The sequence below is a fragment of the Jaculus jaculus genome, chromosome 15 (assembly GCF_020740685.1).
Source record: "Jaculus jaculus isolate mJacJac1 chromosome 15, mJacJac1.mat.Y.cur, whole genome shotgun sequence".
Taxonomy (NCBI): domain Eukaryota; kingdom Metazoa; phylum Chordata; class Mammalia; order Rodentia; family Dipodidae; genus Jaculus; species Jaculus jaculus.
In genome coordinates this window covers 12,815,282-12,887,370 of record NC_059116.1, presented here as the reverse complement: position 1 = coordinate 12,887,370, position 72,089 = coordinate 12,815,282, and positions in this window count along the sequence as shown.

Here is a 72,089-nt window from a genome sequence, read left to right as displayed (position 1 = left end):
AAAAATAAAATTAAAGTGCCTTGAAAATTCCATATTCACTAGTGGAAAAAAACCATCTCTTTATTCTTTTTCCCCCTGATCATGAAAATTAAATGAAATAAAGTATGAATTGGGGCTGGAGAGATGGCTTAGCAGTTAATAACTTGCCTGTGAAGCCTAAGGACCCCAGTTCAGGGCTTTATTCCCCAGGACCCACATTAGCCAGATGCACAATGCGTGCACGTGTCTGGAGTTCGTTTGCAGTAGCTGGAAGCCCTGGCACACCCATTCTCTCTCTCTCTCTCTCTCTCTCTCTCTCTCTCTCTCTCTCTCTCTCTCTCTCTCTCTCCTTCCCTCCCTCCTTTACTCTGTCTGTCACTCTCAAATAAAAAAAAAAATGAAATTTCCTTTTGGGAGTAACATCACTCACATATTGTTAATAAATCAGGGGCTTTGGAAAATAATCACACCATTGGGAAATAGGAGCTTGGAAACTGTGAGTTCATTCAATTTTCAAAATGACCTTAATAAAACCTAGGTGATATCTTCCTTTTCATGCCATAGATAACTGCTCAGTAACTATATATATATATATATATATATATATATATATATATGTGTGTGTGTGTGTGTGTGTGTGTGTGTGTGTGTGTGTGTGTGTGTTTTATGATTGTGCATTAATAAGTTTCAGGAAAATTTGTATGTGGTATTTCTAAAGTTTTATTTTAAAAATAGGACAACACTGAATTGGCCCATAAAATTTGTGCTGTTGAAGTAAGCATTTTTTCCTCAGTGTTTAAAATGTGAAGAAATGGAATAATGTCTGTTTCTGAAGTTATTCTATTATAAACCCAGGCATCATTAAAACTAAGTAAACATCCACAATGACAGTACAAAACTCTTGGGTACTTGAAGTTAAATGGATGATTTAGATCTCAATTTAATCTTGTATTTTAAAGATTTATTTTTATTTGTTTATTTTAGACAGAAAGAGGGAGAGAAAGAGAGGAAGAAATGGGGTTGCCAGGACTTCTAGCCACTGCAAATGAACTCCAGACGCATGTGCCACCATGTGCATCTGGCTTACAATGGAACCTGGAGAATTAGAACTGGGTCCATAAGCTTTGCAGGCAAGAGCCTTCACTTGTAAGCCATCTCTCCAGCCCTAATCTCATATTTTATGCCAACAAAGGAATCCAAGTTTTGAGGCTGAGATAGCACAGTGCAATTTCAGGGTTCATGGTTTGGGTCAAGAGTATTGGATTTTGCTCTTGCAAAAGCATTACCAAGTTAAAGTTCTTCTAAAAGGAAATGTAGAGGTTACATGCATTTTGTTTTCCCTGATACTTACGATCTCTTTTGCTCTTGTTTGTTTTGGTTTCTTTCAACATCCTTATCCTCATAGCATCTATAAAGCAATGCTTGTTATAATGAAATGGAATGCATCTTTTGGACCAAAAATCATTTTAGAAACATCCTGTCAGCCAAAGATAAAGTAAGATATCAGGAGCGCACAAAATGCTTTAACTTTTTTTTTTCATTAATCACAAATATTTTCAGATCCTGAATTCACAACTGCACATGCTTTAGGCTGACAGGATTCAAAAAGTAACAGAAATCCCACTGCTACAATTTATTCCATGTTTGACATTTTTTTTTAGGACATTTGATTGTTCTCATTTGTAAGTTAAAATAAGGACAGTTTTAATAGTTACATGTTTCTGAACAAGTAACTTCAAATTTGTTCAGCTTTTAACAAATAGTTTTAATAAGGAGAGGTTTTTTTGTGATATAACATGTTTTGGACACAAGTGACAAAATTGTTTTAAAAGAGGTAGAAGATAAAGCATTTTACCAAGCACTAAAATTTATAAATACAACCACACTAAGATTTTAATGAAAATAGTGAACACATAACACATAAGATAGCTTGAGAGCCTAAAAACATATCAGAAATTTCAAGCTAGTTCATTATCAACGTGATGTTGATATATTTCCTTGTTATCTTCAAGGAAGTTCAGTCCGAGGAGATCTATAATGAGATCTAAGGCTTGCTGCCCTAATAAGGTATTGTAGCATCTAATAATCACTTATACTTGCTCAAAGGATAACTCGGAAAGTGATGGATTTTGAAATATGACATTACTTGAATATAAAATGTGCTAAAATTGCCCTAGTTTAAGTATGACTCCATGATGGAACTGCACTCACTTTTCGTGAATGGAGGCCATTATCTGAATTGGGGCTGTGGGCAATGATATGCATTAAGAGCTTATTGCATACGGGAGACCATGCAAAGACTAAAGTGATGGGATAACGGGTATAGATGTGACTTATATGAAATGGGTCTAGATATGACTTATATGAAACAATTAAGAGCAGAAGCAAATTAGGGACTTGGAACAGACAATGTATTTTAAAATATATTCTATTTACTTATTTAATTCTTTGAGAGAGAGAAAGGCAGATATATAGAGAGAATGGGCATGCCAGGACATCCAGCCACTTGCAGATAAACTCCAGACACATGCTCCCCCTTGTGCATGTGGCTTACATGGATCCTAGGGAACAGAACTGGCGTCCTTTGACTTTGCAGGCAAATACCTTAACTGTTAAGCCATCTCTCCAGCTCAGACAGCATAATTTTTTAAAAAGATTAATCTTATAGATGCATTTGTAAGAAAACTTAGGCAAACACAGAGCTGTTTCCTTTACCTAACATGAGTAAAGGAGATTTAGGAGAAACAGACTTAGAAATAAGACTGAAATAAATGCATGAGAATAGAGTGGGCAGGAGCTAGGATATTATATTTCACACCTTCCCCCGGAGATACACCTCCTCAATCAAGGCTCTATTTCGACCAGCCTCACAACTTTCGTAAATCACTACTAGCTAAAGGACCAAGTATACGAGATGCATGAGCCTCTGAGATCCTTCCATTCAAACTACCACACTGACTGGAGAGAGTAATCCAGGCTGAATGAGTCTCTGGGAAATATGCGCATGGAGGGATGTAGGGAGACTGCTGATGTTCCACGGCCTTCATACGTGCATGCGTGGGGAGTGCAGGTGCGTGCTCATATGCACGTGGGCCCACACGCCACAGCACACACACCGCACCACACATGACACACCATGCTAATAATCCTACCCACACGCACAAAAAACAAAGGCACAAATGCTAACTGTAAGGAAACGTTTTACAGAGTCTGTAGATCCTGTTTATAAATGCACATTTTAAAGCATCATATACTTGCAACATCTTAATTCACTTAAGCCACAAGACATTTCAATAACAATCCCAAATTGTTGTCATCTCTACATAAAGCTTTACCTATTTTTGTTGAGGAAATGTAACGATTACAGAAAACTAGCATCCTATGCCCCACATTGGCAATTTTGCAATTCTATTAATTGTTCATTTAAGAAAAAAAAAAAAAAAAAACTTTCCAACCTTTAAGGTAGTCCTTTTAGCTTCATTGTACAATTAAATCAATTTCATTTTAAGTGGAATTTAATATGCACTATCAAAATCAGAAAACATACTTTAAAGACCCAGAAATTCATAAATAATTCTTAAAACAATTAATGTGCTGATCCTTACTCTGTTGTAAAATCTGAAATTTGCTATTAGGAGAATCAAAACAAAAATGATTGGAAAAATAAAGACCTCTTAGCCTTGGATTACTTAAACCTCTTATCACTACTTTTACTGGAAGTCTTTTCTTATCACCCATTCACTAAATTTCTTTCTAAGTAGAAGATTATGCTCTCACAAAAGGAGAGCTTCAGTTTAACAGGTTCATTTCCTGTAAATTTTAACTTCACCAAGATGAGGCCCAGATATTTGGTATTATTTTAGCTGGAAGCACATATGTTTAAACATAAATAAATAAACAAATTGTGGGGTTGGGGCGATGGCTCAAAGAATAGAAAATAAACCACACAAGCATGTGGACCAGAGCTTGGATCCAAGTGCTCAGCCAACCATGCTTTTCACCTGCAATTACAGTTCTTGAGAGCCAGGGGCCAGGAGAGCCGTGGACCGCCTGGCTGGCTGAACTTCTGCGTCTGTGCATTCTGGGTTCATGTAATAGGTGTTGGCTCAGCACAGTGGAAATTGTTGGACGTAGACGGCGGGCATCAGCCTCTGGTCTCTACTTACGCCTACACCTCAACATGCACAAATACAAACACATCTGACCATGCACACACACATGAACATATACCAAGTGCACATATATATGCCCCCAACAAGAGAAAATAAACAGAAATCTTCACATTCTTACCAATAGAATATGATGCTTTCCAATTTTTGTGAGAACTGTGTGGTGGAGAAACTCTGGGTTTCTTTAGCTTAGGGCTCCCTCTCTGTTCTTCCCTTTTCCACTATAGACATATATATATATATATATATATATATATATATATATATATATATATATATATATATATGTATATGTATATATTTTTTTTTTCCCCACACTCTGACTACTATAAAGTCATTTCACTCTGTTTCCACTGGCCAACGGGAACTGCAGCAGATAATCAGGGAAAGGATTTATTTTGCTGTGTCCTATCCCTTCCAAGGGTGCTTACTGGGGCTTGAAGAGCTCCATGACATCTCACTTGCTTTGCAGCAGCCATGGTCCTTAGCAGCCCAAGTGGCAGTGGAGGTCCTCCGCTGCCACAGTTCTGCAGACACGGCCAGCTGTTAGCGTGAGGATGGTGCCACCCTGTAGGCTCTCTGACTGCTCCAGGAATCTTTCAGAAAAAAATTCCTCCAGGAACCTGAGCTATTCCAAAGAGATAGTTTAAATTTCAACAAATGTCGGTGTGAATCACAGTCCTCCTAAGTTATTTTAGAAACAATAAATTCTACAAGAGGAAAATAAAAGACACTTCAGAGACTAAAACAGAGTTATTTTCATGTATGTATTTCTTTTTGTGTTTTTGGTGTGTGTACATGTGTGTGTGTGTACATGTGCGTGTGTGTGTGTGTGTGTGTGAGATCATGTGCATGAGTGCAGGCATGCGTGGTTCAGTGTGGGTGAAGAGGTCAGGTCTAAAGAATAAAATAAAATAAAATTATTTTTCAATATTATAGATGCATGTTAAGCTCTCCTGAACATATTTTACGCATAAAAATTCATATTTCATGACAAATTAAATACAAATAAAATTATAGATTAATCCAGTTGAAAGATAAGGTCTTATTTAAATGTGACCAATGATATTTTTCTGAAATTCAATATAAGGGTTTCTGGTGCCCACTGGTCCTCTAGTACTCTGTAGTTATTTGATTATCTGGGAATATTTGATAAAATTCTTACCTTCTTTTTTATTATTGGAATTTCTTTGAAAACTTCCACTTTTACCTTACCGTGTGACCTTCGCTTACTGAAAATGCATTATTTTCCTTATCCTTGTGACTCGTTATTTCCCATATAGCTCATGACATTTAAAGTAATATTACTTGGAGATTTTTGTCACTTTAATCACAATACCAATTGCAGTTGCTGAAATTGGATGTCAGTGGCTAGGTATAAGGCAGGCATCAGAATGATACCAAATATATAATCACAGCTAAAACTATAAATTACATATTTGCAGCACTCAGTGATCCGTGATAATGTACATCCTCAGAACTTTTCTTTACAAATGCTTGCATAGATCACTGTAATTACTGCCCTCTTGCCAATGTCCAATCCTTCCATCAGAATTCATACATTGTCCTAAAGAAGCCTGGCATCTTCACCCATCTAATCTCTTACCACAGAGCCCTCTGAATTCCATGTTTTAAAATAAATGCTGAGGGCTGGAGAGATGGCATAGCGGTTAAGTGCTTGCCTGTGAAGCCTAAGGACCCCGGTTCGAGGCTCGGTTCCCCAGGTCCCACGTTAGCCAGATGCACAAGGGGGCGCACGCGTCTGGAGTTCGTTTGCAGAGGCTGGAAGCCCTGGCACGCCCATTCTCTCTCTCTCCCTCTATCTGCCTTTCTCTCTGTGTCTGTCGCTCTCAAATAAATAAATTTAAAAAAAAATAAATGCTGATGTGCATAAAGTGGGGTAGACACTGTTGTGATATCTGGAGCTCTTTATTCCTGATACATTATCTGCCTGGATGTATGTATTTTTATATTTGTGACCCTACTAACTCCTACTTTTCATGAAATGCTCAGTATTATTTACTCCTCACAACTTTCCCTAATAACAGTGTACATATAATATAATAGATCAAATATACAAATATAGACATATATTTATTATGTAAGTATTAACCATATTAATTGAAAGTTTTATTATTATTACTAACTAGGTGTGCACGTGTCCCTGTTAGTAGCACAGAATAATAATATTACTTTATTAAATTTGGTCTAGTTTTGCCATTCCATGCTTCTAAACTGAGGGATTTTAGTCTTCCTAACAATAACAACAAAAAAGAAAAAGAAAAAGAAAAAGAAAAGAAAAGGAGTTGAAAAAGAAATGTTTATACATGTATGGCTGTGGAGGTGCCCTGGTGCATGTGTCCAGGTCAGAGGACGACCACAGCATGCCTGTGTTCTTTCTCACCTGAGAACCGGTCTCTTTCTGCCATGAGCAGATGCCAGTCTGTCTGCTCTGTGAACAGGCAGGTTGGGATAATGGGTACGTGTGTGCCACTTGGTTTCCCGCTATTTCTGGGTGCTTGAGAGGATCAAACTGAGGTCACTGGCTTTTCAAAGAAGTGCCTTTAGCCACTCAGCAAGCTCCCCAGCTCCAAAAGTTGTGGAAGTTCCATATGACCTTACAAGATATTTCAACTGTTATTAAGACCAAGTAAAGCATGTAACAAGAGAAACCTATAAATTATCACAGGATGAATACACACCCACACCCACACCAAGAATAGACAAAAATACTAATGGAAACATGTAAGAACATTTGGGAACTGCTCATCTGGGTCAAATTGTAGGTATAATGTGTGCAACACAGGGTAGGCAGTGCAGTGACATACAGCTTTCACTGGGTCTTTCTCCTGAAAAGTCACAATAAGCTTCATGATTTGAAGAGAGACATTGACATCCAAGAGAACGAAACTCAAACTGGAGGTGGTGGGCTATTAGGTAAGGGCGGCCGCAAGACAACGAGGGTTGGGCGAACCTTCCAGTAGGTTTCTTCCCCAACTATTGGTCCCTGATGTCACTACTGTCTTTTGAGCTCCTTGGATTAATTCTGTCCTTTGGAAGTGTAAATGTAGCTTTACAAACTGGAATTTTCTTCTTTTTAGGCCGAGGTGTCATCATCATGTGAGATAACACCCTAGCTTCCAGTTTCCGTGCAGCCATACATGTCTTACTTTGGCAGGAGCTAGGCTCTGAGTGTGAAAACGATCTCGTGTCATGAAGATGGCAGAAAGTTTGCTCTTGATTTGGGTGCGGGCTACTGCCAGACACCAGTGGCCCTTGAGCTTTCCCTACTCCGGGTCTCAAATCTTCTCCAGCCCGAGCTCACGCTGAGTTCTGCTCTCCACACAGCCTCTACTGCAAAGCTACATGTAACATTTTTTTTTCATCTGTCACAGTTTTGCTTTTCACACCCTCTAGAAGAATCTTTCACAGAAACATGGAAAAATGATGAACAGATTAAAAGAGCACAAGGAATGGGAACAACAGGAAATGTGTTTAGAGTTCCTGGAAAAATAATTTAACATAATTCAGAATATCACCAGAGGATCTTGCTTTAAGTAAAAGATACATGAAAAAAAAATGGTCATTAAAATGAAAAAGAAAAAGGGCTATAGAGAAGGCTTAGCAGTTAAGGCACTTTCCTGCAAAGCCAAAGGACTCAGGTTCAGTTTCCCAGGACCTATGTAAGCCCGATGCACAAGGCGGCTCATGCATCTGCATCCATTTGGAATTTGTTTTCAGTGGCTTGGGGCCCTGGTACACCTATTACCCCCACACCCCCCCCCCCTCTTTCTCTCTCATAAATGAGAATAATATTTTTAAAAATGAAAACAGTCTTATAAAATTAGATAAATAGATTCAATAGAGGTGCTTATAGTTTTCTCTTCCAGGTAATCAGTTAGGAATGTCTCACCTTTCAGAAATTTCAGCATGAGAAAAGTATATTTGTCCATAAACAAAGCTGTGTAATGAGAATAAAAAAAACAACTGAGGTGTCTATGGGGCAACCAATTATGAAGTCAAGTAATTGAATCTGGAGATGTATGTGTTAACCTACCTTGTGGAGAGATTTGAGGACTTGAGGGTAGGTATGATTAGGATGAAAGAGGAAGTTAAGTAATGATAGGAGACATAAATTGGCTAGGCAGCTTAGGGGTGATTCATAGCAAAGTGAATAGCCTTCTCCCAGCTAAGTGCAGGAATTGTCCTTGGCCTGTGGGAAACCTAGGTCCTTGCATTTGACTATAGGTCATAACCCTTCAGAAGGATCTGGCCCTTCCTTATCTCTGCCCCCTTAGGGAGTCTTTCTATTCCCTTTCTGGAAAGTTCCAAAATTCCTAACCCTAGACTCCTGGCATCAAGTTAAATCTGGATAAACCAGCCATCTATTCATAGGGCTCATAAAAATCATAAAAGCTTGGCCTTCTTCACATAGCCACTCTCAAAATCCCAGAACTTAGTCTCACGGTAAGCTTCTGAACCCCACCCCCCTTGCATTCCTGGGTAAGAGGCCCACCCTGCTTCCTTTGCTTTATGTTTTCAGCTCAAGCCCCGCTTCTCATCTTCCTCCTAAAGTTTTAAGCTATAATAAAAGCTTTCTGAACGTTATCCTGTGGTCCTTGAGTTTCATTTTTTTGAATTCATAGAACAAGTTTCCAGGAACATCACAAGTTATCAGTGGATTGGTGTACAAGGAACCCTACATTCTTCTATTAGCCAGGACCTTATAAATGCCAACTCTCAGATATTGGTCATGAGGAAAAGGTCAAGGATGGCAGTCTCCAATAGAGAAAAGCGTGTTATCAGAAGAGTTAAAGAACAGTTTGTGTTACAACAAAGATAGAGGACACCAATTAGAAGAGAAAGTTCTAAACAGAGAGCAGCTATGCAGGGCATCTCAGCTTCGTGGGCCAGCAGCTCATGTTAACTGTGCTATAGGGATGGACACTGAGGAAGGATGACACAGAACACTGAGCAAGTAGAAGCAGAGACCAAGAGCAACACCGTCTGTTCTGAGTCATCTCAAAGCAGTAAGTCCTCAGAACCCCACTTCCCCCCAACAGTCATGAAAGCCCTAGATTCATCTCAGGCTGGATGCTGTGTCACTTTGTGTTAAAATCCAATCTGTCTTCTTCCAAAACTGTTGGCTGAGTCACAACGGCTGTCTTAACATCTCATTCTGTAAGTTGCCAAAATAATTTCTAAGGTGTTTCTTTTTCTTCAAACCTGGGTTGTTCCCAATTGGTAGTTTAGACACAGAAGATGATTGCAGTCCTTAGCCATTGAAAGTGGCAATAAAACATTTTTTTTAAAAAAAGGTAAGCATTCATATTATCTCAAATAGTCTATTCTTTCATGTATAGGGCAATATTACTCTTTAAGAGTCATGGATAAAAAGTCAAAAGAGGAGAGTAAATTTAACCAGATAGGCACATTAATCAGATACAGATTTTACAAAATTATATTCAGAATGGACCAACAAATAATTTTGTAATATTAACAAAGAAAAAAAAAGATCCTAGCTTTGCATCAACATTTCAGAGATGCTTCTCCACATGTCAGGATAAATCTGTTTTATAATGAAAATGCCATCAATTTAGTGTGCATTGTGTTTTAACACCACAGTCCACCACAACATAGTGGATGCATATGATTATTGATTGAGAAGCTGACCGGGTACTGTGATTTGCTGCAATGCCTGATATTGGGAACTATGTCCAAAATTCAAAGAATAATTTCTATTGACTGCACATTACCATCACACCAATCTAAAGCCAACAGATCATAAATTGAACCATCCTAAGGTAGAAACTGTCATTTTTTACTACATCACATCCCTCTCAGGATTAGAGTTATAAGTATATGCCATAAATAGCTTTAAAAATATTTTTTTTTATTTCTTTATGAGGGGTGAATGAGAGACAGACAGAGAGAGAGAGAGAGGAAGAGAGAAAGAATGAGAGAAAGGGTGTCTCAGGGCCTCCTGCTACGACAAAAGATCTCCAGATACATGTGCCACTTTGTATGTCTGGCCTTACATGGAGGTACAGGAGAATTAAACCCCTGTTGGCTGGCTTTGCAAGAAAGCACCTTCAACTACTGAGCCATTGCCCCAGCCCCATGAACAGCTTTTAAGAGAATGCTGGGAACAGAACTCATGATTGTGTGACAAGTATTATTACCTACCAAAAGATCTCCCTGCCCACAAGCTTATAATTGATATTTTAAGAATATTTGTATTTATTGATCTGAGAATGAGATGCAGAGATATATAGACAGAGAGTGACTGAGTATACAGACACCAGGGCCTCCTGCCTCTGCAAACAAGCTAAAGACACATGGGCCACATTGCATCTGGCTTTACATGAATACTGGTAAATCAAACTTAGGCTGTTAGACTTTGCAAGCAGGTGCCTTTAACTGCTGAATCATCTCCCCAGCCCTCATGCCTGTAATTTTATGTGGGTTCTGGGAATCATACTCAGTTCCCCATTCTTGCAAAGCAAGCACTTTACCAACTAATCTATCTCCCTATACCCTAATGTTACAAATCTTATAAATTTAAGTGAATTCATTATGTGTTAGCCAGATTTGTACATGGAAATAATTTTCTTTCTCAGCATTTTCTGTTACTTTTTATTCATTCAGGTTTGTCTTGTGAGGAGGAAAACTTCCTTGTTTTTAATTATGGACTAATAAATCATCATTGTTTAGGATAGGAACTATTGTCTCACAAAAACTTAGCATTGAAGCATTCAACATTAAACTTTTCTGAATTTAGGGCTCCTATTAGGAAACTAGAAAATTTTGACTTCTACCACAATAACCTGTCTTTCACAGAGAACACTGGAAAGTAGATCATTGGAGATTCTCACTGTGCCAGCATTTTGGGGTAAAATAGCAGTTTATGAGCATGTGCATTATATAATTTTAGTAAGTAAAGATTTAAAATATAGCATTGGGAAGATTGAGAAATGTGTAACATGTGAAGGACTTCTAAGTCTCTCCAATATAAACTGTCAGATCATGCCAGGCAGATTCTAGATGTAAGGCTCAGGAGTGACCAAGGGCCTCAGAGACCGCTCTGAGGCAAAGATGGAAGTATAATTCAGTGGAAAAAAACCCGAGCTTCCAGGACTGACTCTCAATAGTGGAGCAGTCAGCTTGGGGTTCTTCAGTTGGGTGAAGGTGAGGAAGGGGAATGGAATTTCTTTGTTGGGGCAGTGAATCTCTCTTCTTTACATTAGCCATAGGGTGAGACCAGAAGTGACCCAGTGAGAGATAGGGGAGCAGTAAATCTAGACCTGGAGGCTTGTTAGGCAGGGGAGGGATGATGGCTGGACGATTTCTTGAGGGATGTGGATGATTCACTCCGCCCTCCTGCTGTAACACCATTTTGTCCTGACCTGACATTTTCAAAAGCCATCCATGTCCATTGGTAGTAGAACCTCAAATTTGTCCATGAACTTGAGGTGAAAAATGAAGCTCTCAGGCTATTAATCATGATAGGGAGTGACATTTGTGGCAAAGTAATTACTGTTGATGGTAAATGATTTAACATGATCATGGTCCCTGTTCTGCCTCATAAAATGCTGTTAAGTATGCTGTTGGGATACTGGTAGGTATTTTTTTTTTCTGTAATTTAAAAATAAAAGGCCCATAAAGAATATAATTACCTTCCTAATATACAGATGAGTAGACTGTTTGAGGCCTTTGTGGATAAGTTGTTTTTATTCCCATGTGAGTAAGTTCTAAGATGTAATTCAAGTCCCTGGTATTCAAAGAAAGATTCCCTCGGTAAGACATCAATTTGTTGACCCCATGTAAAGAAACTTCCAGTGAATTTTAAAGTGTGATGGTAAATGTTCTTGTTTATTTTAACCTTAATTCAACATTTTGTCACTGTGGTCAAAAGCAACCTAATGTAACAAACATTCTGTCTACAATATTAACTAGAGTTTGAGTATGTGCTTGTCCCTGTCTGAAAAGGCTAACATGATATAGCAGACAGCTTCAAGCTCACTGAGATGAACTCCCAGACCAGGCACAGTTATGGAGTTAAGGGGTTTATTGAAGCTTACAGATCGAAGGGAAGTTTGATAATGACGGGAGAAGCTGGCCTGCCTTCACAGGTCCAAACAGAGAGAGAGAGAAGCATAAGCCTAAAAGACAAAAACTACACAGCATACTTCAGGAACTCTAGCTAGGCACCCTTTACATATCTTTAGATTTAAATTTCAAACCCATCACCACACCTTAGGGCTGGACCACCCAGTGACACCACCTGCAAGCTAATAAAACAGTGAATATATTGGGGGCCATCTACTCAAACTACCACAGATGGTATAGTTTCTTGGAAATAACAAAAGATCAACAAGGCACCTACAAGTTGTGGAGCCCAAGAAATATCTTTTACAGTACATAGTGGAAAGTAATGTCAACTATGCATCTATATTACAGGAAGTTTTGAACCTCATTTAACTAGCTTTAAATATAGAGATGCATCTTTGGTATATATAAAACTCAGAGACTTGCTTTCCCATTTGTACTCACAATTTTGAAGGAAGGACCTTGTTTAAGGTGAGCATTACAAAAGACTGAAGAGGGGCTGAAGAGATGCCTCAGTGGTTAAGGCACTTGCCTGCAAAGCCTAATGGCCCAAGTTAAATTCCCAGAGGCCAGATAATGCACAAAGTAGTGCATTTATCTGGAGTTTCTCTGCAGTCCTAGAGGCCCTGGATCACTTATTCTCCCTCTCCCTCTCTCTCTCTCTCTCTCTGCCTCCAAATATATAAATAAAACAATTTTAAAAGACTAAATAAATTTCCTGTGTATTACTGTGGCAAAGTTTCTGAGGCTAAGTAACATGTAAAGAAAATTATTTTATTTGGTGTATCATTTGACTGCTGAAACTGATACACCTTGATGCTGCCCATTTTGAGGGTTCCCTGCCTGCATTCCCTTGATGAAGTATGGCATGATGATGGCAGTGTATGCAAGAGGGAGAAATAGCATGGAATGACATGGTGCCAATAAGTGGGAATGGTCCAGATTATCTCTTTTCTAACAATTTGTTTTCATAGGAGCTAACTCCTGGTCACCTTACTTCCTCCTAGGACAGAGCTCTCAATCACTCAATGACCTCCAACTAAATTCCACATTTTAAAAGTCACAACACCTCTTAATGATAAGAGAGACCAATCTCTAAAATGTGAACTCTTGAAGAACAGACTTCAATCATGTAAAAAACTTAGTCAACTGTCTCTTTCAACACACACACACACACACACACACACACACACACACACACACACACACACCTATCTATCATCTTTATATACATATATACTTATAAATATATATTAAATTTGTTAAAATTTATTTATTTATGAGAGAGAGGGGGAATGGGTACACCAGAGTCTCTAGCCCCTGCAAACCAACTCCAAATGCAAAAACCAGTTTGTGGCATCTAACTTACATGATTACTGGGAAATTGAACCTGAATCCTTACGCTTCACATGAAAGGGCCTTAACTGCTAAGCCATCTCTCCAGCCCATACTGTGAGAAATGCTAAGGTAAGTTTATTGTACATACAATTGTATTAATCTCATTCAAATGAAAGAAGTCTTTTAATCATTTTAGTCTTAAATACAGCTATAATTACTAAGAAAGAATAAAGAAGAAAGAAAGCAAAAACAAAACCCTCTAAGGTTTAAGCCCCTATTATCATTTTGACAATGCTTCACACCTTCATGTGTGAAGTCAACACAATTTAAGATAAGTCTTATAGGTGAACATTTATAACAGGCAGATAACATTACCTTTAATTACTTTACATGCATATACAATGCTATATCTCTGCCCTGACTTTACTGTAATATGGTTGAAAAAGTCTAATGAGATCACGACTTTTTTTTTTCCAGACAATACTGGTCTTACCTGTTGAAATTGCATAACTATTTTGAATATGATTTCCACTACTAAAGTGCCTCATGTGGGACTTATTCCTCTTTCTAGTATTGCAAAACAATGACTTGGTACATTTTATCAAAACATATATATTTTATCAGTATATATTCTATTCTCTCTCTACAACATGTTCTATCAATGCAGATGTGTGAATAACCCACTGATGAATCCACTATGGGAGGAAATAGAGAAATCAGTTATGTAATGCATCAGGTTATATGCTCTTTCCTATGTAGGAGGCCAATGTTCACAAAATGGAAACTATCAAGATGTCAAAGCATGAAATCCCTCCAAGTGTTATCTTACTTTTCTAAGTAAAGAAGATAAACATCTATGATGTTTTATAATTTCCAATTTGTACAATTATAATTATGATGTCAGGAACATATTTTTGAAGAGGAAATAGTAAAGGTTTTTAGTTCTGTAGTGATAATCCCACTTTACACTACTCACTACTTGGAGAGAAAGTATTATCTTAGCACTAGAGCACATGCACAGTTGAATATTAATAAATATTTATTTATAAAACAGGGCTGTTTTTTGTCAAACTATGGGCTCTCTATAAAATGTGTTATATATCAAAATAACCACACACATATCTTATTGTTAAGTCCTCCAAATATTTATATGCATCATTTTTTTCTAGCATTTCATCAAAATGATAGAGAACAGCCACATGTTGTCCAATAAATTAAGCATTTATTTAGTTTCTTTAACTCAAGTGATAATTAATTTGAATGATGGAGGGCACTTGTTTTCGGAGCCAGTTGAATCCTACCATCCTTCAAGCTCAAGCCAGAAGGAAAGAGTAGATAAGTTAAAGCATGACAACTGACAGATCACCCATTATTTCCTGAAATTTCACCTTTGACAATTAATCATTTGATATCTTGAAGGATTCCCTGTTTTCAAATCCCCTTACAAATGTTTATCTCTGAAGAAATCAACAATTTAAAGCGGTGAGACAGACCATCAACAGTTCTGTGAGAACAAGATAATACCCATGAACATATAGAACATAGAGAAAAATGATATACAACCAAAGATAAAAATTACATTTCCTATGAACTTCAGATTTTGCTTGAATACAGATACTAATGTTTGAAGGAAGTAGACTAAACTGAAATGCAGAATGAAGTTATGGTGGAATTTTAATTCTAGAAGGGGTTTTAAAATGGTCTAGTCTAACAGTTTATTTGAGAAATAAGGCAGCAACTCCATCAATCCAGATGTACTGGGATCTCATCTGCAGAAAATCATTTTCTGTGTTTCACAGACAAATAACTCCTTAGCAAGTAAACTTGCTCTTGGGCTGGAGAAATGACTTAGCCATTAAGATGCTTGTCTGTGAAGTCTAAGGACCCAGGTTTGATTCTCCAGGTCCCATGTAAGCTAGATGCACAAGGGGGCACATGTGTCTGGAGTTGTTTGCAGTGGATAGAGACCCTTGTGTGCCCATTCTCTCTCTCTTTCTCTTCCTCTGTCTCTAATAAATAAAAAAAATATTAAATGTTCTCTAAGTAATGCCCCAATGTCCCTTGAAAGGGTTGCAACTGGGGATGAGGATAAAACCTGAACATCCATCCTTTCAGTATAATAGTGTTTCATTTATTTGCATAGGACTTTTGATAACAAAGAGATTGGACTGGGTAAGCTCACCACATAAACTTTGCAGTTAGTTAATATGTGACCTTTAGGGCTTAACTATGAAATCATCCAACTTAAAAAGGAATCACACGGGCTGAAGAGATGGCTTAGCGGTTAAGCGCTTGCCTGTGAAGCCTAAGGACCCTGGTTCGAGGCTCGGTTCCCCAAGTCCCATGTTAGCCAGATGCACAAGGGGGCTCACACGTCTGGAGTTCGTTTGCAGAGTCTGGAGGCCCTGGCGCACCCATTCTCTCTCTCTCCCTCTATCTGTCTTTCTCTCTGTGTCTGTTGCTCTCAAATAAATAAATAAATAAATAATTTTTTAAAAAAAAGGAATCACACATTTTCACTTTGGGAATTTAGTTTGAGACTAAAGAGAGAAATAAAATCTTGAAGTTGAGCACTGTTTTCTACTTCTTACACACTTTATGGTTAAAATCCTGTCTCTCTGCATTTCTAGAGAAGTAAGATAGCATTTGAAACTTCAAAGTGTGCAACGTAAATCGTGCACTTGTCAGGATGACAGCAAAGCAATAGAAAAATCAGACTCAACATCTTCTTAATAAATACGCTTGGAGCTTACAGTGAGTGGAGTCTGCTAATCTTGTAGCAGCTCTGTATTTATGAAATGACATGTGGGCACAGGGTGACCAGTGAGCAGTGTCCTGGAAGTGACAGACAAAGGCAAGGAGTTACATTTGGATTTATCAAAACTGCAGAATCAATAACAGCATAAGTTAGAACACAGGTGAAGGCAAAGTTTAATATAACTAGTAAATCATTACAAGTTCTCAACCCCTTTCACAGAGATGAGCAGCATTGCAAAGTTCAAAAGATATAGTCCAGTTGCCAGATACGTGAAAGATGAAGCAAAACACTGTGTATCAGGGTGTGATGACTTCTCACATCTTCTCAGCATTCATCCAGCCACTTCATTTCTCCAGCACTGACTACCACATGCAATTCTAACTCAATGGCATTAATAAAAGCTTTCTGGCTCCCATACAGGTCATAACTTCAACAAGTTTGAATTAGAATTTGGACAGCTAAAATGTTTACTACTAATTTTGACCAATTGATAAGGAACTGGACAATGGTGTTAGATACAGTGTACAGTGAGGGCTGATGTGGAAAGATCATGGAATAAGTATGCAGGAAGAAGCAAGACAAGATGAAAGAAGGTTTGAAACTTTTAAAAAATCATATTTTTAAAATTTATTTGCAAGCAGAGAAAGATAGAGACAAGACAGAGAGAGACAGTGGGTATACCAATGCCTCCAGCCACTGTCAATGAATTCCAAATGCAAGTGCCTCTTTGTGCATTTGGCTTTATGTGGGTACTGGGAAATTGAACCCACATAGTTAGGTTTTGCAGGCAAGTGCCTTAACTGTTGTGGCATCTTTCCAACAGTGGTTTTCAATTTTTGATAACAGGTTCTGACTGATTTTTAAGGATAGATGAGAGGTGGGTTGACTACTTTTAAAATTCTTTTTTTTCTCCCTCTCTCTCTCTCTTTCTCCTTCATCTAAATCTTTACCAAGACTCCTCTATTCAAAGCTTAGGAACTTGAATAAGATTCTTTACTTTGAGATCACAATGGGACCTACAAGTAATTCAGATACAGGGAAAGGAAAATAATCAAATGCTAAGTGATAACATCATCTTATCTTGTGTTTTCTGTGGTTATTCCTGAAACCCTTCACCTTTGATAGAAAATTGTATTTCCCAATACTTCCTTTTCATCATTGACTTCTTTAGGCAGACATCATTTTTTTTTTCCTGTTTTGCACAGACTGCTAAACCAGTACTGGAATAAAATACATGTATCAATTAATAAAGTAACTTTAAGAAATGCATTGTAAGAAAAAGAGAAGTTGCATTAGACCTGGAAATAAAACAAATAAGTTTTTTTTTAAGAGAGGCATATCCTCAATATTTAACCAAATCTACTATCACATGAACAATAAATCAAGATAGATATTTTTGAGTGAAAATTCTGAACTTACTGTGGTGCTTTGAATGTAGAATACTCCTTATAGTCTCTCGTGTTTGTGCATAATACTAACTGTGTCCCTTGTTGTTTGGCATAGCCTTCAGGAAGCAGAGCCTTGCTGAAGGCAGCATGTCTTCTGTGGGCAGGGTTTGAGGTTTAACAGTGTTCATAGACAGCTCATGCGCTCACTCTTGATGCTTCCTCCCTGCTGATAGAACAAGACATGATTCCCGGCCACATGCTCCTTTCATGCTTTCCCATCAAAGAGGAAACTTCCCCTCTAATCTGAAAGCTGGAAGCAAAATATTCCTTCCATAAGCTGCTCCTGGTTGAAGGTGTTTTCGCAGCAATGAAAAAGTAACTGTTATTGATCCTGTCTCAGTAAAAGATGGAAAGTATTCCCAAGGATGACAACTAACCTTGGGGAGCAGGCAATTTCTCAGCATGCTTTCTTCAGACCCCTGTTTTCAATTCCCTTCCTAGTTTGATCCCTCCGTGGGTTGTGTCTTGCAGTTAGGTCATCTTTCCTATTGTCCCAATGCAGAGCAGATGATCCATACTCAATGGTGGTCATTACAATAGGGTTTCTCTACTCCCAGGTTCCAAACCCTCTGATATTCCTCCTGAAAACCAATCAGAAAAGATTGCAATGCACATGGTCGGAATCATGGTAGGAACAATCTGACCTCTATTATTAATCTTCTGTGGCAATTACTTTCTCATTTCTGGAAGCAACATCCACCTGAATTATCTTATGGGTGCAAAGGATTTCTCTTGGGTTGCAGTTTCCGTGGGAGGTTTAATCATCAAGAGGGAGACATGGCAAGGGCAGTCAGGTGTGACATGTTAGTGTGTCATGGTGAAGAACCCAGGATTAGAGTGGTTCCGCCTTCCATAGCTGGAGCATGAGGGTGACACAGAGGAAGAAAACTGGATCCCCTGAGTGGACCATAGACCCACAGCCCAGTGACCAAGTGTTAGAAACACTAGCCTCAGGTACATTGCAAGTTCTCACCGTTCCAGGGCTGAAGTGACAAGTGATCTGGTCTGTCACCGAGTTGTCTCATATTGCATTCCTTTCAGAAGGAATTGCATCTGTACTTACCAATCTGTTTCACCTTCATGTTTATTAATGTTCTAGTTAAAACAGTTTCTAAAACACCCACAAGCATCTTTCTCACTAAAGAGCGTCTACAAGGAATTCTGTCCTCAAATAGTTGTTCCTAGCCTTTCTCAGGTGTGCTGAAGTTTCTGTTTTCCTGTACTCCTGTCGGTAAACACCCATCAGGATGTTCTCCATGTTACAACAAAGTGATCTGCTTGAGAAGTGTCCATTAGCCCCAGAGAATCTCCAGAAAAAGAGACTCTGCTATGTGTTCGGCATGGAAAAGACTGTTAATGAGCACACGCTGAACTGTACTCAGTCTCTGTTGTGATTATACACATTATCTTAAGTGGGTTTGTTAAGATCAAAGTTTGCACTTATAACAAAGGACATGTTTGTGACCACAGAGAATACTCTGTGAAGAAATCAAAGGTGACGTTCAGTTTGAGAACATATCTAGGTAGAAAATGGGTTGTCTTACTGTAAAATTTTCTTAGTATATAATTACATTTTACATAAAATAGGAAAATCAGATTTTTTCCCTTAAAATCCTTTATGGAGTTTTATTTCCTTGCAAAGTTTTCTTCATAGAGCTTATGCCATTGCAGAAATCCTGGTTCTACACTTTCCTTGTCAGAACTAATTATGATATAAAATAGATCCCACTCACAACATCACCATAAAATACCCTATCTTCTTGGTCAGGTATTTTTACATGGTAATCATAGTCAGGACTGAAATTAATGACAAAAATATGCACAAGAGTTAACAGCTAAACATTTTAATAGCATAGATTAAACATTATATAAAGGATATAGGAACATCAAAAAGATGTACCTAACAATGTAGTTAGATGACAAGGGCATTTCAATTATCTCAAGGGAGGTACAGACTTTTAAATGATTGTTTAGACGGCAAGTAATAGGGGACAAAGGAAGACTAATTTTTGATAAATCACACTTTATATAGTCAAGTAGAAGAATGTCATCAGTCTTCCAGTGTCCTCTAAGCTTTAATTACAATTAAGGTAAGAATGAGGCGCTGGAGTGATGTCTTGGTGGTTAAGGCATGGGCATGCAAATCCAAAGGACCCAAGTTTGATTCCTCAGGACCCACGTTAGCCAGGTGCACAAGGGGGCTCATGCATCTAGAGTTTGTAGTGGCTGGAGACCCTGGCACATGCCCATTCTCTCTCACTCTCACTTTCTCTCTCCCACTTTCTCTGTCAAATGAAAAAATAAAAATTTTTTTTTTTTAAGATTGGAATGAGATATATCATCAAAAATACTTTTGTAATAACACATTAGTGATGTTTTGTGATTTTTCTCATGTTATGACAACACATTTTGAGGAAAAAAAAACCCTCAAGAAAGGAATAGTTTATTTTGGCTCATATTTCCTCTCTCTCTCTCTCTCTCTCTTTTTTTTTTTTTTTTTTTTTTTTGAGGAAGGGCCTTGTTCTAGCTCAGGTTGACCTGGAATTCGCTATGTAGTCTCAGGGTGGTCTCAAACTCACAGCGATCCTCCTACCTCTGCCTTCTGATTCCTGGGATTAAAGGCGTGTACCACCATGTCCATCTTCTTTCTCTCTAGCTCTCTTTTATTATTTTATTATTTTATTATGAGCACATTGAAAATTGATAGTATTCCTATATGGTTATTCTCCTATGTTCCTTTCCCTGACTCCATTCCACTGACAGTCCTCCTCAGTGGGGTTATCAGTAATCCCTGTGGCAGTATGAATGCACCATTCAGTTTCTGTAAGGAAGACAATGCTTCAGAGTACACCTTCCAGTCCTGTGGCTCTGACATTATTTAATGCCTGCCCCCTCCACAATGCTCCCTAAACTCTCCATTTAAGAAAGTCTGGGATATGAGCTAACAGAATGGCTCCATCTAGATTTAGGGTGGGTCTTTCATCTTTTATTTTAAAAATTCATTTATTTATTAACAAGGAGACAGAGAGAGAGGGAAGAGAGGAAATGGGCACACCAGAGCCTCTTGCTGCTGCAAAAGAACTCCATATGCAAGTGCCCATTTGTGCATCTGAGTTTATGTGGGTATACCAGAATTGAACCTGGGCTGGCAGGCTTCACAAGTAAGTGCCTTGAACATCTGAGCTATCTCCCCTGCCTGGTCTTTGCACTTTAATTAACTTAATCTAGAAAATAGCTCACAGATATGAACATAGTAGTTTTGATCCCACCAGGCTGAAATCCTAGAGTAACTATCACACATGGCTATTCAGAAACATATTTGTCTAAATTATAAATTACATGGATAGCATAAAGCCTTGTGTTGACTATTAAGACTTCTCAAACATTCTGTTTTGCTAGTTCAACTGAATAGTTTTACTCTATTTTATAGTAATTAAATAAAATCTGTTATAGCCTTGAACTTCATAATCATGTTTAATATACAGATTATTTTTGAAAAAATAACATGGTCATAATTAAATCTCCCTTCGTAAAGTTTTGCTTGACTTTGATATATTGCTACTGAGCTTTCACATGAGCTCTCAATAATTAAATATAGCTTACTTATAAAATGTAAATAATGAGAAAAGAGCTAGAAAACAGAATAATTTACACTTTTACTCCAGATCACACACCTTCTTTGGAAGACAGTCTATATTTCTCCCTTTAAAATTTTGAGTTAAGAATATTGGTTTGTTATATATAAAATCCATTTAGATTTTTAAATTATTTTTTACATTTATAATTTGTTTAGCTATTCATTATTTTGTAAGGTTCCCATGATGTTAGACCAAGTGTGAAAAGTCTTAATCTCCATGAAATTTACTAGAGATTGCCAGATTAATTGGATGAAGAAATGGCTCTAGCATTAGAAAGCCCCCACCCCTTTCGATGTGCCCAGGAGGATATTTCCAGAAAGTGTTACTTGAGGGAGAAGAAATGCTCTGAATGTGGCAGGCACCATGGGGTGGGATCTCAGGATGACTGAACGAGAGAGAGAAGAATGCCATCTGATTGCCAACATTTCCTTTAATTTATTTCCTGGTCATCCCCAATGTGGATGAACTTCTAGAACCTAAGGTCTATGCTTCTCCCACTGCTATGCCTTCCTCTCACAACAGCTTGTATCACCTTAAATTAGGAGTGAAAAATAAAGGTTGCCTGCCTTTAAGCTTTATCATTATTATTTATTATTTTTGCCAGGCATTTTATCTCCAGTATGCTATTTGGGTTTCTGACTCCTCAGCAGGACTAGGAGTTTCCTGGGTACTCACAGGTAAGCCCAAGCTTAAAGAGGCTAAACTTAACTTTGGAATATTTTCCAGTGAAGTATTCGTTTCTGGGCATTTTGTGCCTATGGCTAATGAGCTCTCTCACTTATCCAGAATTACATAACATTCTGACTAACAAACCATCTCAACAGCCATATTCTGGATGCTTCTTCCAGAAAAACATTGTTCCCTCTTGATGTAATGACTCCATCATGCACTACTGTGATACACATATATCCAAAACCAAACAGGGGCTGGAGAGATGGCTTAGCGGTTAAGCGCTTGCCTGTGAAGCCTAAGGACCCCGGTTCGAGGCTCGGTTCCCCAGGTCCCACGTTAGCCAGATGCACAAGGGGGCGCACGCGTCTGGAGTTCGTTTGCAGAGGCTGGAAGCCCTGGCACGCCCATTCTCTCTCTCTCCCTCTATCTTTCTCTCTGTGTCTGTTGTTCTCAAGTAAATAAATAAAAAAAAAATTTTTTTTTAAATCCAAACAGAATAAAAAAATAAAGAATAAAGAAAAGGAAAGGGAAAAGGGGGGGGGGGTCGGCGAGATGGCTTAGCGGTTAAGGCATTGGCCTATACAGCCAAAAGATCCCAGTTCGATTCTCAAGGACCCATGTAAGCCAGCTGCACAAGGTGGCCCATGCATCTGGAGTTTGTTTGCAGTGGCTGAAGGCCCTGGCACACCCATTATCTCTCTCTCTCAAATAAATAAGTAAATATTGAAAAATTTTCATAAGAAAAAGGCTAAAATTCAAAGGCTGAAAGCCAAATCTAATTTAGTTTACACTCAGCTACTAGTTTCAGAATGTATTTTACTCATCCACACTGGCTCAGAATATTCCACATGACATACCAGAGAGAGCATGGGCTGGTACAGGAGGCAGGAACACACTTTCTCCTGCTGACCACTGAGATTCTCATCTGTCATGCAGCCCTTAGGAAGGCTGAGGACTAATTTAACAATGAAGAGTCAGCAAAACAGAAAGAAGAATAACTTTTGTCCCGCTTGCTAACGTACTGCATCTCAGAGACTGACCTGTCTTTTCCTTTCCTCCTTGGCCAAATTTAAGGCCACATGTCACACGAACTATTTTATAATTTGCTGAGTCTGAGAATGTCCTGGACATCCTAAATTCATCTAAAAATTTCAAAACCTTCATATGTAACATCTTTTGGAATGTGGCCAAGACAAGGGTTGAAACAGATATGCTGACAAAAATGCATCTGGGCTTCCCCTAGGCATGCATGTAAAAGGGCTGTTGAAGGTAGAGAAAGTTTGTCCCCCGACAGCTGTTTTCAGATCATATAGATTATAGAGTGGAATCTGGTCTCTACACATCAAAGAACATTATCTCGACCTATAGGTAAGGCATAAGAGTCACTCAGATATTTTTCTATGGCAGAGATTTCAGACATCCTTCTTGTTAGGTCAGGACAAAATGGAGTCACAGCAGGAAAGGGACAGAGACATAAGGAAGAGGGTCATCCACATTCCTCAAGGAACCGCCCAGCCATTATCTCTGCCTTGCCTAGCAATGCCCCAGGTCTAGGTTTTCTGCCTCCTTATCTCCCAACTGGTCACTTCTGCTCTCACACTCTATGGCTGATGTAAAGAACAAAGGAGTGCCTTCCCTTCTGCACCTTCCACAAACTGAAGAGCTCTATAAAGCCCAATTTCTCTAATCCCAAATTGACTGCTCAGCTCTTGAGAGTCAGTCTTGGCAGCTCATGCTTTTCCTGAATAAAAGCTCCCATCTTTGCCTCAGAGTGCTCTCCGTGGTCTTGGTTGCTCTTGAACCTTACATCTGGTGGCCTGACTCAAATAGGGAAGCTTCCAGTTGCCTTTTTGGGCACCCAGACCTCCTTTTCCCTGACCCGACCACCAAGGTACCATTTGACCTTCTGAAGGCCTCGGACCATCTCTGCCTGATGCAGGCTCTCACACCCCCACTATCCAGCCTCACTGTTCTTTCGTCTCCTCCTCCTCCTCGGTAAGTGTCCCTCTGGGGTGGCCTGTCTCAGGTCTCATTCCTCCTTGTGGAAGCCATGCTGGCCCACCAGGCTACACCCCTTGGCTGTTAGCCCCCAACCCCAAGCCTTGAGAAAGACACTCTCACACCTGGGGTCTTGCTTTCTGATCTAGTATACCCTAAGGGGCAGCTTTTGGTTCAGTTGCACCACCTTGGGGCACGCCTTTTCCCTCCCTCCTCTTCCTCCTGAGCGCTCATCTTCCACTGCCAGCCGCTTCAATCATCCACAGCCAGCAGCCTTCCCACCCGGAGCGGGAGGTGCAGGCCCCACTCATGCTAAGAGGCCAGGGGTCATGTTGGTGTTCTGTGCAAACCCAGCTGAAGCTCTGGTTCATTTTTCTCTCACACTTGTTTTGCTCTTTCACTGTCTCCCTAAGAACTTAAAGCTTCTATGCCTCCTGGACAACACCTTGTCTTTCTCTGCAACTCTGCTTGGCCACACCCATAAGCTGGACAATGGGTCAAAATGGCCTGAGACTTTTGATTTCCAGACTTTTTTTTTTTTTTTATTAAAAAAAAAAAAAAAAAACCTTCTGCCAATGTACAGGCAAATGGTCCAAAATACCCTGTTTTTCGCTCTGCATGCACAGCCTTCTCTCTGCTTTACCTGTTTTTCTCACCAGGTCCTTCTGGCCACCTCATCCCAACAGCTCCTCCGGCTCCACCAGCTCCCTCAGCCTCTCCTGACACCCTGCCTTGTAACAAGGCTTGATTTTAGTCTCCAGAGTTGTAAATGAAATATAAGTTTAAAATAGGAATGCATAACTTCTGAATAGATGAATGAATGAATAAATGAAGGGAAATGGTTGTCCAAATGAAAATTATACTTAAAATGAATGTGTGTGTGTGTATGTGTGTGTATGTGTGTGTGTGTGTGTGTGTGTGTGTGTGTGTGTGTGTACACGTGGCACATAGCCCTAAGGTTGTGGAATGATTTCTGTTCTGAGCAGTGCTATTTCATTGTGGGGATGTTTTCCATTAAGCCCACTGTATGAGACTGCATAGCCAATATTTTCTGTTAAGTATCCCCCAGAAGGAGCACTAAAAGTAATTAAGATAATAGGGAAAAAAAAAAAAAAAAGAATCTCCTATTCTTAAAGAGTTGTAAAATGGCAGGGTCAGAAAGCAGCCTGTAGCCCTGAGGAAAGTCAAAAACTCTCCCTGGAATTTAGAAAGAAAGAAAGCAAAATGGCTCTTTCTTAGCTTCCCTGCCTTGCAGAGCCAGGACTGCAAGCACAGGGAATCTCCGGATCCTCGCCCCAGAATGATGATAGGAAAATGCCAAGCTGCTGTGAACAGATGGGGACTTCTTACAAGAAATTTGTAACTGTTTCTTTCTATGGAACTACTAACAGACAATAGCCTCAAGATTTATATTTAAATTTAAAAGTACTTGATACTAAATTAATGTAATTTTTTCTAAAATTTCTTATAATGTTCAAATCTGCTTTCACATTTTTTCAAAACTGTGTTTCAGAAAACTTATAAGAAACATAGTCCAAAATCTGTATGTTTATTCTGGGTAAACAGCATCAGTCAAATCTGATCTACTTTTTCTTTAAAAAAAGTTATTTCAAAGGCCTTCTCAAAAAATAATGATCATATTAAAAGTCTTATGGTAAGGACAATAGAAGTTTTTGTTGGTAGTTATGAGATGAACTGGCTAAAAAAGACACACTGGAGAGAAACTTTACATGTTGGATGCTAAATGTTTAATGAAGAGTGTTACAGAGTAGTTACGAAGATTGTAGAATAATAGTATGCAGATGAAGGTATGAGTAAAGTATGTAGATGAAGATGTGAGCAAGACAAAGCACTTAATCAGATTAGATTTCTTGAGATATCAAATGACTATAAGCCTTGGATTTACATCAGACTAAAAAGCATGGCCCTGGCTGGTAGCAGATTGCTATGGTATTCAGGTTGTAAACTTAACTTTAACTTGTTGATGCTAATCTGGTCATAATAATGGTTATGAAAGACTGACTTTAGAGTACCCAGCCAAGTTCACTAGGTTCCTCTATTTGTCAACCTTTTAACTAAATCTTATGGTTAAAATTGACTCATAATATTCACTCCTAAGGTTATTATATCTAAAACCCTGCCCCCCCCCAAAAAAATCTCACAGAAAATTTATTTACTCTTTTTTCCCCTATTTTATAAGGTAAATAGACCACATATAAAACATTAAACAGTTATGATCTGTCATAGACTTGAAAACTATTTACTTCATGGTGAGCAGTAAGAGAAAATTCTGAATGAAGTTATGTTGTGATTTAAGATGTAATTCTTCAATTTCTCCATCAGTGTTAATACTTTAGTTTTAACTTTTGTCATTACTGAACAAGTTTACCCAAGTGTCACAGGCAGAATCATAGAATTGGTTAAGGTTTGAGTAAAGATTGTGCCATGAAATTTTGCATATGTTAAGAGATAAAAATACATCTTTTTGACTCAGCAGTTAAAGGTGCTTATTTGCAAAGCCAGATGCATATAGTGGAGCGTACAATTGGAAATTGTTTGCAGTGACAACTGGTATGCTCATTCCCTCTCTTTTCCATGACACTTGTCCCCTTTTTAAAAAAAAATAATAATCAGATCACGGCCATTAAATCCAGTCCCTCTATTCTTTGGGTATGTTAAATAAAGCTAAATTAATTTCAAAAGCTGTCTTGTAGATTGTATGCACATCTTATTTAGCTTTTAAAAGTTCTAAATCTCGTCATAAAAAAATGTATATATATATAAAGGTATCCCATTTCTGATAAGCTTAAAAATTATAAAATTTTTCATGTCTTCATATTTAAGCCAAAAATGTTACTACATTATATAGATTTTTTATTTATTTTAAGTTCTGTCAGTAGATCTTTTGTTCATAGTTTACTCTCTGTAGCCTCATGTGCCTTAAATATGTAAACTCTACTTTTTGTTAGTATTATACTTTTCCAGATATCGGAATATTGTAATTGGGTTTATACAAAGTCCATGATGTTTAGCTACCAATAAGCATACATCACCATGCCTGACTAAAAATCTGTAATTTTAAGGTGATTCTTGTCTTGTTCATTCTGGTTTTGATAGATGGTTATCACTGAGATTATAATCGAGGTCTTATAAAAAGTGACTTACAATTTTATTCCTAGAAAAACTCCAAAAGCTCCTCATGTCTTAGAAAAATCTACTGGATACAAACAATGTTATATAGTTTGTAAGCATCATGTAACAGTCATAAATATTTCTTTAGTTAAGCATTAAAATTGTTTAATAGTAAAAAGTACTTATTTAAGAAATTGCTTTGTGTCTGTCATATTGTCTCTATTGCATGTTAAAATCAGGCTTGCTTAACTCAACAATAACTAAGTTTTATTTTATTCTTGAGCTATGTATAATCAGTCAAGTTTTCACTTAATTAATTGTCTCATTTCTGGTATCCTAACTTCATTGCTTATAGAGTTATTGATACTTAATCATGCTTCCTGCACTAAAAAAAATAATCTTAAATTGCTGTTCTACTTCCAGTTTAGGGGGTGATTGGTACTGGCATTGATATAAAGACTAGCCAAAATTGTTTTCAGACACAGATGCCAAGTTTTTATACTGTTTTTTTTTTTTCTGACACACAATTTCTAAATTAAATAAATTGCCTTAAGGTTATTGATAAAATAATTGATAAAAATATTGTCTTTAGGGCTACTAACATATTTTGCCTATACTTGTAACTGAAAGATACTTAAAAGATAGAATGTGTATGCTTCCTATGTTCCAGATATAGCTTACACTGTCACCTGACAACTAAATTTAAATATTAATCAGAACAATTTTAAACTATTGGGTCATTCTCTAACCAGATCTGCTTTGCTAATGAGATATGTTTTGCACCCTCTTAACCAATCTGTTTTGGTAATCAGATATGTACAGTCTCTCTGAGTGATTAATAACCATATATAGAAGCCAAAATCAATTGAAAACATTGGAGTTAAAAATATAACTAGGTCTGGAGGGATGGATTAGCCGTTAAGGCATTTGCCTGCAACTACACAAAGGACCCAGGTTTGAGTTCCCAGGACCCATGTTAGCCAGATGCATAAGGGGGCACATGTGTCTGGAGTTTGTTTGCAGTAGCTGGAATCCCTGGCATCCTCTTTCATTCCCTTCCTTCCTTCCTTCCTTCCTTCCTTCCTTCCTTTCTCTCTCTCTCTCTCTCTGTAAAATAAATAAATTAAAAATATAAAATATGTTTTTTAAAAAGGATAACCAATATTTTGGTTTCTGCTCCCAGGTCAAAAGGCCACAGGAGATGATGGGAAACTTAGACTTCTAACCTCTGGTAAATTACCTGTCTTCTTAATCAGAGAGGATGTGGAGACCCAGAAATAAATTCCAAGTCAGTTTATCTGCAATGGGAGAGTCACATTAGAGGAAAATCAGTCCTCCAGGCTTCACAAAAGAGGGAGGGCCACTTGGTCAGCATGGCCTTGACTTATACTAGCAGATGACAATGCTGAGAGTCATAGAACTCATCACATGTCCCTGAAAATCTCTCCTATGGTACTATTTTTAACCTCCAAATTATACAATTAATTCTGACAGCTTACACGGTGTTAATTACCCAGTAAGAAAAATAGGAACAATGATTTGGTCTAATAAGCAACCCTTTCGGATGATGATTTAGAATACTAGACTCTAACTCATGCCTTCTGCCTCTACCTATCCCTGATTAACTTCACCTACCCTGACCCTAGATCCTTCCACTTGTCTTAGCCAGAATCAGAGCTGTCTCTCAGGGTCCCTTCGTCCTTAGCCCTTACCCTATCTCATCCAGAGATAAGTACACTGCCAACCCAATGGGCACTCTCAACCTTAAACTTTCTTATGTTCCTACTCTTCCCCTGATTCCAATATGCCCCTCTGCCTCCTCTTGACCCAAGCCTTCTATCTCTTGCCTTTGAATGTCCATCCTCCCTTTATATCTGGTAGTTTTACAAGAATAACAAGCTCCTTTATTCCCCTTTTGCCTTCTCATGGGGTGCACAGAACCCATTTCCCTCACCTTCTCTCTAACTGGTGTCTGCCAGCGACTGCCCTGAAGCCAGCTCAATACAGGGATGGAATGAAAGAAGTTTCTGCTTCACTCAAGTCCGAGTCATAAGAACATGCTACACTGGTACTATTGATAGCAGCACTCTGCCTCATCTAGCCACCATGAAACTGCCTCCTCATCACCTTCCCTGAAGAGAGACCCGTCAACTTTATTATCCAACCTCTCCCATAAGAACTCATTGCCCTTATGGTCAGCATGAATAATCATTAACAAAAGGCTGGAACGATAGGTCAGGACAAAATAGAGTCACAGCAGGAAAGGGACAGAGACATAAGGAAGAGGGTCATCCACATTCCTCAAGGAACCGCCCAGCCATCATCCCTGCCTTGCCTAACAACGCCCCAGGTCTAGGTCTTCTGCCTCCTTATCTCCCACCTGGTCACTTCTGGTCTCACACCCTATGGCTGATGTAAAGAACAAAGGAGTGCCTTCCCTTCCTCACCTTCCCCAAACTGAAGAGCTCTATAAAGCCCACTTTCTGTAATCCCAAATTGACTGCTCCACTCTTGAGAGTCAGTCCTGGCAGCTCATGTTTTTCCTGAATGAAAGCTTCCATCTTTGCCTCAGAGTGGTCTCCATGGTCTTGGTCACTCCCAAACCTTACACTTCTACCCCGATTGAATAATGGTGATACAGGGTGAGGAAAAGGGAGCTGCCATGAGAAATACCATCTGTCAGGTTTGCATCTTGGTCTGGTTGTCTGTAATCCAGCCCTATCCCAGTATAATCAACTCTCCGTAACAAAACAGAGCTGAGGAGATGGCTCACTGAGTAAAGATTGGCCATACAATTGGGTTTGCAATTTATTATTATTATTATTATTATTTGGGATTTTCAAGGTAGGGTCTTACTCTAACTCAGGCTGACCTGGATTTCACTATGTAGCCTCAGGATGGCCTCAAACTCATGGCAATCCTCCTACCTCTGCCACCTGAATGCTGGGATTAAAGGCATGAACCACCACACCTGAAAAATTTATTTTTATGAGAGAGAGAGAGAGACAGAGAGAATTGGCCTCAGCCTTTGCATTCAAACTATAGATGCTTCTGCCACCTACTGGGCATGTGTAACCTTGCCCTTGCCTTACCTTTGTGGTCTGGGTTAGTCTAGATCTAGAGGGTCTAACATGAATCCGTAGGCTTTGCACTCAAGCACCTTAACCACTAACCCATCTCTCCAACCTGTGGTCACACAATTGTGAAGACCTAAGTTTGGGTCCAAATTTGAGTACCTGAGTTTGGAGCCTCAACAGTAACATAAACGTGAGACAGGCATGTTGGCTTACCTTTAATCTTGCTGATAATGAGGCAAGATAGGATTCTGAAGGCAAGCTGGCTAGCTAGAACAACCAAATGAGCCAGCTCAGAGTTTAAGTGAGAAATGTTTCCTCAATTAAAAACAAATAAATAAAAAGGTAGAGAGCCATTGTGGAAGACACCTGATTTCAACCAGGCCTCATGCATGCATGCATGCATACATACATACATACATACATACATACACACACACACACACACATGCACATATCCCTATGCACATACATGCACATGGATGTGCACATACAAATATACCACAAAAGTGTACATGTGCAAATAAGTGTCTCTTTAAAAATGTGGCTGAACTGTTTGGCCAAATCTAAGTTTAAAAGATTGGAAACATTGAACTTGAGTGATGGCTTAGTGGTTATAGTGCTTGCCTGAAAAGCCAAAGGACCCAGGTTCCGTTACCCAGGACTCACATAAGCCAGATGCACAAAGTGGCACATGTGTTTATAGTTCATTTGCAGAGGCTGGAGGCCCTGACATGTCCATTTTCTTTCTCTCTCTCTCTCTCTCTCTCCCTCTCTCTCTCTCTCTCTCTCTCTCTATCTGACTCTTTTTTTCTCTCTCAAATAAATAAATATAAACATAAACAATATATTTTCCAAAAGACTGGAAATGCTTTTGTTAAAATATCTTTGAAAAGGATCCTCAGAAAGTAAGGTGAAGGGATAATGATCAAAATACTTCCTATATATATACTGACAAATTTATATTTGCATATATATATATATATATAATATGTAAATAAAAATGCATTGGAACATATAAAGAAAAAAGTGGGACTAATGAAAGCCCAACAGGAAACATTCATAGTACATAATGAGAGAGGAGAAGCTCATGTTTAAAAGCCACGGAGTATTAAAGAGCATTAAAGGAATGAGGAAATCTAACAAAACCCTCTAAACAAATGGGCTGTTTGTTATTGGCTACAAAAAATTAGTATATCAAGAATATCAAAGTATACATGAAAGTTTGAATATAAGATTTCCCTCATAGCCTCCCTTTGGGAGGAAAAGCCTTACTGGAGGAGGCATGTTTCCGGAGAGAGGTCAAGGGTCTCTTAGTCACAGGCCTACCAGGTGTTCAGAGTTCACTCACTCTTACTGCTCCCTCCCAGCTGATGTGACAAGATGTAATGCCCAACCTTTACTCTGCCTTAATTTCCCTGCCAAGGTGAAACATCTTCTCAAGACAGGAAGTTAGAATAATCCCTTTCCTTCTATACTCGACTTTTGGCTGGGTGTTTCTCAGGAATGAGAAGGTAACTGCTATCGTATATCAAACCAAGATCTGAAATGAGAACTGAATATGGAGATAGACCATGGAGATATTCTGGAGGCTTAGAAGGAATACAATCTTAGATATTCTTCAAGTGTTATACAGTGCAGTGATGGCCCAATCCTCCTGCACAGAAGAATGCCAGCTTAATGATTAACGTGAATTCACAAACTGCTGAGCTGCTACAAAGAGTACGGTAGGATTCGCATTGCATTAAGTTGTGATATAACAAAAGCAGAGGCTGGTTCCATCTCTGTAATGAGGGGACTCTGTCTCTCTCTCTCTCTCTCTCTCTCTCTCTCTCTCTCTCTCTCTCTCTCTCTCTTTTAGAATGTACTGTAAATAAAATGCTTCCCTTCCTCCACTGTAATTCCACCCTATTCTGCAGAAGGAGCGGAATTGAAATCTCCCTACATCTGCAGCCAAGAAAAGCACCAGCTCAGTATATATAAATAGAAAGCTACAGGTTGACTCCAAAGAGAACGGAGCCATTTGTCAGTTATAAATATAGATGAAAACCAGCAGCCAGTGTAGCTTACTGACAGGAAAGCACCCTCAAGTTGTACGGTGATTAATTTCCACTGGGGGAGAGCATAAATTAACTAAAGGATAAGTTTCCAAAGAATCCACTACATTGTAAGACCTTATCAGAATGAGACCAGCTAAGGGGCTCCACATGAGGAAGAGCTGGTCTCCACGCCCCGTCCTATATGCTCAGCAGACATCGGTGATAGTTGATGGGCTATTTACTGATGGGTAAATATCGACTGCCCTAAACTAGCCAATACTCCCTGCTTCCCTTAATGTTCCATGTTTCTGCCTCTGCCAACTCCTAGCTGCTTGTTGTCAGTGAGAGTTGTTGTACAAACCAAGTTTTGTTTTCCCCCATCTGGACATGGAAGCCTTTTTCAAACATTGCCCAGGAGTCACCATGAAACTCAACAACAACAACAAACTATTAGAGGGTCCTTCTTCCAGTATGATGGTTCCCACTCCTTACCATGTGCAACTACCCGAAGGTCCTCTGAAACCTAGGAAAACTTCTCTGGGCAACACAAGGACCTTAACAAGAGCTGTGAAGAATTGCTGAGCAAAGGCCAAAATTGCCTTCTAAATTTTTTTTTTAATTTTATTTATTTATTTTATTTTAAGAGAGAGAGAGAAAGAGAAAGAGAAAGGGAGAGAAAATGGGTATGCCAGGGCCTAGACACTGTAAATAAACTCCAGATGCATGTACCACCTTGTACTACTGGGTTCCATAGGTCCTGGGGAACCAATCCTGGATCTACAGGCTTCACAGGTAAGCATCTTAACTGCTGTACCATTTCTCTAGCCCCAGCAGAAAATATTTTGATATTACATATTTCTATATTCATTTATTCATTGAGACATAGTCTCATACTACATCCCAAGGTGGCCTTGACCTCATGGAAATCCTCCCACCCCAGCTTCCTGAATTCTAGGATTTATAGGCATGAATCAACATCCTTCATTATAATATCCATTTAAATATATATTTTTTTCCAATCAGCTCTAAAATTAAAAGATTTAAGGTGTTGACTTTTGTTTTGTTAGCTTTGTACATTATAGCTGTTTTCCATCTGTTTTTGTAGCCTCTTGAATTCACACATTGTTTAGTCATGATTTGAGAGTAAGTGTGAATGAAGAATTTCGAGAGGAGTGAATGTCATGATAATAACATAATGTGATGCACAGAGGAGTTCAAGGTCTAGCAAGCCTTCATTTATTGCTATCATTTATTTAGCAGAGTGACTTCTACTATCACTATTGAGGAGGCTCTACCGTGCTAGGAGACAGGTGCTATCGTGACAGTTCCCAAGAGTTCCATTCTTCCTGTGAGATGTTGGGCCACTCCAGGGAGTCAACACTGATGCTCATTACTAGTGACAGCCGATCCTTTCTCCACACATGAAAGCTCTTTCTTTCTTTCTTTTTTTCTTTCTTTCTTTCTTTTTTTTTTTTTTTGTGGCATTCCTGTTGGGTTCATTGTGAGCTGTATCCTTCTCTCTTTTCACCCAACTTGGTCATTTTTGTTACCTATGACATCAGTCGCACTGGTTGTAGATTTTTATGGAAAATGGTTTTTCTATTTTGTCAAACTTCCTTTAAGGACTTTGGGGAAATTTCCCTTTCAGAAAGAGTTTATAGTTATAAGAATATTTAAGCCATGTCCTGTCTTCTTGACAGATTACTTTAATTTGGTTTTCCTACATTTTTAGGGGTGGAAATTTTGCACCTTCTGAGATTCTGAAAGGAAAATGTGTGCCTTGTTTCCCATCACCTGTTCTCCATTGCCCATCACCACTGCCCACACCAAGAGGGAGGTGCAAGATTGATCTTAAATTATTTGTTCTAGCAAAGCCCAGGGTATCATTGAACAAGAGCAAGAGGTCATATCTCTAAGCGATTATTTACTAAATATCTTGTGAGACCTGCTTATGAATCCATTTTTTTCAACCAACATAGCCTGGATATTTCAGGATAGAAAAGTAGATGAGAAACAATATGGATATTTATCTCCATACATACATATAAATACATACATATATATATATATATATATATATATATATATATATATATATGTGTGTGTGTGTGTGTGTGTGTGTGTATACACACACACATACACATACATACCTATAACATGCATATACATGTCTTTTCAATATCAGAATACTTCTTCTAGCCTGAATTAACATCCACCTTTAAGAAATTTATACGTAGTGGTTATCTTTGCCTAGTGTTTGTTTGAAATCACTTCTAACTATTGATTGTATTGAACAATGACATAAGCAGAAACTTTAGCCTCTCTTTCACTGAACTCTGGTTCTCCTGGAAATGTTCTCCCTCTTAATTTCTGTTTATTGATTTAACTACCCTCATGGGTCTTTCTTTCATTTCCATACATGTAAAGCTTTGTCTGCTTTGTTTAAGGGAAACACCAAGACAAAGCGCTCAGGTTAACTATGGGTTGAGATTCCATGAACTCTTCTCTTTGTGCACTTATATCTAACAGTGCGTATGATTGCAATTACTACAATGTTGCCAGGAATAGGAATAAGTACTACTGTGATGATTGCTCAGGGCAAGTCTTCTCTCTGACAGAAGTTTCTGACAATGATGTGACATCAACTTTCAGCAGGCTTCCCAGCATAATCCCCATGCACTTCCCAGTCTTGGATGTACCTCTGCTTGGGTACAGACTGTCAAAGTGTCCTCCAGGGCCCTTCAACATTGGGTGGTGTAAAATGCCCTGATCACATTGGGCAAGGCATTTCATGACGACTCACTCAAGCCCCACCTCCACATTCAGTCTCTCTGCCCTCATCACTGACAGGCCAGGCCTTGTTCTACACTCTCATTCTCATTCCAGAGGCTCTACACACAAAGCATGTGCTCATTCCACTCCCCTGACTCACCCTCCCTGAGTATTACATATTCTCTTAACCATCCAGTATGACTTTGGTGAGGACATTGGGTAGAATTATTTTTTTTTCTCCAGTTTGCAATCTCCTTTTTTTTTTTTTTTTAATTAGTTTTGCACTCAGTGAATACAGTCAGGTTGGTGCCATTGCTAGCCTCCTCCCTGTCCTCCCCCCTCCACAGGGACCCTCTTTGTTGTGATATATGGGTGGTGCACTGTGGGGTCAGCCATCAGTTATGGGTAGGAGGAATGTGACCCAACATGCAGCTCTGACATTCTTTCTGCCCTCTCTTTTGCAATTTCCCTGAGCCATGTTGGGTTCATTTTGGGTCTGCTTCAGTGATGAGGTTTTGTGATAGGAGTTGATTGTTCTCTGTGACTATCTCCTTCACCCTTGTGCTGCTACCAGGTTCACCAAGAAAACAGCACTCTTGCTTGTTTCCCCAATTATTCTGAGTTTCAGCTAGGACCCTTCTGAGGTATGATGGGGTGGTACTCTCCTTAGAATATGCATGTATCTGAAAAAGAGAAGCAGATTCTCCAATGGAAAGTAAAGTCAGCACAAGATAAATGAGATAACTATTATTTTTTAGAGAGAATTTAATAGTTGTAGGACCTCTTTTAGCCCACAATTGGTGGGAGCTTGGTAATGGAGAGTGAGCTTATTTTTGGATATGGTTCTGACTTGTTTGCTTTCTTTAAATTGCAGTACATCCAATCTGATGACTCCTACCTACTATGTTAGAAGACAAATGTTACAGGCTTTGTCACACATTTCTGTTCTGTGTTTCACCAGTTCGTTCTTTTTCTTTCTCCCATTTACTCAGGTCTTTTTGAATAAACGTCATCGTTAAGTCACTATTTATATTTCCAGCATATCTAACAAGCTCCTCGGCAGTACACCCAGAATGTAGAAATCATATGTTTATTGTAATATTCCTCTTGGGTACTATCAACCTTTCCATTATGTTTCCAATTCCATTATTTTTTAGTTGATTTAAAATCATATGTTTATATATTTATATTTGCTACTAGACAGTGAAGCTATTTGATGAAGCAGATAGTGGATAACACACTTATTTGCAAAGCCTATCAGCCTGAGTTTAATTTTCCAACACCAGTATAAAGCTAGACACAAACTGGCACATGTGTCTGCCATCCCAACATACCTACCGTAGTGGGAGGTGAGGCCAGAAAACCCCAAGCCCATGGGCTAACCAGGCTGTCATTAGTTTGCAGTGGCAAGAGACCCTATCTCAAAGAAGGTGGGGTTCAGATACCCTATTGCTGTCCCCTAACCTCCACCAGGTCATTGTGGGAGACGGAAACACACACACAGTCATAAAATTTTAAAAAGTCCATTATCACATGTATGGATGTATAGTGACATATTTTTATTATCTCATTCATAATCAATCTTATCAGAAACACTTCAGGCCAATGTAACATTACCATGCATAATCAAACTCCCTTTGACTCTAGAAGAAATGCAAATGTTTAAGGTTTTTACTGAAAACTGCCTTTCCCTTAAATCTAGCCCACAATCTATGTGTACAAAACTAAGAGAGATAAGTACTCTGTTACTTTTAAACTATGCTTAAAAATCTGGATGGAAGAATGCTATTGACTAAAAATACATAATTAAAGTTCTGCTCAGTAAATAGAAAATCTGATTTAAGGAAACCACTATCATTTTTCACCAGAAATCATTCCCATGGTTTAACAAGTAATTCTTTTCACTTCTTACTAAAGTAAATGTATTATTGAACTACCTTATATGATTTAACACTAAATAAACAATTGCTACATGTAGCAAAAAGAGCAGAACGTTGTTCCTCTGGAAGGTAATTTCTCCTTAGATATTATGAGATATAAAATAAATGAGAGTCAGGTATGTATTGCTGGAATCTGTGATTCAACATGCTCCCTCCCACAAGGTACCTCCCCTGTGTTCCCTTCCTTCTGGGTTCCCATAGCTATGGAGTAATGATAGTCCTAAACCAGTTCTTTCTGATGTATGCTGCAGAGAGAATAAGGCAGGCAAGCATAGGTTAGCTTAGCAACCTGTGACTGTCCTTTACCTGAGCTAGATACACACACTCCTTTCCTAACAAAGTACAATAGCAACCTAGGGCAACCATTCCATTGTGCTGCCCATTCACCCTGCCTCAAACCATGGAATAGGCCGCTCCTCCACAGAAACCGTGTGTTTTAACTCACCTTAAGTGTTTAGTTTCCATTGAAATATAGTTCCAGGACATATTAGAAGACCAGAAAAAGGGGCCAATCCAGACTGAATGCGATTTGAATGTACATATGGTATGTCAAGATGTATACTGGGAGAATCTTTTAGGGGAAATCCCTCATGTATCATCTTATACCTCTTAGGTGGGTATATGAATGAAATCAGATACATCATGGGAAAGGACACTCTCAGTGGACTATGGCATACATAATTGAAGACTATGGAGCAACACCATAAGAATTCCTACACTCCAACTGACTCCACCTTCCCCTGGATCCCCTGAAAGGAAGCTTTGTCCACTAACCTACTGTTCCTGAATTCTCTGTCTCACAGAGTCCAGTGACCCCTTGCAGAAAGCATACACCTATTATATATTTTTCACATTACTCTGCAATAAAACTTCTTGCTCTTTTAATATTTGTGTTTGGTGTGTGTGTGTGTGTTTTCAATTCTTTGAATGAGGCCCATGAACCTGGAAACAGCTAGTCTATACAAGATCACCAGCAACAAATCCTGGAAGAATTTACATTTCTCTTTGCCCCAGCCCTATGTAAAATAATTTACCTTTTTTTTTTTTTCTATCCAAGGAAATGTAGAAGTTGGGGTAATATTTACCCATTTCTTGAATGAATTGAGCACAGAATCTTCAATTTTCACAAATTCAGCACTTCCTCCTTTGGAAGTTTTTTGTTTTTTTTTTAATGTAGTTTTACTTTATTTTTCTTTCGGTGGATCAACCTTAGAGTTGCACACACACTGGGAAAGCTTTCTGCCAATAAAATGTATCTCTGTCCTCCCTCACCCCTTCCTGCCACACACACAGAATGAACCCTTTTGAGACAGGTTCTCACTCTGTTATCTAGGATGGCCTTGGATATTTTCTTTTACCAAGCCAGACCTTGAACTTATTCCTTACCTTCTGCATAGGTATAATTATAGTCTTGCACTCTTACACTAACTCTTCATAAATGTTTCCTGACTTTCTCATCTCACCTTCTTGAATTAAAAATTAGGAAATTTACAGCACCTGGTAAAGATACCAAACTTGGACACTTCTTAATTTCCATTACCACCCAAGCTGTTGTTTATTTCCTCAAGGTTCTTTGTGCATCTGGTCGTAATAGATTATTGGATAATCCCATCTCAGATAGTTCAAAAGAAAACACATAATGGCTTCAATAAGCTAAAATTCCCTTAAGGAGCTACTTCACTTTTCAGGTGAGGAGGGCCACCTGACTGCCTGCCTCGTGTGTGTTGACAGCAACTGTGTTGCAGTGTTTATAACAAGGCTGGGAAGAAAGTCAGGCATTGCCTCCTCTCAATTATGTTGGAAGAATAGCTGGTCCCTCAAGTTGCCTGGCTGATCCTCTTTGGTTTGCACAGGAGCCGTAATCAGAGGTTAAATGGTTTGGGCTAGAGTACTCTGCAGGCTGTGCCATTAATGGAGTGAATTTTTCCTCCCTCTCATAAATCAGAGAAGCTCCCTTGAAGGTCTTGTAAGAGCCTATTTCACTCCATGGGAGAGAGAATTGCTGGAATCATTGATCATTTACCATCTCAAGGAATTAAAAGGTAACTGAAGTGCGAAGGTCTCCCACCAGCATTTGATAGATAAATGCATAAAGAATGCCATGCTATGTACTATGTTCAGTGTGTAAAGTTCAGAAGCCATCCAAAAAAAAAAATCGAGGCATAGTTAGATGACAAGGCTTTATTTCATTCCAAGAAAGCAAAGTGGATAGGAAAAAAAAAAAAATGTGCACCTGCAAAGTGATGCCAGGTGCCAGGGAGAAGGAAGAAACAAAGCCCCTGCGGAGCGCCTGAAGCCCGTGTTTTCCAGAATGTGGAATCGTACATGCTCCTAACAGATGTTCAAGGCTACAAGGAATCTGCAGGCTTGAACATTACTGAGCAGGGGAGATGGTGTCAAAAATATTAAACTGTGAGAAGACTGAAAACAAACAAAAAAAATATTAGCTCAACTTACTGGAATTTTATAATTTAAAAATCTCAAAGTAATAAATTTTTAAACCACAGTTGTATTACCTAAATGGGTTTGCAATATTATCAGAAGCATAAAAATTACAAAAGCAGAATTATAATGTCCAATGTAAATGGAGAGGGAACTGTTTCTGAAAAGGAAGGCAATCAGTGAGAAGACTGGGGGGTAACAAAGGAGGGTAATAGAAGGTATAAATACATGTAAAGTGCATGATATGCACGCATGAACATTTTATAATTAGACCCCAAATAGTAGCAACAGCGCTGGGGAGATGGCTTAGTGGTTAAGCACCTGCCTGTGAAGCCAGAGGACCCCAGTTCGAGGCTAGATTCCCCAGGACCCACGTTAGGCAGATGCACAAGGGGGCGCACGCGTCTGGAGTTCGTCTGTACTGGCTAGAGGCCCTGGTGTGCCTATTCGCTCTCTCTATCTGCCTCTTTCTCTCTCTATCTCTCGCTCTCAAATAATTTTTTTTAAAAAGGCTTTAAATAGTAGCAACAAAAACACAATACAAACTTGAATAAATTAGAAGCTGGAAATAATTGATTCCTCCAGTTTTTCCTATAGGAAAAAAAAACAAAGAAGAAGCAAAGAACATAAGAAAATCAGTATCAGTTTTAATTTCCTCAAATTGATTTGCATTTTCAAATTCTCTGTTTCTGAATATGTTTCCATTTTAAATTTCAGCTTACTTACTGAAAAAAAGAACCACAAGTTTGTGGCCAATCATATCTATATTGTTAGTTTGAGTTGAGCAAAATTTAAACTTTTTTTTTAATATTTTATTTATTTATTTGAGAGCGACAGACACAGAGAGAAAGGCAGATAGAGGGAGAGAGAGAGAATGGGCGCGCCAGGGCTTCCAGCCTCCGCAAACGAACTCCAGACGCGTGCGCCCTCTTGTGCATCTGGCTAACGTGGGACCTGGGGAACCGAGCCTCGAACCGGGGTCCTTAGGCTTCACAGGCAAGCGCTCAACCACTAAGCCATCTCTCCAGCCCAAAATTTAAACTTTTATCTGTCTCTTATCAATCCTGGTACACTTGTGTTAATGCTGTCTCTAAGCCAGGTGTCCCCACTCTGTGTGACCCACATTTGTCCCTTCTGCACTTTTTTTTCTTTTTTTTTTACTCCTTTCTTGTTTAAGGTAGCACAAGCCATGTCAAAGTTCTATTTATCTGCATCTTTTAGCCTTGTAAACACCTGTGTTCATCAGCCTGGCTGATAAGGTTTTGGTTGTACAGACTGTCTGGACAAAAAAGAGCGAGTATAGGCTGGAGAGATGGCTTAGCGGTTAAGCGCTTGCCTGTGAAGCCTAAGGACCCTGGTTCGAGGCTCGGTTCCCCAGGTCCCACGTTAGCCAGATGCACAAGGGGGCGCACGTGTCTGGAGTTCGTTTGCAGAGGCTGGAAGCCCTGGCGCGCCCATTCTCTCTCTCTCCCTCTATCTGTCTTTCTCTCTGTGTCTGTTGCTCTCAAATAAATAAATTAAAAAAATGAACAAAAAAAAATTAAAAAAAAAAAAAAGAGCGAGGATGATGAAAGCCTGTCTGATCGCAACACACTTGATTGGATGGAATTAATTCTGGTCTGCCATTCAAGCCAGGAAGTGTTTGCTTTGAAGGAGATGGAGGGAATGAAGATCAGTCCATCATGGAATCATTCTATGCAGAATTATGGGCAGGAAAAGGGTTTAATTTTAGACAGCTTAGGTTTCATAGTATTTTAACTTTGTATTTTCTATCGATATAGATAAAATAGGAACAAATAAAAAATAAAAGTGACACCAAAATACCTCCCCATGCCACAAAGATGAATGATAGTGTCACCATCTAAGTATATCTTGATTTTCTTCATTTTGGTTCTTTATACTTTTAATGTGCTGTATAATTTAAAGGCAAACTATTTAAAGTCTTCTAGTTGAGTTGTCCTTCTCCTAACCCTCACAATATAACTTAGCTTTGTACATTTGTAATAAGCACATGACTGGCAAATAATACAGATCTAGAATAAAATATCAAAAGCAACTCGTTGTTCTTTATAAAGGAAAATACGTAATATTCATACGTCCCAATGGAAGGAACTATGATTTGAAGACATTCCTGGCTAGTGGCTCAGATTAGGTGGATGATACAAACCGATTTTGTTTGTGTATAAACATGGGGGTGATGACTTTCTCTGTATACTGAGATCTCAGTCAGTTTATGCAGAAGTATGTATTTATATATTACATGCATCTTGTATGTTATAACACCTTCTTTCTGTCTTTTTTTTTTTTCTTTTGGTTTTTCAAGGCAGGATCCCACTCTAACCCATGCTGACATCAAATTCACCATGTAGTGTCAGGATGGTCTTTGAACTCATGGCAATTCTTCTACCTCTGCCTCCCAAGTGCTGGGATTGAAGGTATGTGCCACGGGAAAAAAAGAAAACAAAAAACCTGTGTTTCTTATTAGATATGCTTTTTGCTTATCATGTGCTCAGAATACATGTTTCACGGTTGATTTTGATTGTCTACTTGGCTGGAAAAAGAAAAGTTTAGGGCTCTGGTGAGGCACAACTTTCGGGTGACTTCTAAGGGTGTTCCCAGAGACAATTAATGAAAAGACCAAGTTTCAATGTGGGTGATACTTTCAGATGGATTTGTGCTCCTACATGGAAATGGAGAGGACAAAGATGGTTTGCCTATATGTTACCAATATTACATTTCTGCCTCACTTAAACATGGAGAGAAAAATTGGGAATAATAATGTCTAACGTTTTGTACTTAACATTATGTTCTAGATTTTAAGTTCAAATATGTTATATTACAGGTTTTTGTTTGTCAGAAGAAGTTTTCAACAGTGATGCTTCATGCATTGAGACGGAAAAGAAAACAATAAAGCATTCTCTTGAGCATGATTGTAAAGCTACATAGGTTTATTTGTGTGTGTATGTGTGGTACATGTGTGTATATGTGCATTTGTATTAGTGTGTGCAAACATATATGCATATGTGTGCTTAGTGGGTCAGGGTCTTCATTAATCTCTCTACATCTTGTGTTTTGGAGACTATCTCTGAGTATAGAGCTCACCAATTTACTCAACTCGCTCTCCAGCGAGCCCTCTGGATCCTTATACACCGGCTTTCCTAGCACTGTGATGTTATGCTCATAGCACACCACACTCTGGCTTTAAGTGTGTGCTCAAAATTCCAACCAAGTTTCTTACACATGTACAGCAAGCACTTATCCATTAAGCAGTCTCCTCAGCCCTTAGTTTTACTTTATAAGCCTATTACATCATCTGGAATATACATGTAAAATAGTTGTTCGAAGTAGATCTCAATTGTACGGATAATCAAAATGCATATTTATTCCATTAATGATTCAGTTATGGAAAGAAATAAAAGGCTAATCATCTCCAAGGATGGTTCCCTGTATTATACATAAGGTTGGTGCATGAGTCCTAAATGATAGTTTTATTTGGCACTGCTCTCAAGTAACATGGGAAAGATAGCCACTTTTCCCATATCTGAGGACTCTGAAATCTAGACAGGAAAATTCATTGCAACACCAAAGCTGAGCACCCACGTTAATGACAAGTAATTTGGGCCGGAATTTTACAAGAAAAATCCACATATAAGAAAAATAGAAGATGGAAGACAATAAGATATGGCTCCTCAGTTCAAGGGTATGTAACCAGATAAATAAGATTGAGTTAAATCAAAAAAAGTAGAGCAAACTTCCCAAATGGGTAACAAGAGACTTAGCTAAATTCAGAGAAAAGATTACTGAAGGCAAATGAGACACATAGGAAATCCTTTGTTTGTATAGGGGAAATTGCTAGAAAGAGGTTGAAGAAAGGTAGGTGCAGAGTTACAGACGCTGGGAGGAAAGAAGGAAAAGGGACCCGTCAGCACCAGGATCGAGAAGACCTGAGTAAGTGCAACGTGCTTAAGTGGCGAAAGCTCAGCCTCTCCATCCTGCACTTACCTGTTCTGGCTGTCCATGAAAGGGCACTTTTTGTTATCTGGAACCTGCTCTTTGGTTGTTGCATGAAGGCAGATTGTGGAATAACAACAAAACTAATGGTGAAGGGAAAACTCTTGCAACAAAGTTCTCAAAGGGCACAGCGAAAGTTTCCTGTAAATGCTTATATTGTCGTGGCTTTCTGGGAAATTAGAGCATGCAATTTCAGATTCAAAGTGCTGGACAATGGCTCCCCAGAGTGCCCCCTTAAAGGCTCTGTAATTGATTCACTCAAAATGAGAAATCTTAAATGTAGGGAAATATAATTTTGTCACCTCTGAGGTAAACATTTCCATAGCCCATTAAAACTGGTGCTGCTCCTCTTGTAAAAGCTGCCCCTGTCCTTTTGTTCTGCATAAATGAGCGATGCATGACTTCCATTCTGAAAGTATTTTTTTCTTCCCATGGTATGAAGATACTAATGAACTCTTGAAATGTAATTTTGTGAAAAAAATAAAATGTTTTAAATATTAAACAGACTCATGTGAAGAAAATCATTTATTTTGTTATTCATCAAGACTTTTCTTTTCCATGACCAAAGGATTAAAAAAAAAATTAAAAGCAAAGAATGTGGGCTGGGAATATTGAGTTTTGTAACTTTAAAGAAGTTGGACATGTTATGCTGAAAATAAATCTAACCACAAAGATGGATAACAAAGGTAAGCAAGAGCATTTTCAATTTCATGAAAAAAATTAATTATGCTTACAAATAGTGTGAAGAAACTATACATTCATAGCATAATTGTTATTTTGTATATGATCCATTCTTTTGGTTTGTTTGCTTGAGGCAAGCTTAACAAACTGGCCTTTTTTGTTTTTTTAATGAGAGGGAGTGGAACGAGATAGTTGGCACAGTTCTTCCAGCCAATGTAACCGAACTCCAGACACATGCACCACCTTGTACACATGTGCAACCTTGTACACATGCCACCTTGTATGTCTGGTTTATGTGGGAATCAAACGTGGGTCCTTAAGCTTTGTAAGCAAGCACCTTAACTACTAAGCCATCTCTCCAGACCCTGACCCATTCTTATAGCTTACATATTACATGTTATCAAAAGTGTTGCCTTTTTAAAAAAATGTGATGTTTTTACCTCATAGTAACATATGCTGAAGTATGAAATTTCTACCATTTTTTATTTTAAATTGTCTAACTATATAAGATAATTTCAACTCACCACCCATCCAGCATTTTTAGCCATTTATCAGGTAGAACAAAATGTATTAGGAGAAGTAAATGGTATCTAATTAAAAGTTAATATAACTGAAAAGCAAAGAAGAATGCTGTTAAGAGTAATTGCACATTCAAATTCAGTACTGTGTAGCTCAGGGAAGATGTTTAGTTCTTGGCAAGCGCTTTCATAGTTAGCTGCACATTTTTATACATAATTAGATTATGAACTAAATCCATCTAGCTTTTTAAGTTTTAAATACTGTATGAATTCAGAGGCATACGGTCTTTTGACTATGTCAGCTGATATATAAGTTCTATACTTACATGTTCATTGTAGTTTTGGATTTTAGAAGGAATTTTCACTGGGTACAAATAACTCCTAATATACTGATGTTTATCTACCTCTTCCAATTATGATCCACTACTTTAAGGGTCCATATATAACCAAAATGCCTCCTTTTTACTTTTGTCTTAATCTAATAAGCTAATAGATGATAGTCATTTTAAGCTTTCTGAATGGCTTAAATATTTCAGTTCAGTTCAGAAACAAGAACTTGCTATGAAAATGTCTTCAGTTTTGAAATATATATTTATTTTTCAAAACTTAACTGTGCACCAAGAACATAATTTATTATTATTTAATTAATTTAGCCCTCCTCCAAAACTCACGAACGTTGCAATAAGTTTTTATTAGTGATGTACACAGTGTGCATACAGCCATGTTGGTACCATCGTTAGCCTCTTCTTTATCCTCTCCCCTCCGAATATACGATAAAGTAGAAACAATCTATCTTTATAAATGGTCCTGCTGGAGTCTTCAGTATATCGTTCAATTTCTTTATGAAAGTTTGCAACTTTTCTGGATTTATAAACATGCATATACTATTTCCTTTTAAAGCTCTATCCTTATAATTAATGAATAAATAAACAAAACAATATAAATAAAACTTAAAGCTTTTTACTTAAGGGTATCTAGCTAGTCTAGCTACTGTTTGGCTCTGGTTTCAATAAGAGACCCTACTTCATAAAATTCTGATGGAGAGAAACTGTGGAGTTCACTCAGTGTAACCTTTGGCCCTTGCATGGATGTGCACACATGTGCATGTACAACAGCCACCCCCACATCCTCCCACACACATGCACCCATATAATTATGCCCATGAGACATATACATATACAACAAAATACTATACTTATATTTATGATTAATGTAGTGCCAATTATGTTGTATGAAGGATGCTTCCTAAATTTTGGATTTAGGTTTTATTTTATTATAAATCTCATGCATTTGCACATTAAGTAAATATTGCCTCCATAATTTTGAACAAATGCAAGAAATTAAAGAAACAATAGAAATTATTTAAGGACAATGGTTGAGTTTCCCAAGTCCAGCATAAAGGTAATGAGTAATTTTTGTAGAACTCTGTCTACCTTATCATACATTTGTTACATGTATTTGACTGAGTCTTTAACTCACCAGGTAGCTATGACAACTCTATTTTGTTGGTGGTATCACATTTCATATAGTTTTCATTAAAATGTTACAGAATTTTGTTGGCTACTTATTACCTTTCTTTGTAAAGAATGGTTGGGAGACACAACATGGAAGCTCATTTGCAAGGGCATGAACCTCAATGTGCGGTCTGTGCAGACAGAGTGTCTGTAGGGTTACATGGCTACTGGAAAATTAATGCATTCTGGATCCTAGTGCTGACAAGGCAGACACTTTACATGCAAATACTCATCTTTCTTTGTTTTTATGTTTAGTGCTCGCCACATATCCAGACATGATGAATACATAATGTAAGGACACTAATTACCTCATCAACAGAAATAGGAAGGAATTGCATGTGCTAAAAAAATATAAATCAAGCCCAAGTCTCTAACAATTACATGCATGTACAGTTTCAGCTCTTTGGAATTGTTAAAATATTTTAAACTAAGGAATGTCCCTCTCATAACCAACTGAGGGTTTAAAAAATTACAAATTTGTTAATGAGTGACAAATATTTTCTATTGTTGTTTCATGGTGATTTGTGTGCAACTGAAGTAAATTTTCCTATATGAGCAGCTATTATGTCATTTCATCAGCTCTCTTAAGAACAGTGTCTGCCATTTGAATCTCTAAAACCCAAAGAAGCTACTTAGTTTTCAAAGAATGTTCTAAATCATGGTTCTTTTTCAATAAAGGAGCCAGTGCCTCCCCTATTATTCAGGCATGTTACGATTCTATAGATACCCTCCCCTCAAATCAGCAGAATGAGAATGAGAATAATTGAGAACAGAACAATAAAATGATGGAAGGTGATACATTTTACAATAAGACTTCAATCAAAATCATCAGGGGAAGATGGAAGATTCACTGAGGTGGAATTAGATATGAAAAGGAAAATGGAAAATTTAGAACAATACTTCATATCCTACGCTTAAAAGTAAAATACTTGAGGGCTGGAGGGATGGCTTAGTAGTTAAGGTGTTTGTCTGCAAAGCCAAAGGACCCAGGTTCGATTCCCCAGGCCCCCCACATTAGCCAGATGCACAAGAGGTTGCACACCATCTGGAGTTTGTTTGCAGTGGCTGGGGTCCCTGGCATTCCCCTTCTCTCTTTCTCTATCAAATAAATAATTAAATAAATAAATATTTCTTAAGTAAAATACTTGAGCTGATTATAACAGCTATAGGAAGGCTGGAGATGGGGCTCAGGGGTTTAGTGTGCTTCCTGATCAAGCAAGAGGTCCTGAGGAGGCTGATGTAAAACAGCGGGATGTGGCCACACCCATGGGTAACTCCAGTGTCACAGGAAAGCGTGGGTTTAGAATAGTCAGACTTCCACAAGCTCCTGATTCAGTAAAGAGACTCTGGCTCAAAACAGGCAGAAGGAAAGAATAGTGGAGCAGTATACTGGATGTTCTGCTCCAGACAATTTAAAAAAGCTTATGAAATACTTTACCATAATACACACACACGCACGCACGCACGCACCCCACACACAAAATAACAATAAAATAAAAAGCTACAGGCCACTGGGTGAAATGGAATGACTGTTATACTTCGTGTTTTTGTTGTTGTTGTTTTGGTTTTGTTGTTTGCTTGTTTTTAATTTTATACATCCTGTACAACCCTAAACTGCAGTGGGACTAATGTAAGAAGGGACAAGGAACTTTCTAATTGATGCTAATTAAACGCTGTGGTAGTATGGAGAGTGGATAAAAAATAAACATCTTTAGACTAAAGTTGTAATGCTGAACATAGAAATGGGGAGCTTTAAGAATGAGATTAAGGGCTGGAGAGATGGCTTAGCGGTTAAGCGCTTGCCTGTGAAGCTAAGGACGCCAGTTTGAGGCTCGGTTCCCCAGGACCCATGTTAGCCAGATGCGCAAGGGGGCGCACGCGTCTGGAGTTCATTTGCAGTGGCCGGAGGCCCTGGCGGGCCCATTCTCTCTCTCTCTTTCTGCCTCTCTCTCTCTCTCTCTCTCTGTCCGTCGCTTTCAAATAAATAAAAATAAACAAAAAAAAAATTAAAAAAAAAGAATGATATTAAAATAAAGCTGGGAAGATGAGGAGATATACCAGCTAGGAGACCTCAAGGAAAGTAAGCATGCTAGGCCAATAGTGGTAATTTACTTTGTGAAGCCTTATACCCAGTTCGATCCAGTGATTTATTTTTGCATATTTATTTCAGGCTTTAAATTCTATTTTTAAAATTTTATTTTCATTACTTTTTAAAGACAGAAAGAGAGAGGGAGAGGGAGAAAGAGTGAGAATGGGCACACCAGGGCTTCTACCCACTGTAAACGAACTCCAGATGCATGCCCCACCATGTGCATCTGGCTTACCTGGGATCTGGAGAATAAACCCAAGATCCTTAGGCTTCGCAGGCATGCAATTTCAGCACTAAGCCGTCTCTCCAGCCCTGAAGTTTTAAATTCTTAACTATATAGATAAAACCTACTTGAGAACCCTCACTCACCCTTTATGTTTGATTAATTTTTCTGATAGGGACTTTATATTATAGGGTGATTTAGGAATCATTTTTAATAGAAAGCTTTAATTTGCAATTTCGAGCAATTCAGCCACTTATTTCCATCAATGCCAGGGTGGGGACCCCTCCCCTGTAACGGGTGGAATAGGGCTTTATAATTTGATTGACTTTTCCATTTTTTTTCTATAATTATAATTCTGTATAGTTTTCCTAATATATGAAATAATTTGGGGATTGGACAATTTTATTTGTATGCATAAAACTAATTCCAATACATGCATTCACTGCCAATGTTAAATTTATCAATTGTACTCCGTATTTTAACGTTCTAATTTTCAATAGTTATTCGATTTTATTAGTCAACTCTTGTTCTCTCATGATCATCTTCACCAAAACTTAATTCTTTTTCTATAATCCATTATTTATTATGTATTTCCTTTTCTTTTCCCTTTGTTTATATAATATCTTCAAAACATAGAGGATATTATTGAATCATATTTCTAGACTCAAGTTGTAATAATCTCATTTATTACAAATACTGTTCTCATGATGATATTAATTGTATAAGGTTTCATTTTCATAAAAAATTACATATTTCAATTAAATCCCTGCATTTAGTAACTTCTAAGTAACTGAAAGTTGACTGAATTCACACTGGTTTTTATGTGCCTTCAAACATTGAAAAATTCTTTTAGGGATGGAGTAAGACAAGGTAAGGAAGGAAAGCAAAGGGTTTCGGGACAGTTCCCATTTCTTTATGCATTTTGGTGAATGAAAGGCATCTGTCCAACTTCTACTTGGTACAATTATTTTGTCTTTCCACTTACTAATTAATGATGTGCCTTTGGGAATGATACATAGTGTGTGAGATAATAGTATTTCCTTATAAAATTGGTCATAGTATAAACATTATTTTGCCATTCAGTTTGTCCTAAAAGTTTTTTATCATTAATTTTATTTGCTTATACCTGAGGAATGTGTCACAAAATTTATGAGCTGTACTGGATTAATCACTTCTCATTCACATTTATGCACTTCAGTACTGATCTCTACTTTATATATAAAATTATTTAATTTTAAGTAAGTGAAAGAGCATATTTCTAATTTTCATTTGTGCCTGGTATATTAAAATGGTTCATTGATTTTCTTCTTATATAACGATTTTCCACGTATCTTCATAAAATAAAAGAATCCTTATTTGACCTTTAAAATATAATGGAAGCTACCCCATTATCATTATATAGTATCCAACTTTGCACGGTGTAACTTTTAACAATTTTAAGTTTCACATGACTGGATATCAGCAGTAGCTTCTATGATGTGGAGTTGAAGACCAATGCTACAGAGGATTATTATTCTGATATTTCCTGCTGTGACTGCAGACTTCATTTCCTTAATAAGCTGACAGTTCCTCTTATTAACATAAGGTTTGGACATTACATATTTCCAGTGAGACATGAGAAGAATTTAACATAATGTGAAATCTATTATTTAGTGTAATAGATTTAATTTTTCCATTTTATCTGACAAGAATGAAAATGATCTCTATAAACATCATACGAAATATTCTACTGGCTGTCAGCTGGATTTTCATTGTTACATATTAGTCTTCTACTGTTTTATCCTTTGCTTTAACATTTAAATATCAGTAATAAAACTCCACACGGAGCATCATTTGCATTAATTTTTGAAGATATTTGTTAAGAAAACTTGTGCTAAAACTAGAGGTTGGATTTTCTAGCCATCTCTCCCCCTCTAATAAGTTCATAAACTTAAAAAAAGAAGAACACATTAGATATCATAGCTTAACAAAGGCAAAAACAAATCAGAAGAAATGGATAGAAAAGAGACCTTCCACTGACTTTAATCACTGAGTTTGTCGTTATCAGAAAATGGTGATCACCATGCAGAAAACTGAGTACACATTTGCAGAATCCACAATATTCTCATTTCATAAAAATATCTTTTTATGGAGCTGTGAAGATGGCTCAGTAGAGGAAAAGGAACTCTACCCAAGACAACTGAGTTCAATCTTCAGATTTCATGTAAAAATCTTGAAGCCGTGCATTGCAAGTGAAGTAAGTGGGTACAGGAGAGCATCCCAGACTTTCCAAGTGAATACAGCTGAGAGATCAATGGCAGAACAAGATCAACAGAGAAAGCCTGTCATAACTAAGATGGAACAGTGGGGATGGATCAGAAAATTATTTGCTGACTGCCACACACGTACACACCTGCATTAGCACACATACACACATGAACACCATGCATGTACACACCCAATTGTTTATTTTTATTTATTTTAGAGAGGTAGAGAGAGTTGAGAGACAGAGAAAGAATGAGAATATGGGCACTTCAAGGCCTCCTGCAACTGCAAACAAACTCCAGATGCAAGTGACATTTTGTGCATCTGGTTATACATGGGTACCAGAAAATTGAACATGGTTGTCAGGCATAGCAAGCAAGTGCCTTTCAACAGTGACCATGACTCCAGCTCTCCTCCCCCAATTTTAAATGCACTTTCATGGCTGCTAATTTGTTTCAATTTCACCGCTCATATTTTCAGTTTACAGGAATAAAGTTAGTTTTCAAAATATGCATATGATGTGCTCTTCTCATTATTTTAAAACATCTAACAATATAAATGCTCAATACCAATATTTTAAATTTCAAGCATAGTTAATGGTATACAGTGTTTTATATTTGTAATTATTGTCTAGTTTTATACATGACAACTTATGTAATACTTGACACATTTTTCATTAGAAGAGACAATGATATATATGGGGAAAAATGAAACTGAGACTTTTATGCTGAGGTCATTAATAAAATAAAATGTGGCTTGTGGGGATGGCTCACTTGTTCAATGCACTCACTTTCAAATTCTGCCTGCCTGGGTTCAATTTAACAGGACCCACATAAAGGTGAAGGAGTGTTTATTGGCAGGAGCAGGAGATCCTGGCATGCATGCCTATATTCACACTCAACTAACTAACTAACTAACTATTAAATAAATAATTATATGTAAGTATATATTTCCTAAATAACATATTTATAAATTCCTACTTCACATTTTTAAAAATTATATAATTGTAAATTTTGTGAAGAAAAATAAACTTTTATGTCTCTGCTTACGATGTGGAAAATACCAGACATGCTATTGAACCTTACAAAATAAAACAGGTGACATGAAAAATAAATTATTTTCAAAGATATCGGAGATTGTTTTAGGTGATGGCATATCAGTTGATAGATCTCTCTGGGGAAATTTGCACTATCAGGATCCAGACAGAGGGCTGTCTCACCAGGACTCTGCTATAGGAAGCAACCATGGAGCTTTGGACAGTAATATTGCTCTCAAGTCCAGAAGAGGCAAGGATGACAGTGTTCATCTCACAAGGGTTATATGGTATACAGGACTGAACATGAGTCTTGAGAGATGGTCTGGAATGGAGAGAGACATCAGCCCATTTTTCAAGGGCTTTGATGACAAAGGTTTTCTTACAATAGACCTAGAGATCTTGCCCACCAGATGTTGGAAACAATGACTGGAATAAAACCTAAACCCCAATTCTGAGCCAGATCTTTTTTCCAGTCACCACCCTGAAACTACACAGCAAATTCCAGGTTGCCCTGTGCTACAGTGAGACCATACCTAAAAGAAAAAAAAAAAAAAAAAAAAAAGGATAATAACCAACTCCATCTTTTGTCAGAAATAAAAGAAAGTTACCTTATATATTTAAATACCATCAGTGGAGTGCATATAGTTTGGGTGTTAACAATATCCAGTGTGAATTCAAGATTCTTCATGTGCATTTCAACATTCATTCCATTATACCATGAATCATACATCTATAATTCAAGTCCATCTACACTTATTTGCAGCAGTCTTATGGCCCAAAATAAATAAGGTGGTGCTTGGAAATGCTCTATACACATTTAAAAATAATGTCAATTTGGCCATTTCATGCTAAATTGTTCTACAAATCTCAATTAGATGCATTTGGTCAGAAAGTGTTATTTAAAGCTGTAGCCTCACTCATTTTCTAATTCGATTTATTCATAGTAGTGTGTAAAATCCTCTGACTGTAATTATGGAGTAATCTATTTACAGAAAGGAGAAGTAATTTATTTTTCACAAAAATGGGAATGAAACTAATAGTTTTGGACTGACATAAGAACCTGAGTTACCTCAATGATCCATGCAGTTTTAGCTTCACAAAGGCAATTTCAAATATCCTAACATGTCCTTTCAATATTTGACACATGAATTTTCATGTGTCAGGCAAACTTGCTACTGTGTCAGACTTTGTGGTTGCTGTATGGTTTCTAAGGAGATATGCGTGTTCAGTTTCCTTGCTACTACAGTTTAATTTCACAACAGTTTTCACTCATACAACGCAGTATTCAAAACCAAGGACTAGACCTGGGACTTGAGGCCTTAAAGGTAGTCTATTCCTTATTGCTAATTCTGAAAATAGATTTCATTGTTTAATTGTATTTACTCTAAAACTGCAAAGCCAAACTGGTGTCCCATGCTTGCTATATAAGCGCTCGTGTGACAGAGGCTGGAGGGTTATCACAGTTTGAGGCCAGCCTTGTCTAACATGACCCAGGCAATAAAGGGCCACTTAATGAGACCCTTCCTCAAAACCCTATGTCTATACAAATTATATACACTTTATACAACTGATTATATGAATATAACTTATCATAAATTATATATGATGCATAATGTATACGATACATTAATATATAACACATAATTTTAGTAAATAATATAATATATATTCATATATGTGTATATATTATATATGTGCATATATATTATATATTATAATATATATTATATATATCATATAATATATTTATTATATAATATATATAATATTATATATTTATACATATATGTATGTATGTATGCGTGTGTGTGTGTATATATATATATGGTTTGTGTCTTTCCTAAACATATGTTTAAGTCCTAATTTTTTTGTTTATGAGGTATGGTCTTTCTCTAGGCCAGGCTGACCTGGAATTCACTAGGTAGTTTCAGGGTAGCCTCAAACTCACAGCGATCAAACTACCTCTGTCTTCTGACTGCTGGAATTAAAGGTGTGTTGCAGTCAAGTTCACACTGCTAGTAGAACTCACCCACCAAGAGGAGCTTGTGGGGGGAAAAAAAAAAAACATGGAGGAAGCTCCATGATGGCAGGGAAAATGATGGTATGAGCAGAGAGTGGACATCACCCCTTGGCCAACATAAGGTGTATCATAGCAACAGGAGAGTGTGTCAAGCACTGACAAGGGGACACTGGCTATACCACCTATAAGCCTGCCCCCAGGAAAACACTGCAACCAGAAGGCATTAATTCCCAAATCTCCATTAGCTGGGAACCAAGTACTCAGAACACCTAAGTTTATGGGGGACACCTGAATCAAACCACCACAAGGTATGTGCCACCACACCCAGCTTAAGTCCAAATTCTTCACCTTCGTGAATGAGATAGTATTGATGAATAATGAATCTAAAGACATAATCAATATTTGGTGGCAAAATCATGGGTTAGGTAAGCTTCAATCCAAGATGATTGGTGGTCTTGGAAAAACAAATGACCATAGACACAGAGAACAGACATCCAAATAAACAAGCAGCAGGACAAGGCCACTGGAAGTCACCAATGTCAGAAGAGGTAAGGAAGGGGTTCTCCAGTGGAGAGTTCCAATAAGCATGGCGGCCAATGCTGAGATGTCAGACTCCTAGCTTCCAGAACCGTGAGAGCACACATTTCCATTCATTCAGACAAAATTTATGGAATTTTCGGATGGAAGATATAGGGGAAGCGCACGGCCGAGTTAAAAGGCACTGATGACCTTGGGCAGGAGGATGCCCACTTGTTCACACTGGTGATCACATCAAGACACATCATTATTCTGACGTGCTTAGCTTCACTGAGACTTCTCTGCCCAAAGTTTGACTGTTCTTATTCTTGACTTCTGTTCCCATATATGGTAAATTTTTTGACACTTTCCTCTAGTTGGACTTGCCCATCAGTGTTGACTCAGAACAGCTATGATCACCCCTGACATGAAATAAAGCCTATTACCATCCTCTTGTGGAGAGCTGGAGAAGCTCACAAGGCTTACCAGTTTCATGAGGCCCTATTGGACTTCAGTGTTATGTAAGAGGCACACAACTGCTGTGCAGTGTGCCGGCCTGCAGCAGGAAGGTCGAAACAAACCCCGGATGAGGGAGTGGGGATGAATCTGAGACAAGAACACAGGGAATGGAGCCAAGACATGTTCTGATCAAGGCTTAGGTTTATTCAGGCAGACACAAGCTTATATATGGCAGATAGAACTCAGGTGCCTATGCCTTATGTTAAATAATGCCTTTGTAACTGACCTGTCAGCTCCCCTGGGCTGCCTTCTCACCTGGGCTGTAGGATAAGGCCTTTGTGTTAAGAGATTAAAGACCACCTATAGCTCCCGAAGTCAAAGAGCAGCTGCAGTGGAGGGCGCTCGTCACTAGCATAGCTATCCTTAATTTGCCCAGGAGACTTCCTGGTACTGTAGCGGTTGGGTCGCCCAAACCCTTATAACCTCAATAAACTCATTGTTTAACCAAACTGGGCTTTAAGTCTTACATTGGTCTAGAGTTGTCCCCTTTCCCCTTTCTCTCTGGTGTGAGTAGATATTTCTTTTCTTTGTTTCTTTTTAACCTGGTATATGTGTGTATGCTTATTCATATCCATATTGATGGGTGCATGCATGCGCGCCAGGGGTCCACATAACATGTCCTCCTTGATAGCCTTATAGTTCATTGACTGAGGCACTTTACTTTAACAAAAAATACTATAGTTATTAAACAGTTTTACAGTTTATTTCAATGCATTTATAGAACTATACCTGCATAAATTATATTTCAGACATCTGATTCAGGCAATTGCCTCTTGCATGATAATGATAGTCTCCAAAGAAAACAGCATCTCATTAGCGCAAACAGATCCAAATTCTCTTCATTATTCAGCCATCTTTGCCCCAAACTACCTGCTAACAGCTAAATTTTGATATAGGCACTTTTTAATTAAGAAGTCCAATTTTGCAACAAATCTAAACTTTTGAAAACAAATTGTATACAAATATTTTTCTAGTTTAGATTTTTTTTTTCTTTTCGAGGTAGGGTTTCACTCTAGTTCAGGCTGACCTGGAATTCACTATGTAGTCTCAGGGTGGCCTTGAACTCGCCATGATCCTCCTACCTCTGCCTCCCAAGTGCTGGGATTAAAGGCGTGCACCACCACGCCTGGCAGTTTAGATTTTATTTTATAAGCAGACTTTTTTTTTTTTTGGTATTGCAAAATTTGTTAGATGCAAAAGTTCCTCAGTTCCAGAGAAACTGAACATTATAACTTCTACCAAAGATAGCTGGTCTAAGGTGACAAGGAACCATGAATTTACCCAAAGTATAAACGTTTACCGGTCTAGCCAATCCTGTTGACCATCTCCAAAACATTCAAAATGGACTCACTCCTTCTCCCATTCTTCCTTAATGCTCGGTGTAGTAGGCTGCTGGTTCTATGGTGGCTTCCATCTGCTGGCTACTCTATTCAGAACAAGGGCAGCGGACAAGAAAGGACACTGTCCCACTGTGCAAAGCTCACACCAGGTTTCTCCCTCTAGTACACAACCCAGCCCCAGACAGGCATGCCTGCAGTGGATTCTTTTGTGAGTTAGCAACCTATCATCTAAGGCCAGTACAGTAAACAGGACAAGTAACTGGTTTCCCCCCCTCACTTCTCTTTCATATTTTAAGAGCCTAGGCACTCTCCCCTTCATCTCCATTTGGTAACTTTATTTTTTTTGTGCACAGGCAGCTTAAATTCATAGGAAGAAATAAGGTTCTGGTATGTTTAGAGTACACATTTTTAAAACAGAGCAAAATAAAAATTTAAAGCATGTGATTAAAAAAATATCCGTTTGGTAATACAATATTGATTTATAAATATAGATAGAAAAGATATAAATTTTACTGGTCTTCGGTGCATCCAGAACAGGACAGATAGTTTGCCATTTGTAAATTAGAAGTCTAAATTTTCTCTTAATAAAAATCCACTCTATAAAGCAAATGTGTGTGTTTACACTGTGTGATTTAAAATAAATTGAACACACTCACATATACACACATGCCAGGTTCAAAGTGAGACCCACCATGTGGGACAACCTGCGTGTGTGACTTGGGTCCAACAGAGCCCCTGACCAGAGGGAATGTGAAGTGGAACTCACTTCACTGACCCCTGGCAGTCATAAAATTTAAGTGTATAACAAAATGGATGAGGAAAGGGACATAAAATAAGCATTTTAATACACTGGTCTACATGCCAGGTCCAAAGTCAATTCCACTATGAAATGCAACTCTGCCCCACTGTTTTCAGTGTCTCAAGAACAGCTGATCTCTAACAATCATTGCTCAAAAAAAGTGAGTTGATTCAATAAGTTGTATATGTCACCATCATTCTAGCTTTTTACAAAGATTGTTTGATGGGGTCAATAAGAGCAGAGCAAAGCCAGTGACATGGCCAGCACAGCCCTTACCAGGAATGAAGTGGTGGCATTGGATAATTAATGCAAAGTATATCCGGACCATAAGGCCACATACTCCTGACCCAAAACTAACAACCATAATTACCAGCCCAAACAAAAGAGTTGAAGTCATTGGCTCTAGGGTAAATATTCCTTTTAACAAACCCTGTCTGGATGCAACTTTCGTTACTTTTTAAAATACACAGAAACTGCGAGTATTGGTGCAAAATAAATACCCCACTATTTGTCCCTCATGCTTCTGTGTTTGGTCTGAGCGTGACGATTTCTCCTTATTTAAACAGTGTCCCTCACACCCCTCCCTGCAGCCCCTGTTGTATCTCTCCTCACCAGAGAATTCAGTTTTGTCAGGTAGTTAAGGCATTCTGACATGTAATTAATTAAAGGTGATTCAAAATTGGTATCTAACATTATGCCAATTTAGGAATAGTAGATAAATTACTGAATGACTTCCAAATGAATAACTCCTTACTATAAATGAAATACCTGTTACAATCATGACACATTGATAATAACATGTACATGGTACATGTTAAACAATTTTAAGTAAAAAAAAAAACAAAAAACTCGACAGTTACTCAAATATACAGTACAAATTCACAAAGTGAAATCGTTTTAAACAAGTTGAGGTAACCTCAAGCATAACCATGAGTTAGTAGCTCTTTTAGAGAAGGGACATTCTATTCCTCCTCAAGTAGCTCACATCAAGTTTAACTGCATTATTACCTATACAGCACTGTTACCTCACTTTTATATAAAACAGGGCTTTAATTTAAGGATTTCTAAGTTTATATTTTTCTACCATTAACCATCAAGTTAATGAAAGAAAACCATCTGACCTCCAAATAGTTATCTCTACAGCAGTCATGTGCACAAACTATAAGCAGTTTGAGTTTGCAGACAACAGGAAACCTGACACAGTGTACTTTTAGGAGAAAACTATCAGTGCAAATGGATATTCAGAAACAGTAAGCTTGATTCTGAACCCCCTACAATTCTGCTGGGGCAATTGTGAGGGTCAGAGTATCACCATTCTCCTGCGGGTTCTCTGTTGCCCTGTTGTCTCATGGACCCAGTGCACTTAGGGCAAGCTCTAAGAAAGAACATCTCTCGTTTGGATAATCTAGCTATCCCGTTCACTACAGGGATCCCTAGTCTCCACTTCCAAACATTGGGATAACAGGTGGGGGGCTACACCTGTCACCCATTTGGATAAGTGTTAGTGTTTGGAACGCAGGTCCTCGGGCTTGTATGGCAAGTATTTTATCCACTGAGCCTTATCCCCAGCCCCAGAGATATTTCTTGAGATGTACTCAGAAAAAAACAAGTCACCCAACAGTTATATCTGAATGTTTTTCTTAAAATAAATCTTGTGTACTCAATCTGTTTATCTGTATTTGGAACAAAGGGGCAGGGTTACAGGCAAAGCCCCCCATGTTGTTACTTAGATACGAAAGGGCAAGTAAACAGAAGGTGATTGAAAATATGACTCTCTCACTCAGCAGTGAATTCAACACACATTCTGTTGAGTCCCATTCAATTAAAGATGCTCTAGATTTTGCAGTAGGTGGACCCTAGATGGATGCTTGAGAACTTGTAATATAGTATTGCTTTACCTACTTTTTCCTGGTGGTAACTTTAAGCATATGCACTTGAAAAGGGCCATAGAGGTTAAGGAATGAATTGCATGTCTTTTGCAGACCATGGGCACCCAGGCCTCCAGTATGTACATGTGCATGAAAGGCTTCATCTCCCTCATACATTCCATGCAGGCACCAGGGATGAATGACTCTGAACTGTACTGAAAATTGCCTTACTCCTCCTATACCAAATTTGGTCCTATACTGTCATTCAGTAAAAGTAGCTGGAGATTAAAAAAACAGGGAAGGAAGAACCAACACACACCAATAGCTATCTTTTCTAATGCTTCACATTTATATGAATTTTCTAACCGTGATCGTCCATACACTCAGGGAAAATTTCCTTACATTTCCCGAGTTTTCTATATTTTTACCTCTTTCCCTTTCCAGAGCCAGTCTCTCCACATGACAATGTAGACATAAACATGCAATTTTAGTCTATTTACAAAAATAAAATAGAATTAAATTATCTGTTCACTTAAAAGATGAAAACAGATGGGCGACAACTTGATGAGGCAGGACACGATGAGTGGGAGAGATAGGGGAGGGTAGGAGGCAACGAGGAGGAGACAACGTTCTGCGCATCGGTAGTCCACCCCTCTCTGTCTGTCCTTTCCATCCTGGGAGGCTGCAGTTTGCTCTGTGCCCTTGCCTCTCTAAAGGACATTAGAAGAATGATCCATTTACCATATAGTCAGAATTGTAGTGTCAGGATGGAGGGGTAATTTCTAAAAGCCTTACTTGTACAACTGGAAAATCAGATGTTTGATTTCTTGAAATACATGGTAATGCCTGGTCTTATCCTAGGTAAGTGAAATTGCAATGTCCAGTGGGGAAAACCTAGGTAATTCCATTGTATTCTACCAAAACCTTCAGTGTGCTTGACCAGATAAATACCTTATAATAAATAGATTTGCAAAAGCAGAGCAGATATAAAACCTAGAGAGAAATGATCTGGAGAAGTTAAAATAGTTACTAAAATTTAAACTGTAGTTTGTAATTTTGGGGTGTAATTATCATATTGACTCTCTTCTACATTTGTCACTTTTGTAATATTATACAGTTTCTGTGTTAATATTTTCTTTTTCTAGTGAAATTTATTTCCAGGTATGTATGTGTGCATGTGTGCGTGTGTGTGTGTGTGTGTGTGTGTGTGTGTGTGTGTGTGTTTTTCTGGGAACTGAATTTAGGTTCTCCCAATTGCTGAAGACACATTATTTTCTGTACTACATTCCTATTCTCCAGTGGATTTTAAAACAGAGACTGGAAAAAAATGAAACCACATAGAGCCTGGCATCATTTCATAGTTTCCATGCCCTATCATATCAATGTAAACATAAAAGTTGAATAAATTCCAAGTCCATCAAGATCAAAAAGTCAGGCAAGTCATCACAATGAATATGAAATTTTGGGGGGTCATAGGAAAATAATAAAATGTACCCATTTGAAACATGTATGTAGCGTGTTTTCCACCCAATTCAACTGGAATTGCAAGTGTGTTCACAGAGCTATCTACACTACATGCAGAAAAAGCAGAGCAAGAATTATGTAAAACTCCAAGGGATTGGTACAAAAAAGAACTCCAAAATTTCTTAAGGAATTTGAAGTGGTAGCAGGGCAATGTTAAACCAGTAGGGGTGTATTAGTCAGGGCTCTCTAGAGTAACAGAAGTGATGGCGTGAATCGTATTAAGAGGATTTGTTGGGTTACTCTCCAGCAGTCCAACATATAGCAATCTGCAGGTCCTCAAGAGTCCAGGAACCTGGTTGCTGCTCCACAATGGGAGAATGGGGAAACTTGACTCCAATACCAACGAAGGGTATCTGAACAGATGAGGCTCTCACCAGCCAGCAGCCCAACAGCCAGATGGGACAAAGGGATTCTTTTCTTCCAGAGCTTCTTTCCATAAAACCTGTATGAAGGGAAAGCCACCCATTCTGGGCGAGGGACTTCCTCCTTCCTAGAAGCAACTTCAGAGACACAACCAAGAGGAATGTCTGTGGATTCCATATTGGATCAAGTCACAACAGAATGTAACCACCACAGGGGAGTCTTAATTTCAAGATCCTGTGTGACACTGACCATTCCATCCGTGGAACTGGTACATAGAAAGGATGCTACAGATAAAACCCCGAAACCTAGTCCCATTTTCCACTGAGAACTCTAGCAAGGAATGCCCAAAGACATTAATCATGTGCGATGGAGTTCATTGCTATATCACAAACTTCCAAAATGGCTAGGGCCTTAATTTTTTGAATAAATACTTTATTGGTGAATTAATGTTCAACTTTGGATGTGGTCCAACGGTTCGTTCTATAGCATTTTCATTAGAAGTATAAATGTAATGCGTTTCGAATGTCATGTAACCTTAAGTTATGAGAAAGAAAATTATTTAGCAAGTACATTGGAATATATCCAATTATTATAATATTATGACTTGGCATAGAGAGATAGGAATCGTAATGACAAATCAGAAAGATTTGTTTTTAAATAAACAACGAATCATAGATAAATGCATCCTCATCAGCAAGACCTGGTAGTTTGAGGTCCTTTATTTTGCTTTGCTTTACTTTAATATAAGTTTGCCAGACACAAGATTAATTAGTAGGATATGCAGTGATTACAGCCTCCTTTCTACTGAAGAGTTTTTAGGTGTAGCTGAGCCAAAGAGAAATTTGCACAAACTTCCTGAATGTAAGAACATCTTGGAACAGTGCTGAGAAATCTTCTCTCTTCAAAGGAATAGGAGTGAGGTTTTATTAACACTTTTATATATGTAGATAATGTTCTAATTAAATTCCCTCCTATTACCTTCCTTATCTTTTGCTCTCTCTGATCCCCTTCCACTGAACCCTTTCTTCCTGACAACTAGTGTCTCTTCTAATTTTATGTCTAATTTTTTTTCCTTGTGTGTAGTTAGTTGTGGTTCACTGAGTTTAGCTAGGGTTGCCTGCATGTACACAGGCAGGGAATATATATATATATAAGGGGTAGTAGTTTTAATGATGTTTTCTTTAACTTTATCTTGGGAATACTATATATATATATATATATATATATATATATATATATATATATATATATATATATATGATGGATTTCACTATGTAGTCATGTAGTCTCAGGCTGGGCTAAAACTCATAGTGATCCTCCTACCTCTGAGTGGTGAGGTTAAAGGCATGAGCCACCACCCTGGCATTTTTTAAATTAATTTTGCACTGACAACATCCATACATAAAGACAATATATACTACAATCATAGTCACCACCATCCTTTCTCCTCTCTCTTATGTACCGTCCGCTGAGTCCTTGTTTCCAGCTCATCCCTCTTCTATATATTTTATTGGATTTTGATAATAGTTGATTCACCTCCCTCCATTTTATCCCCACCTCCTGCTCTTTCCTCTACCCCTTTCCTACCCCAAACTATTCCCTCTACTATTTTGTGTGGATGCTAACCTTAGGTAAACTAGTGCAGAAAATGACTCTCTTCCCTGCCAGCATTAATTGCCAATAACGTATAGCCTCCTAAGGTATAAACTGAAGAAATTCTAAGAAAAAAAATAATTCATTAAATACTTTTCTTTATTCTACCCTTTACTTCTGCCCTTGCTGCTGGTGCTGGTTAATATTGTAAAATGATAGGAAGAATAGGAAAAATGAGAATGTAGGAAGAGTTTTACTTTACAGGAGGCTCAAGAAAGGAAACACCTGCTTGGAAAGTTAAATCGATCAACATTCTAAGCTAAAGATCTCAAAACTTTGATGCCTAAATGATTTGGGGGTGTCTACATAATTTGAATGGTTTCTGGAATTGCCTCAGTTGTACAAGACATCTTAAATACGTGCTTATATGGTCCTACAATTTGAATAATTGCGTCTACTCCAAAATTCCTGTGTTGAAAATTAATCACTGCTGTAATGGAGTTAAGGGGTGGGACTTTGGGGACTTTTAAGTCACGAGAGCACAGTAGTCATGGGTGGGAGGATGGTCCTTGTGAATGAGCAGGATGAGATAGCTCCTCCTCACCTTTCTTCTGTCACAGAGGGCACTGGGCTTATCTCTTCTCGCCCTTCCTTCCCTTCCTTCACTTCAGTCCCCCTTCCTCAAGAGGACTCCCCATGCTCTCCTCTCATAACACAGCACAAAGCCGTGTATTAACAGTCTGCCCAGCCATTGCTGTCGCTGACATCTTATTCCCAGACTCTTAACCTCCAACAGTCATGAACTGTGAGAAGTAGACTGTGTGATTTTTATGAATAACTCAGGCTCAGCTATTTTGTTTATGGCAGCACAATTATTATATGTTATGACTTATAAATTCTGGATAGAAAATTTTTAAATAATGTCTTTATTTAAGTGGAAAATTTCCACAGGTAACATGTTGGCAGTAGTTTTAATGATGTTTTCTTTAACTTTATCTTGGGAATACTATTTTGTATGGATTTACAGTTTTTGCAGTTATTATCATGGGAATTATCTCCCATCATTTCCTTAGTGCTAAGTATTTCTGATTCTAAGACTCTTTCTGCAAACTAGTGGAAAATCTGAGATTCTGTGTGAATGAAGATGTGATGGAATGTGTGTTCTTGTAAGTGTGTTATTATATACATGAACAAGAGTGTCCAAAGATATGAACCCCCAGAAAATGACATAATACAATGAAATTCAGGATCTATTTTTTACATATTTTATCCAGACTCAAAATTTTAGGATGTCTTGTAGAAAAATTTAGCCCTCATTTCAAACAAGATAATTCAGTAATATACTTTATGAGAGGTTATTGACCTGGAAAGGGCTATAATTCATAAGTATAGTAAAGACATATAGCTTAATGCAGTCTTGTAATTAAATAGCCTTATTAAAGTTAATAAATGCATAGGCTTCATTGGTGATTATTTCTTTAAAAATTTAAATTGTAATTTAAGTACTACATATGTTTAAGGGTTTTTTGTATATTTATTTGTTCTAAGTAATTCATTTTTATAAAATATCAAATAAAATATTTAAACATGAATTTTCAGTCTTAAAGGAACTTGCCTTTAGAATTTATGGGAAGAGATGGAGAGATGGTTCAGTAATTAAGGTGCTTGCCTGTAAAGCCTAAGGACCCAAATTTAACATCTCAGTACTCACATAAGCCAGATGCACAACGTGGGGCATGCATCTGGAGTTCATTTGCAGTGGCAAGATGACCTGGTGTGCCCATTCTCATTCTCTCTCTTCTTCGTGGAAGTAAATAAGTAATATATAAATTTTAATGATAGCTGGGTGTGGTAGTGGATGACATTAATCCCAGCCCTCGAGTGGCAGAGTTAGTAGGGTTGCCATGAATTTGAAGTCACTGTGAAGCATTATAGTGCATACCAGGTCAGTCTGGGCTAGAGTGCGACCCTACTCTACTTAAAAACCAAACCAAACAAAACCAAACAAAACAAAAACAAACCAGGAGTGGTGGCACTCACTCGGGAGGCAGAGGTAGGAGGATCACCATGAGTTTGAGGCCACCCTGAGACTACATAGTGAATTAGTGAATTCTAGGTCAGACTGAGAGTGAAACCCTACCTTGAAAAACAAATGAACAACAACAAAAAAATTAATACCAACATTTAATAAAAAAAGACCTTTTGAGGCTACTGTGAATTAAATTCTAGCTCTGTTTTTTTTTTCTCCATATATTTGTTATTGATATACTAGATTGAAGTCTGTTGATTTTGTATCCTGCCAATTTGCCAAAAGTATTTAGCCAGTGTCTGGGCCTCTTGCCAGTGCAAGTGAGTTCCAGATGCACGCAGCACTTCATGCATGTGGCTTATGTGGGTACTGGGGATGTGAACCCAGGTTGTTGGGATATGCAGGCAAGATTTTTGTTTTCTTCTTTACTTCCAGTTTGACAAATGGTCACAGGGAAATTCTCTACTTTTATTGTCCTACTTTTTCTTTAAATTTTAAACTATGCTAATAATAGACTATCTCTCAAGAAAGTACTGATTATATGTGAACTATAGAAATAAATTTCTGAACAAAAATACTGCCACAGATTTTATTCTCTTAAATGTTATTTGATTTAAAACAGGACATGAGAACACACAACTGGTGGCATTAACCTATCATCTCTGTAGTCAGTTGCTCAGTAGTGGCTGTCTCCCAAGCAGGGTTTGTCTTGTTCCACATTTATGGCCAAGTTCTAGTTATCCCATCCCCACTTGGGCAAGATATAATAATGGGGAAAAAATATCTAATGCTTTGGTTATTATGATGTTTAGACCCACTCTCTTTCCCATTTACATGGTCTATTATATTTGATGCATTTTTTTCTAATTTCAATAACATGTCCCTGAATACCAATAATTTCTATAATTTTTTAGTAATTAATCTTCCTGGAGGAAGTTGCATTTACATCTAAACAAATAAGTTTATTACCAGTTAGAACAAGGAGAAAACATAATTTGCAAGTAAAACAAGAGTGTGGGTTTTACTCTTTCACTTTATTTTGATAGCAGAATGCTTCAAAACAGAAAGTATATAAGGGACTCAAGCACAAATAATATTTGGCATCAAGCTGTTAGAAAAGTGATGGCATACTGCACTGAAGTTAGAAACATAATGAGCATATGCATATGTGAAAAGTAAAACCAAAACTTTTAGCGAAGTTGTTTTTGTTGGCATTGTTTTACTGCAGCTTCTTGATCTCAACATTAAAAGTAGTATTGTAGGAGTTGTCTTTAAAGATTCATAACCTCTACTTTGTCCCTCAATTTTGGACTATAGTGTCAGAGGACACCAGAGCAGAGGCTTTGCTATTAGGTGGGGAATGTCAATCACCTCATAGCTGGGAATGAAAGGTAGCATCTTCCACATCCACTTCAAGTGCATGCCATGCTTTACCCAAGACCTCTTAGTAGTCTTAAGATTTAAAAATTGATCACCTCTCCAAACTGCCACCCTGGGGCTTAAACCTTTAACACACGGGCTTCAGAGGACATTTAAGATGCAATTATAGTCCCTACTGAGATACACAAGCTATGAAGAGCAAATGCTTCCATACTGCCTCATGTGTGGAGAGCTGTGCAATGCAAGTGCTGCCCCTAGGGTGAGGCTGTCTGAAGGAACAGACAGGATTATAGCAACCCTGACAGATGTTCCCTTGAGAGAATGGGGAAAGAAACAGCCAAACAGTTCTCTGTTAAAAAAAAAAAAGTCCAAAGCAAGGCTGATCAAGAGTCTTGCTTGTTCTGGGGACTACATGGAAAGAGATAAGATAATAGAACCACATGGCTGTTAAGACAGGCATTGTGAAGAGCAGTGAAGAGCTGACCAATGATCTCCTGTCTACTCACACTGCCAAAAGACAAAGAAAGAGAAACAGAACCCCACAAAACCCACATCCATCCAAGAGTGATGGGGACACTTCATGGCTGAGCTCTCATCCAAATCAAACCAGAGACGTGGTAGTTAGTCTTAGTTATCACCTTGATAGGATTTAGAGTCACTGAGAAAATAAATCTCTTGGCATGTCTGTCAAATGCGTTGCAGATTAATTGGGGCAAGGAAGCAGTCCCGGACTGTACACAAAGTAGAAGGGCACCTGAGCACCAGCCTTCCTGTCTCTCTGTTTCCTGAGTATGGACGCAGTGAGCCCAGTAGCTTTGTGTCCCTGCCTCCCTGCTCTCTGCTCCATAAGAAACTGTATTTCCTCAAGTTGTTCATGAGGGAGATTGGTCTATAAATTTCTATTTTTGTTCTATCTTTGCCTGGTTTTGATATCAGGGTGATGCTGGCTTTGTAGAAGGAGTTATTAATTTGTCTCTTCTCTCTTTCTTTTGGTCAGATTTGCTAAGGGTTTATCAATCTTGTTTATTCTTTCAAAGAACCAACTCTTTGTTTCATTGATTCTTTAAATTGTTTTCTTGGTTTCTATTTAATTAATTTCTGCCCTAATCTTTATTATTTATTACCATTTACTGATTTTTGGTTTGCCTTGTTCTTCTTTTAAAAAGGCTTTAAGGTAAAGCATTAAGTTGTTTACCTGTGACCTTTCTAATTTCTTAATACAGTCACTTAAAGCTATAATTTTCCTTCTTAGGACTGCCTTCATTGTGTCCCAAAGGTTTTGATATGTTGTGTTATCATTATCATTTGACTCTATGCATATTTTTGTATTCTGTCTTGATTTCTTCATTGACCCATTCATCATTTAGTAGTGTATTGTTTAGTTTCCAAGATTTTATGTATGCTCTATAGCTTTTCTTGCTATTGATTTATAGTTTGATCCCATCATTATCAGATAGAGTGCAAGGAATTATTTCAGTTTTCCTGTAATTGTTAAGATTTGTTTTGTGTCCTAATATATGGTCTATTTTAGAGAATGTTCCATGTGCTGCTGAAATGAAAGTGCATCCTCAAGTTGTAAGCCTAAGGAAACCCTTCCTTCTCTAAGATATTTTTAAAGATATTTTGACAAAACAATGAGAAAAGTATTTAATATAAAAGCTGGACCTCTGTAAAGTAGTATAGTCAAATCCAGATGGAGATGAAAAATTACAGAATACAACAAAATATAATACAGAGGAATAAATTAACAGTCAGAACGGCTATGTTTTCTATATTGTGTAGTTTCCAAAAATTATTTTACATGACACAAAACAAAAAAGTTAACACATATGCAGGAAAATTTGAATGAGACAAATGGTATTTTTGAGACTCAAGTAGCAAACTTAGATTAATATATCAAATTCTCATGAATAAAAATAAACAATGTTCAGATTCTAATTATGTTATTGAATAGCAATACATAAGTTTAGAAAAAGGTCAGTATTACATATTAATATTTAGTATAGTAAAAAGGAGTATAGTTCAGGGCAAAATCAGTTGTATGTTTTAAATAAAGCTTTCATATGAAATGTTGAGCAAGGAAATATTCATCATTGCATTTTTACTTTCCATAAGGAAATGAAACTACACAGGGAAGTTTCCAGATGTTGTTTATTTGTTTATTTATTTCTCATCGCTGGCAGCGATATATTTAAATATACTGCATACTATTATTAATCTTTGAAGTTACCTGGAATTGGGTACAAAATGCCAGGTGAAGTTCATCTAACATGTCACTATTAATTCGGTTGGAGAGCTCCTGCTGAATGGCTTATTGTAGGCAGAATAAACGGTTTTCATTAATGAACTATCAACCTGGCTACATTATGAAGGTTGAAATTAGTCAATAGTATACAACCTTACTTGAAAGTTTCAAAAGATAAATTTATCAATATTAATAGTGTCTTGATAAATACAATTAACGGAAAAGTCAGAATCAGAGTAGGTAAATAAAGAAGAAAATTTCTTTTAATAAGGAGGTACGTTTTCAATGCAAAAGGAAATAAGCATTTATTGATTACTCACTTGCTTAATGTGCAGTGTCACTTATCTAATTTTGTTTACAGCATTAAAATGTGATTCTACTATTTCTGAGTCAGAGGGAAAATGATTCTTAATGGAGAATATAAGTCCCAACATTATATCAGTACTTGAATAATAAGATACATAAACATATAAATCTTCACAAGTAAGTTGAATGCTAATTCTGTATATATAATTTTAAATCATGGCAGTTATATTGACTGGAAAAAATAGGAAACAGTAGAGTATAATACTAGTGGATTTTGAATAGAATGCCAACATTTTGTTTTGGAATATTGTTAAGACTTAACTAGGACTCCCTACTCAATAGACTTGGGAATTTTTCATATGCATTTTGAGAAAACAGAACACTAAGTGTATTGCTGAAATGCTAGAGGCACATGCAATAAGACATTTTGCTTTAATGTCCACTGGAATCAGCAAGGGATAGTTTGCTACAAATAACTTTGCGTTTCATTTATGACTACATATTGAGGAACCAGAATTTAGTCCTTGATTCTCTGTAGGGTTTGATACCATTTTATGACAAAGTTGAGACAAATGGGTAGTTGCAAATATTTACAAATTTTTCTTTTTTAAAAATTATGTTTGTATTTATTTATTTGAGGGAGAAAAAAGGTGGAGAAATTGAGAGAGAGAGAGAAAGAGAGAGAATGATAATGGACATGCTATGGCTTCCAGTCACTTCAGAGGAAGTCCAGATGCAGGCACCACCTCAAAGTGAGCATAGGTTAACTAATAAAAGGAGCTGTGGAAACTTGTGGGGGAGATATAACTCAATCTGCATAAATATGTGAGTATAGCATAATGAGAAGAGTGATTCACAAAACGAAAATAATTGACAGCATGTAGGGTAAACATTATCCAAAGTGTTTGAAAGAGAAAACATCACTCTATAATCAAGAAACTGAGTATATAAAGTCGAGGGCACCCATGAAAAGAACCAGTTTCCACTCACCCTGTGACATCTTAGACAACCTAATGGGTAACAACTAAAGTCTTTGTGTGGAAGAAAACATGAAGGACAAGCGTATAAATGACTGGCGAGGTAGATGGCAGTAACATAAAGTGGCATTGTTACCTTGGTGAAAGAAAATGCATTAGGAAAAACTTTTAACAAATTATTAAACAGGTCCTGAAAATATTCTTGAAATCTGATGGTGAAATTAATAGGCTGCCAGAAACAGAGGCACTGTGACAAATAACTGTCAGGAAAGGAAATGCAAGTTCTTTATTTCAATGTATAGCTATAAAATAAACTTAGACATTCATGTTGTACCCCAAATAGTAAACACATGATTGCATATAAAAGAATAATTAAAGGAAAAAATAATATGCATCATGGTGCTAGTGACACACAAAGATATGTCACATATGATCACAGTAGTACAAAAATTGTGGACAGAAAAAAAGTGTGCGTGTGTGTGTATGTCTAAATGTCTTGAATTCCATGAAAAGAAATATTATATGAAACCAAAGTAGAATGTGAAAATTGGACTATGTATAGTTCAATTTGTAGGGTAAGTAGTAACTAATGTACAATTCTGAATATTTTAATTTCCTGATTTAATATAGGTAGAGGCAAATGTTTCTTTAGTAACTTAGTAACTGTTGGTGAATGTACATGATGTGGTTGGCCTAAATAAAATATAATAAATTTTCAAAGATTTTCAGTTTGTGGTTGGGGTAAGTCTATGATGCAAAACTCATACATGTGGAAAATTGACTATGTTTTAAAAGCTTTTGGGACATTTAATTTTGTAATGACTTAAACTTTATATTTAAAAACACATACATCTTTAAACCCCAGCTAATGGAGGTAATAAATATGATTTAGCTCTCACAGAAGTCAAACTTTCTAACACATTAAGTGAAGAGTCCACACAATTTCTCATTTGGTAAAATGCTAGTGCTAGAAGAAAGAAATCAGTTCCTCCTTTCTGCTTGCTTTATCCTTTGTGCATTTGAGGCAACTTCTGCAAGAGGAATATGTTAGAGAGACACATTAATGGCACCACCATTTTAAAAGGCAGTTTTAAGCATCTCATTAGCTGGATTGTAGCTGGAGTCATTATTTTTTAGAAAGCGTTACTACTTTACATTGGTTTTTGAAACAAGAAGAAAGGACACTTTTACCAAATGAATAACTGTTGCAATTATTCCGTAGAACACTTCCCAATTGGACTCCAAACCCTTACGATTTTCCTCCAACTAGTAAATGAATCGCCCATTTACTTATTCGGTAATGATGATGAAATGACTACATTGTAAAGATTAAAAATTCTGTCCATCACCAGGCTTAGGAGCATAGGAAGCAGAAAGAGTTAATGCCCAGGGAGCCCTACAACTAGGCACACGCTTGTGCCCACTCGTTTAATAACCACACCACGACACCCCAGTCAGAGTGATTTTCAGTAACGCACATGGCAAGACAATCTAAGTTTTCCTATGTCAAAGAATAAAAAGATTTAAAGTGGTTTAATGAAGGACTAAACTCAAGTAAACAGAATGGGTTAGATAAAAAGAGCACAGATGCATAATTTTAAGTGAATTAGTAGCACGTTGGAGAAAGGCCAGCCAAAGACATATTCCTCATTTGTGTAAGTACTAGCAACAGCTTTTCATGCTTATGGATACTTGTGTGCAGGATAGCATATATAAAACAAAAAACAGAGATGAAGGTGTCTAGTCATCTCCTCTGGCAGAATGTGTAGGGGAACACGAGGAGTAAGGACAGAATCAGCGGGAAAATATGTAAACATGCTGTATTGGGTAAATGTGCCTTTATTTACATAGTCACCTATCCCTGTCATGTCTCTGTGTTATTATCTTTGTAGAAAATTGCAACAGCAATAAGAAAAGATAAGTTGAAAAGAAACGGAGAGACCCGACAGCCTTTTGGGGATTAAGAGATGACACAACTGGCGAGACCTCTGCTTCCGTTTGGGAATGACTTCCTCTCAAGATGGCCTTTTGGACCTTAGCTGAAGGAAGTGTTTTGTTTCAGTTTAAACTCTTCCTTTGCTTCCCTCAAAAAAAAATGTGTTGTTTGTTAGATGCCAACACTTCATATGCCTCCTATAAAGATCCATGATTTCATAGGGTAAGAAAAGGTTGTTTGGAAATTTTAGTCTAGTCAGAATATTTTATGGCATAACTGTATATGTTAAGTTATAAAATATGGGGTAGAGAGATGGCTTAGTGGTTAAGGTACTTGCCTGTGAAGCCAAAGAATCCAGGTTCGATTCTCCAGGATCCATGCAAGCCAGATGCACAAGTTGGCACTTATGTCTGGAGTTCATTTGCAATAGCCAAAGGCCATTGTGCACCCATTCTCTCTCTATCTGATCCTTTCTCAGTCTCTGTCTCTCAAATAAATAAATAATATCCAAAAATAATTTAAATGATCAATGCTCAAGAGCTATATACATTGAAGAGCCATCAGGACTTCAATCAATATTTATCTTTATTTAAAACTCAAGTGAGCACAAATATTTTCCAAAGGGTTCTCATATGTAAGGCCATCCAAAAAATTATGAAGAGGGTGTAATCTTGAGAAAAATCCATGAGACCTTTGCAGATTTTTTCCTGATGAAGTAAAGATATCTACATCCTTTCTACACTGAAAACTATCTCTGAGAGACACCGAGAGAGAAGCAGAAACAGAGTCAGAGGGAGAGTCATTCTATATTTCCAAAAATTCTATAAAACACACTACAGTGATGAAATAG